The 72,089-nt window shown below is 46.1% G+C and overlaps 2 protein-coding genes and 2 long non-coding RNA genes across 4 annotated transcripts in view; 1 reads left to right on the top strand and 3 right to left on the bottom strand.

Annotated features, from left to right (window-relative positions):
* Nucleotides 1-3,827: 3,827 nt before the first annotated feature.
* On the bottom strand, nt 3,828-4,634 carry LOC144888558 (uncharacterized). The gene is made up of 3 exons (XR_013621139.1): nt 4,422-4,634; nt 4,224-4,305; nt 3,828-4,084 (listed from the first exon to the last, which is right to left on the bottom strand). It is a non-coding gene; the product is annotated as an uncharacterized LOC144888558 (long non-coding RNA).
* A 9,657-nt stretch (nt 4,635-14,291) lies between these two features.
* On the top strand, nt 14,292-30,738 carry LOC137438821 (syntaxin-binding protein 1-like). Its single transcript, XM_078767298.1, has 6 exons — nt 14,292-14,531; nt 14,634-14,743; nt 19,506-19,607; nt 20,478-20,554; nt 30,143-30,282; nt 30,440-30,738. The coding sequence occupies exons 1-6, from the start codon at nt 14,384-14,386 to the stop codon at nt 30,541-30,543; spliced, it is 681 nt and encodes a 226-aa protein (XP_078623424.1). The 5' UTR covers nt 14,292-14,383; the 3' UTR covers nt 30,544-30,738.
* A 35,244-nt stretch (nt 30,739-65,982) lies between these two features.
* On the bottom strand, nt 65,983-66,880 carry LOC144888557 (uncharacterized). Its single transcript, XR_013621138.1, has 3 exons — nt 66,729-66,880; nt 66,531-66,612; nt 65,983-66,391 (listed from the first exon to the last, which is right to left on the bottom strand). It is a non-coding gene; the product is annotated as an uncharacterized LOC144888557 (long non-coding RNA).
* Nucleotides 66,881-66,948: 68 nt separating this feature from the next.
* The window catches only part of LOC137438825 (uncharacterized), a 9,495-nt gene continuing 4,354 nt past the window's right edge, over nt 66,949-72,089 (bottom strand). Inside the window, exons 3-5 of the mRNA XM_078767000.1 lie at nt 70,476-70,624; nt 68,320-69,388; nt 66,949-67,803 (exon numbers count right to left, since the gene is read on the bottom strand). Of these exons, the coding sequence (XP_078623126.1) occupies nt 67,219-67,803; nt 68,320-69,388; nt 70,476-70,624 (1,803 nt within the window). The 3' untranslated portion in view covers nt 66,949-67,218. The remainder of the gene's footprint in view (nt 67,804-68,319; nt 69,389-70,475; nt 70,625-72,089) is intronic.

Below are 72,089 nucleotides of genomic sequence, written 5' to 3'. Positions count from 1 at the left end.
TCTAAATTCACATTCATTCCATCCCTCCTCCATCATTCTGAACCGGATTGCTAACTTGAAAATCACAACAAACCCAATTTGTTTTCAATGTTCGTCTTTCATTAATCATCCACTTTCTAAACTCCCCTCTTGCCCCTCCCATCCAAATCCCTCCCCTTGCACCTACACTCCTAAACTCCCCCCTTGCCCCGCCACTCTTAAACTCCCCCCCTACCCCTCCACTCCTGAACTCCCCCCTTGCCCTTCCACTCCTGAACTCCCCCTTGCCCTTCCACTCCTGAACTCCCCCCTTGCCCTTCCCCTCCTAAACTCCCCCCTCACTCCTCCCCTTCAAAACTCCCCCCCAACCCCTCCCATTCAAATCTCCCCCCATACCATTCCTCTCCAATTCTCCCTCCTCCCCCCTCCTCCTCAAAGCTGCCTCCTCCCCACTTCGTCTCCCTTCTATCTCATACCTCCACCCCCCCAACCTTCTTCTTTCCTCTGCCCCCCCCTCAAACAACCCCTCTCTGTGCCTCATCCCTTCACCTTCAAACCTTTCATCCTCCTCATCCTTCCCTTTCTTGGAACTCTTCTGCAATCGCTGACACACTAACAACTGCTCTCCCTACCTCCCCCTCTCATCCTTCATCTTACCCTACTCCTCCCCTCCCCTGTCCTGTACCCGATGCTCCCCCTCTCTCTTCATTAACGGTATGGACCTCAAACATCCGGGGCCTTCGCTCAAACCTGACTGATCTCTCCATACAGGTTGCTTCTGACAATCCAGACTTGATCTGCTTAACAGAGACTTTCCTCCTTCAAGATGTCTCTGATTCCTTAATATCTCTTCCTGGTTACTCCCTCCTCCGGTATGATAGACCTGAGCCTCGGCCTGGTGGTGGGGTGGCTATATTTATCAAAAACTCTCTTCCTCACTCTCCTTGCACTGCCCTCTCTCCTCCTCACCCCCAGGAGTACCTCTGGCTACGGCTTCCTCTCCGCTCCCACCTTTTGTTCATATGTGTTCTGTACCGTCCCCCAAACAGTGATGACTCCATCTACATTTCACTGTCTGACAACATGGACCAACTTCTATCCACTCATCCCAACTCTCTCTTCCTCATATGTGGTGACTTCAATTGTCATCATGCCACCTGGTTGGGTGTAGGTTCCTCTCTCACCAGTCATGGCACCTCAGCAAAGGACTTCTGTGACTCACTGGGATTGACACAATCTGTCAATTTCCCGACCCGGATCTCAGCCAATGGAGTATCTTCTCTTCTAGACTTGTTTATGACTAACTTCCCTGCTAATGTCTGCTGCTCTTCTTCTGCTCAAATCGGTTCTTCTGATCATGTGCTTGTCAAAGTGGACATCTCTCTGGCCATTCTCAGAGAGCCTCCTCAGCGTCGACGAGTCTGGCATTTCACTCAGGCCGACTGGGACGGTCTTCAAGCAGCCATCAATCGTCTGGATTGGTCTCCCATCTCCACTGCCTCTGACATCAATTCTTCCTGGGAATTCTTCCAAAGCAAACTGATCTCTCTCATGCACAGATTTATCCCATCTCGCCTTCAGTTGTCTTACCCTTCCTCCCGTCCATGGTACACTGAATCTTGTGGTGAGGCAGTTGCCCTGAAACAACTTGCCTTTGCCTCTTGGAAGGCTAATCCAACTGAAGGAAATCTCAGTTCCTTCCACCAAGCTCGGAACAAGTGTGTGTCTACCCTCAGGAGTGCCAGGAAGCACTATCTCTCCTCACTCAAGAATGAACTCTCAAACCTGTCTCCTTCCTCCAAATCCTGGTGGCGTCTGGTCAAATCCGTTTCTGGTGTTTGTTCCCCCTCCATCCCCTCCCTTACCTCAAATGGCCACACAGTTGACATCGCACGTGACAAAGCCGAATGCCTCAACTCTGTGTTTGCCTCAAAATCCTTAGTCCCAAACCCATCTCTCTCTGTTCCCACCTTTCCCAGTCGAACCAAACTGCTCCTGGACTCTGTGACCTTCTCTCCTGACAAGGTGGAGGAGTTTTTGTCAAACCTCGACTCTGATTCTGCAACTGGACCAGATGGCATCAGCCCACGGGTCCTAAAATCCTGCTCTGCCGCTCTATCTCACCCTCTCTCTGTTCTTTTCACCCTATCCTTTGCTCAAGGTCATCTGCCAGCATCCTGGAAATCAGCAAACATTACCGCTTTACACAAAAAAGGTGCAAAAACAGATCCTTGCAACTACAGACCAATCAGCCTGCTCCCAATTATCAGCAAAGTCATGGAATCCATCATTGCTTCGGATATGAAATCTTTCCTCTTCTCCAATGGCTTGATCTCTGATCATCAATTTGGTTTCAGACCAGGTCACTCTACTCTGGACATGCTGCTTCTGCTGTCTCAACAATGGATGGAGGTCCTCAATGCCAAACAGGAAATCAGAGCTGTCTCCCTTGACATATCACGTGCCTTCGATACGGTCTGGCACCCAGCTCTGCTCACCAAACTCTCCTCCTATGGTATCCATGGAAATCTCCATGCATGGCTTGCGGACTTCCTCTCTGGTCGTAGTCAACGTGTGGCCCTGAATGGATTTCTCTCATCTCCCCTTCCTGTTCAGGCTGGAGTTCCCCAAGGCAGTGTGCTGGGCCCTGTGCTTTTTCTGGTCTTTATCAATGATCTCTCCGACTCTCTGGAAAATCCTCTGTATCTCTTTGCTGATGACTCCACTCTCTGCCGCTCCATTCCTCTTCCCTCAGATCGGCAGTCTGCAGCCTCCTCACTCTCTGAAGACCTGGACAAAATCACAGACTGGTCAAACATGTGGAACATGTCTTTCAATCCTGACAAATCTCACACTCTTACTATGTCTCTCCGAAAAGATCGACTGGACAACCCTCCCATCTACTTTCTCAACAATCCTCTCCAAGAAGTTCTGTCGCTCAAGCTTTTGGGTCTCACCATCTGCCATGATCTTTCTTGGGAAAACCACATTTCCAAGCTGGCCTCCAAAGCCAGTCGCCGACTGGGCATCCTCCGTCGTGCGAAGTCCTTCCTAGGCACACCTGAGCTCCTCACCACATACAAGGCTTTCATCCGCAGCTCAATGGAATACTGTTCTCCCCTATGGGCTGGTGCTCCTGCCTCACACCTGGCTCGGCTTCACGCTGTTGAATCCAAAGCTTTCAGAATCATTGGAATCTCCCGCGATGAAGCTGTCTCTGAGGGCCTTTCACTCACTCACCGCAGGCAGGTAGGTGGTCTTTCTGTCTTCTACCGACTCCTCTCCGGCCTTGCTCCCCCAGCTCTCTCTGTGCTCTGTCCCCCAAATATTCCTACAGGTCGCAGAAGATCTGCCAGCCACCCTCTGATGGTTAAACTGCCGAAATCTCGGCTCTCTGCTCACCTTCACTCTTTCATTCCTCTTTTCTCCCGCCTCTGGAACAAACTCCCACACTCACTTCAATCACACTCCTCCCTCCAGGTCTTCAAAACAGCTGTTCACCACCATCTCTTATCTTCCCCCATCCAAAACCTTGATCTTTTCTACCCCCACTAATTCACCCCAGATCCACCTTGTTTGAAATTCCAACTTCTTTCCTGGAAGTCTTGGCAGTGTCCATATGTTTTATACCTCTCCCACCCCCCACCCCTTCCCATGCCTCCCCCCAAAGCCCTCTCCCTCCCACAGTTCTCTCGATGTCTCCATGTCTCTCGGTCCCTGCTCTCAAATGTTGTGTTTGTGTCCTTCCCCCTCTCTCCCCATCTTGTCTACCGCTCCCGATGTTATTTGTTTTGTGTGTCTGTTTGTCTTTCTGTGTGATTAATGTTCGCTCTTTCACGAGCCTCGATCTTGTATACACAAAAAAAAAAAAAAAAAAATTTGAAGATTGGTTCGGTGATCGGCTGGATTAGAGTGCAGCAAAATATTCACTTGTTCAACATTTCTGAGGCAGAGACAAAATGATAGACACAATGGAGGTGAAGGACATGCAGTTTGGACAAAGTCTGGAATAATTTGTAATGTAAGGCAAGAATCTTGACAACTTACGTTCCAACAGGTAGGATGGTTTCAGGTGAGGGTGTGGAGGAGGCAACGAGCTCCTCTTCTATGAAAAATGAAAGATTAAACACATTGACATGTTCATCAGTCTGATAACTTGTTCAGGAAAGGGTACAAAAAGAAATGTATGGAGTTAAAGTTCTTGTTATTTATTCTGCATGGGGATGACCATGCCAATAAATTACCTTTCCCAGCGAAATTAGAATTACAATTAACTCCACAATTAAGGATGGTCTTCTTCATCAAAGGAAGCACGAACAGTAATGTCTGTAAAAGAAGAAGTGCCAAATTTATTTCAAATTTAATGTCTTCATCTTTGTGTTGGTTGTGTTTGCACCCAGTGTGTTCATCTCACCTGCCCCATAGTATTGAGGAGGGCTTACCTGTTGTAGGTCATGTTGTTGCTGCCAGTCATCACGCCTGGGATTCCCTTCCATCAGGTCCTCTGTTGTCGTTGGAGGACAAAACTGAACTGTTGTTGTTGCAGCCCGACATGACGGCTGGGCTTCCTTTACAGCAGGTCTTCACTGTGAGGTCTTCATATGGCGGAGTACATTGTCTTCATATGTACATTATCCTCTTCTTTTTTTTTTTCTTTTTTTACCTCTGCCACCGAAGGTGGATGGAGGTTATGATTTCACCTCTGTCTGTTTTTTGTCTGATTGTTTGTGAACAAGATGTCTCAAAAAGTTGTGAACGGATTTGGACGAAATTTTGTGGAGAGGTTGGGTATGTGACACGGACGAAATGATTTGATTGTGGTTCAGGTCCGAATCCTGATTTGGCCTATCAGTGGGATAAAAACCATAAACTGTTCAGCCTGGCGGAGGTATGTGTTCTACCGAGTGGATTGTGGGAGATAAGGAGGGAGGGTCACCATCTATGGATGCCCTTGGCCTGCTTGACTACTTTGCCTCTTTTGATGGTATATTGACCGTTTGGGTCAATTTCCCTCATTTCCTGAAGATGATCCTGCAGCTTTGCCTGCTCTTCTCTTTCAACAAAAGTGTAATCTGGAGTGATAAAAATGTTTTTGGAGCATTGAGACGGATCATTGAAATTCCGTACCTTATTGTTGTTATAAAGAACGAGATTCCGATCAGAGACGGATCTGAAAACAACTTTCACCGGTCTTTTCCCAACATGGTATCCCACGCGGAAAGTACATTCAGGTTTGATGTTCAAGTTCATAACGCTGAGCAACTTTGCCACAAGCTGCATGTCATTTTTGCTTTCGTTTAGTCCTCGGAACATGAGATTCTTTTTTCGGTTTTCAAGCTCCGCTGGTTCATCCCTGCGAAGAGGCTTCGGTTCAGGCGGCCGCCGATGAACATCCTGCTGTTGCTGCTGCACCCCATCACCACCGTGAGGATTCAGTTTGCGCAACGAATGAACATGCTTCTGTTTCTTTCGTTGCACCACCCAGTCGTCACCTTTAAGCTTTGGTTCGGGCGGCACCTGATGAACATCCTGATGTTGCTGCTGCACCCCGTCGTCACGTTTAAGCTTTGGTTCAGGTGGCACCTGATGAACATCCTGATGTTGCCGCTGCACCCCGTCGTCACCTTTAAGCTTTGGTTCAGGTGGCACCTGATGAACATCCTGATGTTGCTGCTGCACCCCGTCGTCACCTTTAAGCTTTGGTTCAGGTGGCACCTGATGAACATCCTGATGTTGCCGCATCACCCGGTCGTCACCTTTAAGCTTTGGTTCGGGCGGCACCTGATGAACATCCTGATGTTTCTGTTGCTGCTGTAACCCTTCATCTGTTGTTTCAAGCACTTCTTGGATTTGTTGATAATCAAGCATTTCTAGTTTTTTCACTTTCGTCTCCCTCACCAACAGCTCCTGCGTCTTTATCTCCACATTGTGTTTTCTTTCTCTCATCTCTTGTTCTCTTTTCAATAAAATCAACTCTTTCGTTTTCCATACCATTTCACATCCCCCTCGTTCTTCCTGTTGCTTTCCCTCTCTTCGACTATTCTCTTCCTCTAATGTCTGCAGGTTGCGCTCTCGATCTTTGAGCTCCTCAGATTTTTTGTCGATATGAAGCTGTTTTTCCCGTAGGTTTTCATCTTTTGTTTTCATCATCAACGTTTCAAAGCCCTCTTCTTGCTTCAGCTTCTGTTCCGTACGTTTCTGCACATCTTTCAATTGCCGCACTTTTTTCATCCTGTTTTTAACGATTTTTTCCACAGCAATCATTCTCTGCTTAAGTTCTGTGTTTGTCTGTGTTTCCCAGATCCCGAATTTGACTTTTTCTTCCTGAAAATACTTTTTCTGTTTTGCATGTCTGCATTCTTCCTCATTTCTTATCCGAAGCTCTTCTTGTTTTTTCCGCTCCTGTTCATTTATTTTCCTCTGCTCTGCTTCCTCTTTCTCTCTCTGCTGTTCTTCCTCGTCTTTCTTCTGTTCTTCTTCCTCCATTAGCCATAATACTTTTCCTAATTTCAGTCGCACGTCCTTTTCCTTCAACTCCTCTTCTTTTTCCTGAACCAACTGCTCTGTTTGTGTCAGATTTCTTTCATTTTGGACCAACCTCTCCTTCAATTCCTGCAGATTTTCTTCCTCTTCCCGCAATTTTTCTTCTTCTTCTTGTTCTTCAGCTTGTTCTTTATTAACAGAGTCTTGTTTTTTTGTGAAATCAATTGTTTCCTTCATCTCCAGAACCTCTTCTTCCTTTTCCTCTGTTTTCTGCATCTCAAGGTGTTCATTTTCCTGAATCCCGTTTACCAATGGTGGGTCGTCCTTCAATTCTTCTTTCCCTTTTCGTTTGCGTCCACATCGTAAACTGCAAGATAAAAACAAAGATTCTCAGTTCAAGCTAAAATGAAGTATTTCACAACATGTAAAGTATTGAATGCATGCTTTTGTAAAACAGAAACAAACATGTTCCACGAGTGTTGAAATGCTATGGGATACGGAATATCAAGCGTGCAGATGTAACTTAAACAAGGTTCGTAAACAAGTGTGGAACGATGAACCCAAAACATAAAACAAGCAAATATTTCATCATCAGATTCCTTAAACCACATTCCACCTATTTCAGGCAGTTGGTCGATTCATGGAATATCTCCATTTGCATTTTCTTTCTGCAAACTTACAATCTTCTTAATTGTTTCATCATCTGTCCTTCTGGCTGCATGACTTAATGATCTAAACCTTCTCTTTCTCAATTCAATCTCCATACTTGAAATGTTGTCGTATTTCTTCAAGATCTACGCTCCGCCATTTATCGTTCAATGAAAGACCAAAAATCCTTCTCGACATCCCGTGTCTTCCTTCTATTCTTCTTTCACCTTCCATCCCCATGGCCCCAGTTTCACTTCCATACACTACGGCTGCCCTTATACAGGCTAAATGCACTTGTTTGTCGGGATACCTCCAAACTCTTCACATTTATTCCAAGATACTTTTATCCAAGTCCTGTTCCTTCATTGCCCTCCAAGATTTCTCTTAAATAATACAAATTTTTCACCATTCCATTTTGCCGCTGAATCCCATATCTTCCTGCATTATACTGTGATCAACCTGTGTAATTCCAAGACTTGATTACGCAAAAGCATTTCATGTAAACTCCTTTTTAAAATCTCTGAACAATCTTGGCCCCTTTGATGAAGGCACTATAAATATTGATGAAAAGTGCCGCCAATTCGGTGCCAGGCATGAGGGAAGTACCAGCACATCGCTCGACCATCTCAGACGTTCCACCCAAGTACGGTAGAGCGACATATCGGCCCTCTGCTCTCCTTGGACCATCTGAACCTTTGATTATTCATAAAAAATTTTATGTAAACACGTTTCAAATTTCTGAGCTATCTTGTCCCATTGGATTAAATCATCATAAATATTGATAAAAAGTCACTTGTGTTCTTTACCTGTGACTGCAGGGCTTTTTTCTGTTACTCTTCTTCTTGAACCAACGTGATGTTTCAAATATTACACCTATAAGCAAGAGTAAGGTGATCGTGACGAGCACGACATCACGAACCATGGACATCCCTCCTTCCTCCACAGCATGATTCTGGAAAATGTATGGAAATTAGACAAGGGCAGGGGAAGGAGAAATGGTTGTTTAATTGTATATTAAACGATACAATATGTTTACAATTATTTTACAAAACCAAAAAGGTCGTGACAAGGTAAGAACAAGATGTTCTTGAAGTGTTTTAGAGTGCATTCACAGTGGCTCGAGATTCGAACACAGGTTAGACAGCTCAGAGATGAGTGTACAAACTGCTTAGGTCTGCCAGCCCTGATATGTAGTTTGTCGGTATCAATTTCCACGACACAAACGAGTGCAATGTGTGTTACTATTTACAGAAAAAGTACACCATGAAGATTCCTCCATCGACACGACCATGAAGAAGATTTTGCCTTGATGGGACAAATTCCAACTTCACTTGGTGGGGAAAGTTAACCTGAAGTTTCCAACTGAAGATAAATCTCTTTATATTGCTCATCACATCCTCATGGCAAAGATGGATCGCAACGATTTAAATGTCAGACAAGGAAGATTGGATATGGGATTTAAACTGTGTACCAACACTCACTGACCTACTCCTTTTTAAACGCTGCTCCTGGAATCTTTGATTTGTACAAAAAAGTACTGCAAGACAAGACAGCCGATTTAAGAGTGATGAAAATTAGCAAATCAGTAGGACCTGATGAGATACGAGTGAAGTATGGACCTGCCTCGGTGAATATGGGGTTCAGGTCCTGAATAAACTATTTAACTGTGTTTTGATGAGAGGAAATCCAAAGGGAATGGAGGCAAAGCATTCTGGGACCTATATTTCATAGTCCAGTTGCCAGATGCATATATTTTAGATCGGTACATGAAATTGTGCACATAAAATGTTTTTAAATGGTTTCTGGTGATTTAAGGTCTCCTGAATCAGAAACTGCATCACAATACTCTGTCATCATTAAACATGTCTTATATATATATATATACAGGTATTTTAAAAATACCGGGATCAAGTCTTAAAACGTCTCCTTTTTCAGGAGTAGGGGAAATGAAGTTTGGCACTGAAGGAACTGCGCTCCAACGCGAGTGGAAAGAAGTGACGCGACCAAAGACGGAATTCATCCGAGTTGCTTTATTGAAACAAAACAGCTCAGGTATTCTCTCAAGCCCGTTTAGCGGGCAGCAATATATATACACATTTATGTCGGGAAGTTTGCCCGGCAAAAGCTATACCGGGCATGCCCGGGTGTCAAGGGCGAGCCTTGGAAAGGCGAGTCTGGACCTGCCCGGGCGTGTTTGGCTGCAGCCTGGCAAGTCGAGGCTGGGCGTGCCCGGGCGCTCTGGGCGTGCCCTGGCAAGTCGAGGCTGGGCGTGCCCGGGCGCTCTGGGCGAGCCCTGGAAAGGCGATAGCGGGCATGCCCGGACGCTCTGGGCGAGCCCTGGAAAGGCGATAGCGGGCATGCCCGGACGCTCTGGGCGAGCCCTGGAAAGGCGATAGCGGGCATGCCCGGACGCTCTGGGCGTGCCCTGGAAAGGCGATAGCGGGCATGCCCGGACGCTCTGGGCGAGCCCTGGAAAGGCGATAGCGGGCATGCCCGGACGCTCTGGGCGAGCCCTGGAAAGGCGATAGCGGGCATGCCCGGACGCTCTGGGCGAGCCCTGGAAAGGCGAGAGCGGGCATGCCCGGGAGGTTCGGGCGAGCCCTGGAAAGGCGAGAGCGGGCATGCCCGGGAGGTTCGGGCGAGCCCTGGAAAGGCGATAGCGGGCATGCCCGGACGCTCTGGGCGAGCCCTGGAAAGGCGATAGCGGGCATGCCCGGACGCTCTGGGCGAGCCCTGGAAAGGCGAGACCGGGCGTGCCCGGGAGGTTCGGGCGAGCCCGGGAAAGACGAGACCGGGCGTGCCCGGGAGGTTCGGGCGTGCCCGGGAACAGTGAGTCCGGGCATGCCCGGGAGAGGCGCGTCTGGCCGTGTTCTGGCCGGTGCAAGGCGATTGTGTGCATCCAGCGGTAACCGCTACAGCACCATTCCACCCACAACTTATACTCCTTTATTAACAATCTTCGTGTGAAATAAGTTGTATAAGCACAAAGTAGAAACATAATAGCTTAGCAATAAATTAAATTTATGTCTACAGAGGTCAAAAGGTCATCTAAATTGGCAGAAGCCCAACATTGTGTTAAAAAAATTTGTTTTGGGAAAATTCTTGAAATGTTTTTATTTTGAAAATAATGTTACGTTTGTGGGGGGAGGGGGGACGGTAGGCAATACCTTTGCCCAGGTAGATTTGCATAGGTAGTGTGCTCTGATTGTCATGAAGAAGAAGAAGCCCCATGTATCATAAGTAGGGATCGAGTAGACCGTATGTTGTACAAGAGCGTATCTTCGTTCCCATCACGAGGGGTGGGGTTATGTTAATTGGTTAAGGATTATGGGTAAGTAATCCCTTGTATGTAATTAATCCCTCTGTTATTTTTCCTCTGTTTCTTATGACACCAGCAACACACACAGATAGCCAGGCAATCGCGCATTTATAACACGAAATAAAAACGAACTGGAAGCAGGACATTTAAAACTACCGCTGATACCACCGACCTGGTGAGCACACAGGCACAGGAGGTCCGGGAGGCGACGCCCCGAAGAGCAGTGATTGCTCCGGGATTGATTGGCGCAAGGACTGCTAAGATGGGACTATTGATTGGTGGAGTAGGCACGGATGAAGTCAGAGCATTGAGTTTAAAATAACGCTCTCCCCGACATTTTGTCCATTTGAATGTTCTGAATGTTCTGATTTTGAACATCTGAATGTTCCTACTCGTTTAAAACTCACCTGTGGAAGTTTTGTCAGATAGCCGAGGTAGTATATCAAAAATAAAGACGAGAGCAAAGCGAGAATGAAGACTTGCTGCCGCATCATGTCGAAAAAACTTCAACTGTGTGACAACAATGCGACAATGCGACACGACAATCGTGATTCCACCGTTTTGTGACGTCACGATAAAAAAACGGTTTCTTGTCAGTTCGAATTGGATACCAAAATGGTATTTAATTTCGAGTTCGTTTCTTAACCAATTGTTTCGCACTCTTCGTTTACAATTAATTTCTGTATTATGTGTTACAAGCTGAAATACCCGGCGTTGCCAGGGCTGATTCAATGCAATATGTCTTCTTCTTCCTCTGCTACCCAACCTCTACCTCTTCTTCTTCTTCTTCTTCTCAACCCTCCATTTATTGGGGCTGAGGAAATATGTAATGAAATGTTAAATCAGAATCGAAAATATCTTTGGTTGACCAGAGGCAGGTCACTTACACACAAATTTCGTTTTCATGATGTGGGAATGAAAAAATCTCTCATAAGATCCAATGCACTTCCACGTAACTCGATCCTCATAAATTTCTGCTCACACCCATTCGGAATGCTACAAACGATTCGTCTGGTTCGACAGGTTTGAACAAGTGCAAATATTTTCACCCGACACTCATTTTCACCCAAGTTTTCTCTTTTTCACTCTAAAAATATGTTGATATATTTCAGCAAACTGTGGTCTCAAAATGCAGGAGATTGCACCATTTTGCTTCATTTTTTTGAAAATTTCCCGGGGGGGCATGCCCCCGGACCCCCCTAGGGACTAGCGTCGCACGGCAGCCTACCGCTTTTCTTTCAAAAACGTTCGCAGGTATGCGTTTATTGACTCTGCCGATACAGGCCCGATTAACTGCAGCGCCATCCGAGCTGGGGCGTAGGGATACCATGCGGTCACGGTGTAGGGATACAACGGTGAATATTTGCAGCTTCATACATGACAAAGGGGTGAAAGGCAAGAAACACCCAGGTAAGAGTTGACCCGGCACCGGAAATCCCTCGATCAGAGCACTCGACCATATTTGCATGTTATCTAATCCAAGACAAGATGATGCCGCGGCAGATCACTCAGGCCTTTGCACAGTTTTTTCGTCGAATCCAATTCCCTCTCCAATCGAAAACATTAGAAATTTAACACGGAACACACCACCTGTTCGCTTTCCCATCGACCCAAAACGAGTGCGTCCGTTGTGTACCTTGTCCGAGCACGTACGTTGTGTACCTGTTGTCTCTTACAATCCCCGCTTACGGCTTACCTGCTGTGGTGGTCGGGACGTCGCACAACGAACCAGCATGAACACCACAATGGAAATGAACCACATCTCTCGTCCACACCAATCCACGAATGAAGCTTTAACCACAGAGCTTTGTCTTAAGAGTTCTCTATTGCAGGAATTCTCATTGTGACAAATAGCAAACAAAGTGACGTCACATTGGAATGTGGCCACGCCCCCTATGCATTTTTTATATTAATAACCTGTATATTCATTTATTTATTTATTGATCCGATTACTCTCTTTCGGTGAAAACCACGTGGTCCAAAGTTTGAACACCACGAGTTTTCTATTTTTCAAATATTTTACACCAACGAGTAGAGAATTAAAAACGTTCAGGTCATAAGTTGGGATACTCAAGTTACCGACATTCCATGACAGACACCTGTTCATTTAATTGATGTTATTATTAATAACTAGCAACGGTACCCGCCCCATGGGCGGGGTTCAATTGGGAGGCCCAAATGAAAAGGCAAAATATCAGAAATTGAAGGTTTCTTTATTTTAAACGATTCATATAAACATCCGTTGAATCATATTACTCGCAAATCATCAAAGTCTAAACAGTATCTTTAGAATTTCAATAAAAGCCACATCACTGTTCATATCGGTAAATATTATTCCATCGTGTTTCAAATCGTGATCGATACCCTAAGATCGTGATGATCGCGAATCGTGATCGATAATCGTGTTCACAATCGCTATGTCGCATGTTGTATGTAATTATATGGATTATTTTTTTTGCGAAAATGAAAAGGTATCATAGGGTTGATGAAACATCCGACATTTCTCGCGGTATTTCCCTCTTGCACGTCACACCTGTCCCAATGATACTGTAGCACACTGACACCATCTGTGTAAAAAATGGGACGGGCACGCAGATATTTCAGGACTCGTGCTTTGATGTCTTCTTCATTCAAAAAACATTAATGGGCTGACAGGATTGCCCAGGTCCTGGAGGTATGCACCCTGGCCTTCGAGCTGTCCAACTGGGGTTTCAATCCCAACCCAGCTAATAATTATGAATTATGATACTGGTGTTTCACAGGTAGATTGAATCATCAATATGCGTGTGCTGTCCTTTGGATGTACGTTAAACTGGGTGTCCAGGTGAATGAGATCATGAAGGTCCCAAAACACTTTTGCCCAAATCTTTCCTCCTATTGGCTGAAGCTCGAATTTTTTGGTGGTGGCAACCAACAATGTCTCCATTGCATGTTGGCTCAACTTGACTCTGATGTGAAATGATTGACCCAGGTCTCATCACACATCACATTCTGCTTCTTCAAAAAAACAAGACTGCTCGTCTAACAATGGCGTAGCCGGGTTTGTTTGATACTTTAGCTGCAGAGGATAGTATGACCCGGGTGGAGATAGTAATTAGCAAACGAGAAAGAGCAATCAGAGATTGCAGACCTTCACCAGGACGTGTTTTCAGTGGGGTTTTTTTTAAGGCTTACAGTTGACCACTTACAGTTGACCGCAGTTCTCATTGCTTCCAGAGGCAGTTTGGAACTCCGCCGTGAGTGTTGCAACTGGGGACAGACGATTTTTACGCATTTCGACACTCGATGGTCCAGTTCTGCGAGCTTGTATGGCCTACCACTTCGTGGCTGAGCTGTTGTTGCTCCTAGACGTTTCCACTTCACAATAACAGCTCTTACAGTTGACCGGGGCAGCTCTCGCAGGGCAGAAATTTGACGAACTGACTTGTTGGAAAGGTGGCATCCTATGACGGTGCCACATTTAAAGTCACTGAGCTCTTCAGTATGGCCCATTCTACTGCCAATGTTTGTCTATGGAGATTGCATGGCTGTGTGCTTGATTAGATATACCTGTCAGCAATGGGTGTGGCTGAAACAGCCGAATTCACTAATTAGAAGGGGTGTCCGCATACTTTTGGCCATGTAGTGAACTTGTCAAAAAATAAATTTGCCAAGTAACAAACGGGCTCAAATGCAATACCCTCTCCTCTGGCGAGGATAATAATGTAAGTGTTAAAAAAATTCAATAAACTCCACATTTCTATCCTGGTTGATTTCCTCAAATGATCTCGAAATTAGTAAATATATTTGATAAGTTTGACAGATATGTTTGATATTACTGACCAATTCGAATATTTCCCAGCAATAAGATGATCATTGCCAAAGGGTATATGTTTGATGTCACTTTTGTATTCATGAAATTGAGTGATTACATGACTATTTGGCACTTGTTGAACTGAGCTGTATCATGTTACCATGAAAAAGGACCTGGCAACGGGCACGGACGCAGATGGTGAGAAACTTAAGGACCCGATGCGGCTCATCGTACCCTTCCTGCTTGATGGAACGGTCTCCATCCATGACAAGATCCGTGTCATCCTGCTGTACATACTGAACAAAAATGGTGAGTCTCTCCGGGCACAACGACAGCTTCAATTTCTGTTCAGTTTACGTCGTTAACAAGTTGCTGTCTGGTGTAAGTGTTAAGCAACGTTTGTCCCACCAGGTGTGACGGAGGAGAACCTTCAGCGGTTGATTGAGCACGCCAAAATTCCCCCGGAAGATGCTGAGATAATCACCAACATGGCCCACCTTGGCGTGCCCATCATCAGCAATGTAGGTATCAAATGTTCACTATGCTTGAGATTATTACCGTTCTATCCCACCTTCCTTTCCTTGAGTCTTTTATCCATAATGGCTTCCATTGATAGAGCAACTGAAAATCAAGGGAAAAAAAATTCTCCATTCATTCCAGTTGTAAAAAAAAGTCTGTCTACTTAGTACATACAGTCACGTGAAAAAGTAAGTACACCCCATGTAAAGTTTTGACTTTTTCAACATATTTCAACATACAGCTATTTGATCATCATTTCAACAATACTGACAGATAAAGGTGATATAATATAACAAATATCATGAAACATTTACATTTTGTAGCCCATTGTATAATTTAAATAAACATAAATGCAAATTTCGCATGTGGAAAAAGTAAGTACACCCTTGGCTCTAATAGGTGGTATTGCCCCCTTTGGCAGAAACAACCTCAAGTAGGCGTTTCTTATAACTCTACCAGTCTCTGACACCGACTGGGATAAATTTTTGCCCACTCCTCCATGCAGAATTCTTTCAGCTGTGCGATGTTTGAGGGGTTTCTTGCATGCACAGCTCGTTTCAAATCCCCCCACAACATCTCGATGGGATTTAGATCCAGGCTTTGACTTGGCCATTCCAGAACCCTCCATTTCTTTCTTCTCAGCCATTTCTTGGTGGATTTACTGGTATGTTTAGGGTCATTGTCATGTTGCAAGGTCCACCTTCGGTTGAGCTTCAACTTTCCGACAGATGGCCTCGCATTATCCTCAAGCACCCTCTGGTACAATGAAGAATTCATAGTGGATTCTATGATGGTGAGCTGCCCAGGCCCTGATGCAGCAAAGCTGCCCCAAAACCATAATATTTCCACCACCATGCTTTACAGTTGGTATCAGGTTCTTGTGGTCAAATGCTGTCTTTGGTTTTCGCCAAACATGTCTTCTGGTATTGTGGCCAAATAGCTCTACCTTTGACTCATCTGTCCAGAGCACATTGTTCCAGAAGTGCTGGTCTTTGCCTCGGTGTTCATTGGCAAACTTTAGTCTTGCCCTGATGTTCTTTCTGGACAGCAAAAGTTTCCTCCTGGCACACCTCCCATGTAGATCAAATTTGTGCAGCCTCTTTCTAATGGTAGACTCGTGCACTTTGACATCAACAGTGGCAAGAGCTACCTGTAGGTCCCGTGATGACATTCTGGGGTTCTTAGAGACTTCTTTCAGCATATTGTGGTCTGCTCTCGGGCTGAACTTGCTGGGGCGGCCTGGCCTGAACAAGTTGGCAGTTGTTTGGAATCTGCTCCACTGCTTTTAGATGATCTTCCGGACAGTCGAATGATTGATTTCAAATTGTTTGGAGATCTTTTTAAATCCCTTCCCAGACTCGGAGGCATCTATAACCTTCTTTCTGAAGGCCTCAGAGAGCTCTTTTGATCTAGGCATGGTGATGCCGCACACTTCAACAACAAAGAGGAAACCAAACTAAATGTCTGAGGTTTAAATAAGACAGGTTCCTCCAAGATCCTCTCTGACGATGTTCTAATCATTTGCACCTGAGCTGGTGCACCTGATTCTAATTTTAGGTATTTGAAGTAGTGATAAATGACGGGGTGTACTTACTTTTTCCACATGCGAAATTTGCATTCATGTTTATTTAAATTATACAATGGACTACAAAATGTAAATGTTTCATGATATTTGTTATATAATATCACCTCTATCTATCAATATCGTTGAAATGAAGATCAAAGAGCTGTATGTTGAAATATGTTGAAAAAGTAAAAACTTTACATGGGGTGTACTGACTTTTTCACATGACTGTGGATGCCTACGAGTCTGGGGAGGGATTTAAAAAGATCTCCAAACAATTTGAAATCAATCATTCGACTGTCCGGAACATCATCTACAAGTGGAGAAGATTCCAAACAATTGCCAACTTGTTCAGGCAAGGCCGCCCCAGCAAGTTCAGCCCGAGAGCAGACCGCAATATGCTGAAAGAAGTCTCTAACAACCCCAGAATGTCATCACGGGACCTACAGCTAGCTCTTGCCACTGTTGATGTCAAAGTGCACGAGTCTACCATGAGACAGATGCTGCACAAATTTGATATACATGGGTGGTGTGCCAGGAGGAAACCTTTGCTGTCCGGAAAGAACATCAGGGCAAGACTAAAGTTTGCCAATGAACACCTAGGCAAAGACGAGCACTTCTGGAACAATGTGGTCTGGACAGATGAGTCAACGGTTAAGCTATTTGGCCACAGTACCAGAAGACATGTTGGCGAAAACCAAAGACAGCTTTTGACCACAAGAACCTGATACCAATGTTGGAACCCATCTGTGGATCGGTCCCATCGGCCGATGGGTCTGCGCCATCTGCGGATGTGTTGTTCACCTTGAAGGAATGTGTTGACAGAATGGTGCTCTTCAATCAGGTACACAGTCATTGGAATTACATGTGGTAGGAATTTAACAGAGATGATTTTTAACACAAACAATACAATACGTTAAACAGAATTTACGGATACAATACGGATACAATTACGGATACAATTACGGATACAATTTACGGAATACGGATACAATACGTTAAACAGAATTTAACAGAGATGAATTATGATGCATACACATTCCTTCAAGGTGAACAACACATCCGCAGATGGCGCAGACCCATCGGCCGATGGGACCGATCCACAGATGGGTTCCAACACCAACGGTAAAGCATGGTGGTGGAAATATTACGGTTTGGGGCAGCTTTGCTGCATCAGGGCCTGGGCAGCTCACCATCATATAATCCACTATGAATTCTTCATTGTACCAGAGGGTGCTTGAGGATAATGTGAGGCCATCTGTCAGAAAGTTGAAGCTCAACCGAAGGTGGACCTTGCAACATGACAATGTCCCGAAACATACTCGTAAATCCACCAAGGAATGGCTGAAAAGAAAGAAATGGAGGGTTCTGAAATGGCCAAGTCAAAGCCCGGATCTAAATCCCATCGAGATGTTGTGGGGGGATTTGAAACGAGCTATGCATGCAATAAACCCCTCAAACATCGCACAGCTGAAAGAATTCTGCATGGAGGAGTGGGCAACAATTTCTCCCAGTCGATGTCAGAGACTGGTCGACAGTTATAAGAAACGCCTACTTGAGGTTGTTTCTGCCAAAGGGGGCAATACCACCTATGAGAGCCAAGGGTGTACTTACTTTTTCCACATGCGAAATTTGCATTTATGTTTATTTAAATTATACAATGGACTACAAAATGTAAATGTTTCATGATATTTGTTATATTATATCACCTTTATCTATCAATATTGTTGAAATGAAGATCAAATAGCTGTATGTTGAAATATGTTGAAAGTCAAAACTTTACATGGGGTGTACTTACTTTTTCACGTGACTGTACATGCCTAAGTGAGGTCGAGGGGCACTAAACAGCGAAAATTAAAATTGACGGAAAGAGAGGGAGGAGTGATAGGACACGGAAAGGAAAGTATGAGAAGGTGTGAAAACTCCCACCATCTTTACCTCTGCCAGCCATCAAAGATGGACGGAGGTTGGGTTTTCAACCCTGTCTATTTTTTTGTCTGTGAGCAGGGTATCTCAAAATGTTGTGGACGAGTCGTGACAAAACAAGTTGGATGAGTTGGTTCGGTGACAAGAACAAGCCGATTAGATTTTTGTTCAGGTCCGGATCCAGATACGGCCTATCAGTTTCACCATATGAAACACCTTGATCAATTCCATATGCGATGCCTTCGCAAGATTCTGGCATCACCCGGCGAGACAGAATACCAAACACCACAATCCTAGACAACTGTCGCATCCAAGGAATTGAGTATTTCCTGATGCAAGCCCAGCTTCGTTGTTCAGGACACCTCACACGCATGGAGGACCATATAATCCCAGGAGCGTTTTTCTATGGACAACTTAAATTTGGTAAGTTTGGTTAATTTTTGGTAAATTTGGTAAATTTGGACAACTATACTCAAGTCTTGGGCCATTCCAGCTGCCACCTGTGAACATCAGGCCACAAACAGGTTAGCTTGCCATAACATTTGCCGCAAAGACCTGGGACACTTGCTACCGCGAGACGGTGGAGGCAAGAAAGGAAAATCTGCCAATGTCCATCTCTGCAAGGCCCAGGCTATACCTGTGATGTTTGTGGTAGACGCTGTGGGTCCCGCATTGGACTATACAGATGTCGCACAATGCTGAGTGAGCACGCCAACGAAGGGAAGAGATTCGTCAAAAAACGATGACTCACACCAAAAGTGGGATACAAAATGTAAACTGTTCATCTGGGCAGAGGTATGCCCTCGACCGAATGCCCTACTAGTTGCACAAGTAAAAGATAGATGGACCCTCAATCGTGTTTTTTTGAAAGCAAGGGTTTGGAAAAGCAAATTCTGTTTACGACATCACACCTTGTAATATTGAGCCTGGTGTTGGCTTAGCGGTTAGGGTGCCGGCTTGGGATCCTAGCATCGGAGGTTCAAATCCGGGTCGATCGCTGAATTAACGCCAGGGGGGTTGACTCAGCCTGTCATCCTTCTGGGGTCGGCAAATTGAGTCCCAGTTCATTGACAATTCCCTGTGTGTTGCAAGAGGCGACGAACAGGGTTGGCGGCAGGAAGAGCATCCTGCCATAAAACATTGCTTTAAAAATGGGACCACGGTGCCCAAAAAAGGCAAAAAAGGCCAACCCCTGCCCTGCAGGGAAGCTCTGCAGAAAAAAAATGGCCTCTAAAGGTGGTTCAAACCTTGTAATACTGCTTTCTGCTTTCTAGTCTACGACCAGGCGCCGGCGTGGACCAGAACGCCGAGAGTGGCCAGGTGAAAAGACGTATCAGCTGTCACGCTGGGTTCCTCTGCTCAAGGATGTCATGCAAGCAAGTCATCCACTCCCTCTTACCCTGCATTTGAAATGACCACCACTGGTCATTACAATAGTCTGCACTATATATTGCTTCTCTTTTATTGTTATTTTACTCCATGCTGTCTCTGCTGGAAAAGAATCAAATAAATTAAGAAGTAATCAGGGAATATATAATAATTTATTTTCTTTTTCGTTGTATCAATATTGTCACCCCGCGCAAGTGAAGCGAAAACCAGGGTTAATCAATTGGTTCACTTCTGTCTGTCTGTCTGTCCTTCTATCTTCAAACGGCAGTTTATGATTCAGGAACAACTTTATTTCAATTGAATGTTATGTTTTGAACACTAATCGGAACATGAATCGGAAAACAAACCTGCAGTCTAGCAGGTCTTTGGCTTCAATTAATCCCGATTGCGCATGCGCAGAGAGGAGTCAGGTTTATTACTCTGTCTACCTGTCTGGCAGTCAAAAAAAATTGAAAATCATTCCAAACAGGAACCTTCCTGTTTTTAAGGACGTCATAAAGGACACAAACAACAGGCACAGAAACCGAATGAAATGTGTTAACTAAGGTGATGTAAAAGACACTGCATCAACAGCGGTACAATTCCGGAATTTTTTTTTTACAACCTTTAAAATCTTTATTTTATTTAAAATTCTATAAAGCCGAACGATGTAGAACACAAATCACCTTGTTCCACTTTCAAAACCCCTTTCGTTGAGTTGTACTTTGACAAAATATTATGGCATTTTACATCATAACGACCAATTCAATTTGCCACTCGTCAGCACCACCCATGTCCTTGTTTCTCAAGACAGCATTGGTGTAATGGATTCCATGAACTCTCGAGTTGTTCCTGTTATTGTTAATTTCGTCATTCAGGATGCGATCGAGGACAAGCTGGACGCTCGACAGTGGCCCTTTGTGTCGCGTAGCACTGCGGGAGGAGCTGCCGGAAGGTAGGCTATGTCCACTGTTTAAGGCCATGACATGTGATGGTATTTTCATTTTCAAAAATATTTTGAAGCTGTTAAATGATGCCAAAGCAATTTTGCATGATAGAAACTTCCATCATGATTATAAAAACAAACAGCAATTCCTTCTGAAAACTCTTTATTTGTACACGCCAGCCATCAAGGAGCTCTCCTACCTATGACAACATAACCCTTTGTGAAGCTTGAGACATGATGATCTGATTTACATTATACAGATTGTTTGAATGAAGATCAATGAAAGGAATCAATCTTCTTCAAACCAATCTTCACGAAACTTCACCAAATGGTAGATTTGGTGGTCTCACAGAATCCTATTTATTGAGGTCAAAAGGTCAACATAGTCCAAAGGTCAAGCACTTTTTTCAGATTTCTAAAATTGTCAATTTTAATTTGATTAACTTAAAATTTGAAGACGATTTGCATATCAGGTCACTGAATTCAACCACCAATTATTTTTGAGGTCAAAAGGATGCTCTACAGAGTGCCATTCTGCTTTATTATCTTTTGGCAAGCGTCGCTCGATGAGTGATTTTTCATTCTTTGATTACTGAGCTGAACCTTAATTTGCTTTTGTTCATGAATACCACCCTGAGATCCTCTTTGTGTTTTGCTTGCGCATGTTCCGAGTGAGTCACAACCTTTTCGAAATGTTCAAGTCAACACGGAATTTGGTTTGTTCAACAAAATAGCGTCCAATGTTAAAAAGTTCGTCCAATGTTTAAAAGTTTGTTTGCCGATTGTTATGAAAATTAATGAAAATCCGTTGCCGATTGTTATGAAAATTTGAAAACTGATAAATAAAATGACAACATTTGATGTAGAAAAAGGAAATAAAGTATAATAAAAGAAAGAAATATAAAATTAAAATAAAACAACATGAAAAATATCACAAAAATATACAACAAATGACAAGAACAAACAAAACACATGCAGCTAAAAGCGCTCTATATCAAGGATAAGCAGAGCTTGCTCATGGGAAGGAAAGTTCAAGTAGATTCCTTGACTACATTGTGAAGATGACCCACAGTGAAAACATGGATATCGGGAAGGAAGATCACAGCAAGCTTGTTCTTCACGTTGTTCTTGGAAACTCGTTCTCAAGGTAACCAGATATGCGCGAAGCAAGTGAGTCCACATATGCAGGTGAACCCTTCAGGACACTCTCTGCGCTCAACGCAGTGCCGAACATGAAGAAGGCCTTCAACGATCAGCTCGGTAAGTACGTGGACCAGGCAGCCCTAAAGCGTCGCCGGGCTGGCCAGCCTCAACTGCCGGCAGCAGCACAGAGAAGACCCGCCGGTGTCGCCGCTCGAATGCCACAGTAGTGGTGACTGGTGTGGAGACAAAACTAAGCAGTGCCTGGTTAGGAGGTGTATAATGTTGATAAATGAAGTTGCTTTGTTCACTAAAGTTCCTTGTTCCAACATATCACTTCCTGCATATGCGAGAAAGGCTGCGAAGCATCCCGCTTGCAGTTTGCGAAAGGTCTGGCGAACGAGAGGGGCGTGGTAAAATGACGTGATCTACGAAAGCCGGAAAAAAACATATACACACATAGACGGACACTTCAACTTTTAGCCATTGATGCAAAAATGTTGTTTAATTTCTCTTGTGGCTACGTAACCAAACAAACAATGTATTTACGACAGCCATCGCAGCTCCCGTAGGCCGTATATCCCACCTGCCCCCCATCCCACCCTCTTTTCCAACATAATGCATAGTAAATGTCGTTATTTTCAACTTACCTTAAACATTCATAAACCCTAGATATGTCCTTCCCATTGGTGTTCATAAACAATCAATCCAGATACACAGTCCATTCAATGGTAGCAATCCTTCGGGGATTTACACTTGGGCCTTGCCCCAGTCTACATCATCGGGAGTTTTCATGAAGGGCAGCTCCCCGTTTGGCGAGCTGAGAAAGTTTTCCAAGTCTTTCGTTGTACAAAGGCACAGCACTTCCTCTGTGGTACTTTTCCAAGTATTTTCAGCTTATTTTAGAAGCTTGGTGAACCATTTTAATTAACAATCCTTATCTCCGACACACTATATACTTTATGATGCTGTGAATGCCGCCATTTATTGAGGTTTCTGCGCATGCATGCCAGGTATTCTGTGGCGGAATATGTCATTTCAAAAGTTCCGCATTAAAAATCAACAGATTCAATTTATATTTGTTCTATTTCCTGTATTTGCACGAGCCCTGTGGGGATCTCTATTTCCTGTCATTTTATAGGGTGAGGAAAGGGTCCGTCTTCAAGATCCATTCTATCATTGACACCAGCTAAATTATTTTGGAATTTAATGATCTTCTTTTTTTTGTATACAAGATCGTGGCTCGTGAAAGAGCTGACATTAATCACACAAAAAGGCAACCGACACATAAAACACAAAATAAGAGGAGCGGAACACAAGATGGGGAGAGAGGGGGAAGGACACAAACACAACATTTGAGAGCAAGGACATCGAGAGAAATGTGGGAGGGGGAGGGCTTGGGGGGAGGTGGGATAGGTATAAAACACATCAACACTGCAAGGACTTCCAGGAAAGAAGTTGGAATTTCAAAAAAAGTGTATCTGGGGTGAATTAACAGGGGTAGAAAAGATCAAGGTTTTGGATGGGGGAAGATAAGAGATGGTGGTGAACAGCTGTTTTAAAGACGAGGAGGGAGGAGTGGGATTGAAGGGAGTGGGGGAGTTTATTCCAGAGGCGGGAAAAAAGGGGAATGAAAGAGTGAAGGTGAGCAGAGAGCCTAGATTTTGGCAGTTTCACCATAAGAGGGTTGCTGGCAGATCTTGTGCGACCTGTAGGAATATTAGGGGGACAGAGCACAGAGAGAGCTGGGGGAGCAAGGCTGGAGAGGAGTCGGTAGAAGACAGAAAAACCACCAACCAGCCTGCGGTGAGTGAGTGAAAGGCCCTCGGAGTTAGCTTCATCGCAGGAGATTCCAATGATTCTGAAATGATCCCCCTCCCCCCCGTTCCCACGCCTCCTCCCCCCAAGCCCTCTCCCTCCCACACATGTCCCTGCTCTTAAATGTTGTGTGCTCTCAAGTGTTTGTGTGCTTCCCCTTCTCTTGTCTTCCGCTCCCTCTTTTTATATATTTTATTTGTCTGGTTGATTTGTTTGTGAAGTAAATGTCAGCTCTTTCACGAGCCTCGATTCAGGATACAAAAAACAAAAAAAAGCTTTGGTTTCAACAGCGTGAAGCCGAGCTCGGTGTGAGGCAGGAGCACTGGCCCAGAGGGGAGAGCTTTCTTCCATTGAGCTGCGGATGAAAGCCTTGTATGTGGTGAGGAGCTCAGGTGTGCCAAGGAAGGACTTTGCACGACAGGAGGATGCCCAGTCGGCGACTGGCTTTGGAGGCCAGCTTGGAAATGTGGTTATCCCAGGAAAGATCATGGCAGATAGTGAGACCCAAAAGCTTGAGCGACAGAACTTCTTGGAGAGGATTGTTGAGAAAGTAGATGGGAGGGTTTTCCAGTTGGTCTTTTCAGAGAGACATAGTAAGAGTGTGGGATTTGTCAGGATTGAAAGACATGTTCCACTTGTTTGACCAGTCTGTGATTTTATCCAGGTCTGCAGAGAGAGAGGAGGCTGCAGACTGCCGATCTGAGGGATGAGGAATGGAGCGGCAGAGAGTGGAGTCATCAGCAAAGAGATAGAGAGGATTTTCCGGAGAGTCAGAGAGATCATCATGAAGACCAGAAATAGCACAGGGCCCAGAACACTGCCTTGGGGAACTCCAGCCAGAACAGGAGGAGGAGATGAGAGAAATCCATTCAGGGCCACCCGTTGCCTACGACCAGAGAGGAAGTCCGCAAGCCATGAGTGGAGATTTCCATGGATACCACAGGAGGAGAGTTTGGTGAGCAGAGCTGGGTGCCAGACCGTGTCGAAGGCACGTGATATGTCAAGGGAGACGGCTCTGATTTCCTGTTTGGCATTGAGGACCTCCATCCATCGTTGAGGCAGCAGAAGCAGCATGTCCAGAGTAGAATGGCCTGGTCTGAATCCAAATTGATGATCAGAGATCAAGCCATTGGAGAAGAGGAAGGATTTGATATCCGAAGCAATGATGGATTCCATGATTTTGCTGATAATTTGCTGATAAGCAGGCTGATTGGTCTGCAGTTGCAAGGATCTGTTTTTGCACATTTTTTGTGTAAAGCGGTAATGTTTGCTGATTTCCAAGATGCTGGCAGATGACCTTGAGCAAAAGAGAGGGTGAAAAGACCAGAGAAAGGTTGAGATAGAGCGGCAGAGGAGGATTTTCGGACCCGTGGGCTGATGCCGTCTGGTCCAGTTGCAGAATCAGAGTCGAGGTTTGACAAAAACTTCTCCACCTTGTCAGGAGAGAAGGACACAGAGTCCAGGAGCAGTTGGGTTCGACTGGGAAAGGTGGGAACAGAGAGAGATGGGTTTGGGACACAAAATTTTGACGCAAACACAGAGTTGAGGCATTCGGCTTTGTCACGTGCGGTGTCAAATGTGTCGCCATTTGAGGTAAGGGAGGGGATGGAGGGGGAACAAACACCAGAAACGGATTTGACAAGACGCCACCAGGATTTGGAGGAAGGAGACAGGTTTGAGATTTCAATCTTGAGTGTGGAGAGATAGTGCTTCCTGGCACTCCTGAGGGTAGACAAACACTTGTTCCAAGCTTGGTGGAAGGAACTGAGATTGCCTTCAGTTGGATTTGCCTTCCAAGAGGAAATATAGATATAGATATTGCTTGGTCCAGGGAATGGAGAAGGGGTTGCAAAATTTAGAAAAGGAAAAACTCGGACAGTGGAGTAAAGAAGAAAAGGTAAATTGAAGCGCGGCGTTACGCGCGCTGCTTGTGAGCAAGGAGGAAGCGGACAAGCGGTAACATATAAACGTCTTTATTGTAAGACTACACTGTAACACTGTACTCCTCCGGGCTGGTCGCCCGGGGTATATCATGAGGCCACGCCTACCCCTCGGGCGTGGCCACCGCCCACTTGGTGCGTGGAATGATGTCACCACGCCAGTGGGCTTTTGTGTCCGCCACACGCGCCCCCCCAGAATTCCCGCGCACCTGGAGGGCCAGTTTGCGGGGCAGACGAATGACCCGGCCGAAGCGCCCCCTGGCGATCGGCGGCGTCCGGGGTGCAGGGATGCCAGGTGGGATGCCCCTGGCTGCTCCTGGGATGGGTGCAGGATCGGGGGGCGGCGTGGCGGCGGGGCTGGGCGGTGCCGGGGGTCCGCCCGCAGGAGGGCGGCCCCGACGTGGGGGTCGGGCCACTGGCGGTGGATGGTCCACATCGAGGTGGGCCGGCTTGAGGCGGTCTACCGAAACGCGGTCAGGAGTACCGCCGATGTCCAGGGTGAAGTGCTTCGCCCCGGTCTCCAGCACGCGGAAAGGCCCGTCGTACGGGGGCCGCAGTGGTGTCCGATGGGCATCGTGGCGGACGAAGACGTACTCCGCCGTGCGAAGCTCCGGGGCGACGTGCGTCGGTGGGTGCCCGTGGCATGCCGTTGGCACCGGGGCGAACCTCTGGGCGGTCTCTTGCAGAGCGGAGCGCTGCTGTGCCGCGGACCATGGTGCCGTGGAGTCGGGGAGGAACTCGCCCGGCACCCGCAGCGGTTGCCCGAAGACCAACTCCGCCGCGGATGCGCGCAGGTCCTCCTTGGGCGCCGTCCGGAGGCCCAGCAGGACCCAGGGGAGCCTGTCGACCCAGCCGCCGTCGCGGAGGGTGGCCCGGAGCGCGGCCTTCAATGAGCGGTGAAATCGCTCACACAGGCCGTTAGCCTGGGGGTGGTAGGCCGTGGTTCGGTGCAGCCGGACCCCGAGCCCCTGCGCAACCGCCCCCCAGAGCTCCGAGGTGAACTGGGGGCCGCGGTCGGATGAGATGTCTGAGGGGGCGCCGAACCGGGCGACCCAGGTGGCGATGAAAGCCTGCGCGACATCGGCCGCCGTTGTGGACGCCAACGGCACGGCCTCCGGCCACCGGGTGGTGCGGTCCACCATGGTGAGGACGTGGGTGAAACCCCGTGAGGGGGGCAGAGGTCCCACCAGGTCCACGTGGACGTGGTCAAACCGGCGTTCCGGCACCGTGAACGGGGCCAACGGGGCCTGGGTGTGCCGGTGCACCTTGGCGCGCTGGCACGCGAGGCATGTCCTGGCCCAGCCGCGGACGGCCTTCCGGAGGCCATGCCAGACGAACTTGTCGGAGATCAGCCTTTGGGAGGCCCTCGCGCCCGGGTGGGACAGGCCGTGGATGGCGTCAAACACCTGGCGCTGCCAGCCCGCGGGCACAATGGGGCGGGGACGCCCGAGGGAGACGTCGCACAAGAGGGCCGCGCCCGCGCCGTCGAACGGCACCTCGGTGACGCGGAGGCCCGTGACGGCGGTCCGCAAGGCCTGGACGTCGGGGTCAGCGGCCTGGTCCGCTGCCATCCGGGCATAGTCGATGCCGAGGTGGACTGCGTGGGCGACGGCCCGGGAAAGGCAATCCGCCACCGGGTTGTCCTTCCCCGCGACGTGCTGGATGTCCGTCGTGTACTCGGACACGGCCGAGAGGTGACGCTGCTGCCGGGCCGACCACGGCTCGGTGACCTTGCCCATCGCGAAGATCAGCGGCTTGTGGTCGACGAAGGCAGTGAACGCCCGGCCCTCGAGCAGATGGCGGAAGTGCCTGACCGCCAAGTGAAGTCCGAGCAACTCGCGGTCGAAGGTACTGTAACGGCGTTTGGGCGGGCGAAGCTGCCGGCTAAAGAACGCCAGCGGTTGCCAAGCTCCACGCACCCATTGCTCGTGCACCGCGCCCACCGCGTAGTCCGAGGCATCGGTGGTGAGGGCGATCGGTGCATCGGGCGCCGGGTGCGCGAGCATGGTGGCGTTAGCCAAGGCGAGCTTCGCGCCCGTGAACGCCGTGTCCATCTGCTCGGTCCAGGTAACGTCGCCTTTGCCCGGCTTACCTCGGAGAGCTTCGTGCAGGGGGCGCAGGAGCTGGGCGATACGGGGCAGGAACCGATGGTAAAAGTTCACCATGCCCAGGAACTCCTGCAGCCCTCTGATCGTGCGGGGGCGCGGAAACCCCTTCACCGCCTCCACCTTGGCCGGCAGGGGGATGGCTCCGTGCCTGGTGACACGGTGCCCCAGAAAATCGATTGTGGCGGCGCCGAACCGGCACTTTGCGGGGTTCACAATCAGGCCATGCTGGCCCAGGCGTTCGAAGAGCGTGCGGAGGTGGCGTAGGTGCTCTTCGCGGGACGCGCTGGCGACGAGGATATCGTCCAGGTAGACGTAGACAAAATCCAAGTCGCGCAGGACGCTGTCCATCAGTCGCTGGAACGCCTGAGCCGCATTCTTCAGACCGAAGGGCATGCGCAGGAACTCGAAGAGTCCGAATGGCGTGATGACCGCCGTCTTCGGGACGTCCTCCGGCCTGACGGGGACCTGATGGTAGCCGCGTATGAGGTCCACCTTCGAGAAGAAGGACCTGCCCGCCAAACGGGCGGAAAAGTCCTGAATGTGGGGGACGGGGTAGCGGTCGGGAGTCGTGGCGTCATTGAGACGGCGATAGTCCCCGCACGGTCGCCATCCCCCGCCGGGCTTCGGCACGATGTGCAGCGGCGACGCCCAAGCGCTCTCTGAGCGCCGAACGATGCCGAGTCGCTCCAGGGTAGCGAACTCCGCTTTTGCCACCGCCAGCTTCGTCGGCTCGAGGCGGCGTGCCCGGGCGTAGACCGGTGGCCCGACGGTGGGGATGTGATGGGCCACCCCGTGCTTGACGGCCCCCGCCGAGAAGGTGGGCTGCGTGAGGGCCGGGAAGCCGGCGAGGAGGCGGGTGAATGCGTCCGCTGCCGGAAGCGTACAGACCAACGTGGCCGGAACCGAATCGTTCGGCAAGCCGCTTGGCAAGCCGCTCGTTGAGCTGGGCAACGCACATGCGAGCGAGCTGAACGTCTCGGCCTGGACAAGCCGTCTGCGCTTGACGTCGACCAGGAGCCCATTAGCGCACAGGAAGTCCGCGCCAAGCAGTGCCATGGGCACGTCGGCGGTGACGAACGTCCATCGGAAAACCTGCCCTCCAAACCGCAGAGAGAGGCAGCGTTTTCCGTACGTACGGATGGGCGTCCCGTTCGCGGCAAGCAGCGCGGGGCCCCCACCCGCGGCGTGCTTGTCTGACGTGCCGGCGGGAATGACACTCACCTGTGCTCCCGTGTCGCACAGGTAACGGCGCCCGGAGAAGGTGTCCGTTATGAACAGCAGGCTGCTCGAACGGCCGGCGCTCATCGCCACAATTGAGCGCCGGCCCGGGCGTTTCCCGACCCGTTGAAGGAGCACGGCGGATGACACCGCCGAGCTTCGTGGCCGAACTTGGCGTGGAACCAGCACCAGGTGGTGGAGCTGGAGGAGCGCGGCTGGCTCCGCCAGGCCGGTGGAGTCGACGGGTTTCCCCGCGGTGGCGGTTTTCGCCGCGGCGGTGGGCGGGGCGTGGCGGCGTTCACGAGGTGCGTATCAGCATGCTGCTGAAACTCAGCGTGCTGTAGAAGATGATGCTGTGGAACAGCAGCGTCGAAGGCCGTGACGGCCACGCCAACGCTCGCCCGCGTGTCCGAAGCGGCGAAGTACTTGTCCGCCTCGGCCGCCAATGCTCGGGGTTCCGTTAGCCCGGTCCCGGCCAACGCGAGGCGAACCTGCGCTGGAAGTTGGCGACGGAAAAGCGCCCGGAATAGCGAACCGGGGGCTTCGTCGCCCAACAGTGACAGCATATGGTCCATTCGGACCGACGGGCGCGTCTCACCGAGCTCGGGGAGATCCAGGAGGCGGTCGGCCCGTGCGTCGTCCGTGAGGCTGAACGTGGCTAGGAGTAGCCGCTTGAGTGCCTCGTACTTGTGGCCGTCCGGTGGGTGGCGAAGGACGGACACAACTCGAGCGGCCGTGCCGGGCCCGAGGGAGGCGACGACGTGGCAGTAGCGCGTGTCATCGCCGGTGAGGTGCCGAAGCTGAAATTGGGCTTCGGCCTGGACGAACCAGACTTCGGCCTGAGCCTCCCAAAATTCCGGAAGTTTGACGAAGGCGGCCATGGCGATGGCGTCGCGTGTGGAAGGATCGCTCCGGCAGATCCAACGTCGAGGGTCACCAGTGAAGCGCGGCGTTACGCGCGCTGCTTGTGAGCAAGGAGGAAGCGGACAAGCGGTAACATATAAACGTCTTTATTGTAAGACTACACTGTAACACTGTACTCCTCCGGGCTGGTCGCCCGGGGTATATCATGAGGCCACGCCTACCCCTCGGGCGTGGCCACCGCCCACTTGGTGCGTGGAATGATGTCACCACGCCAGTGGGCTTTTGTGTCCGCCACAAAATAATGTATATGAAAACATTGAGAAGGGGTAGGGAAGAGTGGAGGGGGAAAAATTCCACCATTTTGTAAAAGTAATATTTAAATGATCCCACGCACAAACCCACGTGACCTTTAAGAATTTCTTTGAAGACCTTTCTTGAGCGTTCATACTTTATGGCAATTTTCCTTATTTATTATGACCTCTGAAATCTCGCCTATTTGACCCCTCCAGTGGAAGAATGTATGGCCGCTGGCATGAAGGCCGCAGCGGTCCACGACTGTTGCTCTTTGTTCTCGGCGGAGCAACCTACGCAGAAACGCGTTGCGCTTACGAGGTCACCGCAACCAATGGAAACTGGGAGGTCCTTATGGGTGGGTTTTTAACCTTTACATTTTATTTCAATAAAATAGCACTCTCATTACTAATCTCACCATCACACCCCTTGCCTTTCCTCATACACCTCCTGGGAAATGTAATGCTGATCTTGATTTCTCTTATCCATGTATCCCTCCCTATGCTCCTCATCAGGATCCACCCACTTGATGACTCCCAAGGACCTGATAACCGATCTTCGACACCCAGATTTTAGGCCAGGAAGTCGAGTTGGCTTTTCAGACTCTAGTCAAGCATAACCTCCCCCTCACTTGGCACAATGGGCATCCAAGTCCTGGTCATTTGCCGAGGCCTAAGTGCAAGCTTCATCCGAAGCATTTTCCGTCTTTCCTTGCATTCCCGTATTTCAATATTTTAACACAAGAGACGCTGCTTCCACCCATTCCCCTCTCACCCAACCCCCAAAAAACTTCAGCTCAACGCCTGGTCTTACAGCTTTAATCCCAAAATGCATATCTGTTTACCTGAGAATAACCTCAGATCTAGCCCAATTTTTCAATGAGTTTCACAACTACATGTGAGTTGGTACTCGGCATCAATGGTCTACTCACCTGCTCATGTAAGTTGCACCCCGTTTCTTTTAAGCATGGCAGTAAGCACATCATGTTACTTCGGACCAAAATGGGCTGCATCACCAATTCAGGAGTTACAAGTCCGACAAGTGGCGGAAAAAGCCAATTTTAGAATTCTGCGGGCTTCCTGCATGTCTCCTGTTTCATGTTTTCCAGCATGCTCATTGTACACCTATGCTTGTCCTGGAGTGTATTTCAACCTCTGTCCACGTACCATCCTCGAGTATTCCCTGAGCTATGCAAATGTGAGCAGGCTGGGAAAGAGTGCTGGACCTGTAGAGAAAAGGTTTTACTTGTTAGTCTGTCCTGTTCTTTTAGAATTTTGTGATATGTTGCTGTGCACTTGTCACGGCATGTTTATTTCGTAGTTGAGGCATGCTTGCACCACCATCTGTCCACCATAAGCTTTCGCCCACGTTTGTGAAAATATTCTGTTTCCAAAGTGATTGTCCTCTGACCATGCATTTCACTGGTTGAGAGCCATGTTGCTAAACTCGAAGGCAGCCCCTTAACTGCTTGAAATTCTGGACTTTCGCTTGGCCTATCCATTCATGAAGTTCCTTCCTGGATACATCAAATGGCATGCTGAGACAAGGAAGGCTGTAGATGTTGAATGAATAGGTGTGTTTGTGTGACCTGGTCACTGAAATGCATGGATGCCTGTCTGCAGGAAATAAAGCATGAACCCTGCAAAAGCTTCCTTATTCTTGTCTACTTTCCTAAACTCGTGGTCGGATGTTGTTGTTGTATACCGCCAGACAGTTCTCTCGAACAAGTCCACCGCATGGAGACAGCTGATAGATCTTGCAAGAGCGACCCAGAGATCCCCCACATCCAGGATGGTGTACCCCCGCATTCACAAAGTGAGGGCCACGACAGAGTTGGAGAAAGAGAGAAAGAAAGAGAGAGAAAACGATGGATGGAGGTCCTCAATGCCAGACAGGAAATCAGGACCGTCTCCCTTGACATATCTCATGCCATTGATACTGTCTGGCACCCCGCTCTTCTCATCAAAGTCTCCTCTTATGGTATCCTTGGAAATCTCCACTTATGGCTGGCGGACTTCCTAACCTGTCGTCGTCAACGTGTTGCTCTAAATGGAATCCTCTCATTTCCTCTTCCTGTCCAGGCTAGAGTTACTCAAGGTACTACTCTGGGCAGTAGTATGAAAAGGGGGGGTCCTGAGGCAAAACATCTCCACAGGACCACTCGCATGTACATTCGCTTACACTTGTTCCACACGCTCTCGCTCGTTCCACTAGTTTTCCCTCGCCATCGCTCACTCACCTGCTCGATATCTTATCTCAGAACCCCCCTTTTCATACTACTTGTGTGTGGGGGTGGGTGTGGGGGGGTTGGGGGGGGCAGGAGGGGTCAGGGAAGGTAAAGGGAAAGCAGAGGGGGTTGATTATTACAGATGCCGTTTCACATTATTCCCACCTATAATATTGTTACGGACGCGGTTAAGATGTTATTTTGACCGAGCGGTGGTATTACCGCGACCGAACAGTTATTCCCCGACTAATACCCGATTTGCCCCAAACTTTGGCCGGATCGCGCCACCGCTATTCAATCGGGAAAACTCTAAAGCGACCGAATACAAAGAGGAAGAAGACGTACAGAAGAGTAATTGGATTTATTATGTACACATATAAGTAGGAAGAAAGCAGGCACGTTTATTTACAGACGAGATTAGATACACAGTGCAACGCTAGCTTACCTACAGTCTTAATTAACCCAGGGACAGAACAAACAAGGACAGACTCACGCGGGGAATGATGATAGGACTGGCGGGGATGGATGGCTGGCGGGATAGGGAAGTCCAACTGGTCCTGCAACCGATCGACTCGTTGGGCAGCCGCCGCCCCTTCGCGGCCCTGCTCCAAACTGCCGTCCAGGCCTCACGCTGCTGTGGCTGCAGTTTCGGTGGCTCCAGCTGCAGTAAATGCAGTTTCAGTGGCTCGAGCTGCAGTAAATGCAGTTTCAGTGGCTCGAGCTGCAGTAAATGCAGTTTCAGTGGCTCGAGCTGCAGCTCAACCCTGGACTTCTTTCGGACTCACTCAAAGCGCCTCTCTTGGACTCAACCGCTTGGACTCCCTCTCGTCTCTCTGTCAAAGCTCATCTCTTTTTGGAAACGCCCTAGCTGTGGGTTATATAGGCCCCGCCCCTCAACCTTCGCGAACCTCCTCGATGTTTCTCTCCACACCCTCTCCAAGTCCAACCCCTTGTTCGTGGTTGGTTGAGTGGGGCTGACTCACTCCTCCCCTCTATGACGAGGTGGGGACCCGCCTTTCTTCCCCAACCCTGCCTCGTGGTCAATGGCGGCAATTGTTGGTTGGCAATGCGAATGGCAATTGACGAAAAGGGGGAATGGAAGTTTTGGGAGTGGGAATGAAGGGAATCTATTTCTTTCACTGGTGCAATGGAGTATTTCAATTAATGGGAGACACAGCCTTAACCTAAAACACATAATAAGATATAACTATTGAACAGGGGTATTCTATGATTGGCTGTGGTGTGGATGCTTTATGGACTAATTATGGGACGGCCTTTGACCTTTACACAGCTCCGGAGGCAGGAGGCACAGAATAAACAATAATAATAATACACACAATCAAAAAAAATACAGTCCTCATATCCGCAACACTGCACCCTCCTCCTCTTAGGCACGTCCCGGGCCTACAACTTTTATTTAGTGTGACACGTAGGTGTAGTTCCCTCTACTTTTAACCTGACCCTGAGTGCGACAGTTTTAAAACATAAATAAATGTGTCCCACTGCTCCATTGCACCCTGCCTAACAGACTTACGCCCACAGTTAACCGAATTGCGGAATGGTCTTCAAACTACACACTGACGGTGGGGAGCATTATTTACAATGACTCTGCTTTTATTTACAAAACTAACCCAGGACCTGTAATTGTTCTTTCTGGGGGGGAGACAGTCTGCTCTGCATCGACGCACCATGAAAGCACCCAAAAACACACCAATACACCCTCAAGCACCAATCGGTGCAGTCACCACAGTTCATCAATGTTCAATGCATGTTCAATAATAAAAATAAATCAACAACCCCTAACCCTGCAGGTGGTCTCTTGCTCTTCGGCTCCCTCTGCTGGTTATTATTATTGTCTTCCAGTTGTTGTCTTTCTTTCATTGCTTTTCTTACTGGCGGCCTATTCGAACTGAAAGATGCACCCAATGTGTCCTTTTTTATTTTATTTATGGCCCACAGGGGCCGACTATGTGTGGTTCACCTGTGGGGCATCGGTGCCCTGTGGCCAAGGTCCGCCAGCAAGATTTCCGGCCCTCATGGCCGGTTCCAGCAGAGGGGCCATGCCCCAACCCATGGGGTCCATCAGTGGTGCTCGGCCACAGGCATGTGGTCCATAATGTGGTGCATCGATGCAGACAGCTGGTTCTGGGAATTTTGGGCGCACAATGGCCGACCCACGCACGCTCCCCTCGACGCCCAATGGCACACCGGTCATGTGGGAGACAAAAGAGGCAAATGAGCGAGGGGTAAGGTCACAAGGGTACACATCAATAAGGCAATGCAAGGCGAAATGCGTACGGAGGGCGAAGTGAGAAAGCTCGTCCCTACCGTAGTCACCCCCCCTGTCACCCACACTACCCTTGCCCTTACCCCATATTTACAAAATCTACACATTTACAAATTCGTCACTACTGTCACGTCTTCCCCATATTTCTTCAATACCAAATTCGTCTCCACAATCCCTCTACTTCAAAATTTGCCATCACCCAAATTCGTCATCAATCCTCATAAGGAGGAAGAGATGGAACATCAAGCACAATGTCACACCCACGTCATGATGCGTCTCACAATCCAAAACATTTGCACATAAAAAATAATTAAACATGGCATGGTGCGGAGTACCTGTCACCTCAGGTGAGTGGATGCAGATGGTGCAAGGAGATCCTTCATCCTATCTATCCTCTAAATGACATTAACACACTTTACACTACCCGGGGTCTCTCCCTGCCAATCCATTGGCCACTTACACTATGGGTTCTAAAAACCAATTCCCATTGACCAAACTGTGGTGCTTCTCAATTTGGGGTCTCACTCCCCCGATTCATCTCCCGGTGCCCTTGCACAATTTCTGGGCTGTGACGTGTAGCTCTCCCAGCAGGTCTACCCACCTGCACACCTCCACCACTGCAGTTGCCACCCGAGCTTACCTAGCTCCTCACCCTAACCTAACTAACTGGGGAAGGCCCCTCCTGGCTCTGTCACCCCTTGGTGCCCTCTGGCACTGGGCTACCCGGGTCCGTCCTCCGGATCCTCGGGCCCCATCCACAAAACTCTACCGGCTCCCAGAGCCCACCTGCGGCCTCACCTGGCCGACATCCTCACAGTGGTGGAGTGCCCAAACCAACTACACACACTAACAGGCTACACGCCCAGCCATTTCCACAACACTAATGCACCCATCCAAATACCATTCTTTCACCCGCACCACAGATGCCAATATCCAACCACAATTTACCTATACCCTCTACCTAACACTTACACTACCCTCCCCGGGTATTCGTGATGGGGGTCCATCCTTCCCCCATTCACACCTTCGCACCATCCACTCCACTCCATAGTTTCCACCATACTCACTCCACGACCATCCATTCCAATACTCCAGATATTCCACACTCCATGTATTTCACACAACCATTCTCCATACACCTGTTCCTCATACCTGTTGTTGCACACCTGTGCAATCACCTGGTGCCACCTGCACCCTCCTCCTCTTCCTGGACCATTTGGTCAACACCACACGCAATCACCACTACTCCCTCCTACACTGCTCCATACACCTGTTCAGTTGCACACCTGTGCAATCACACCTGTTCAATCCTCACACACTGCTCAATACACCTCCCACACTCACACGGCATCATCTGAACTACCTGTTGCCCTGCTAACTTAGTGCTCCCCGTCTTCCCTTTAAACTAAGCACATACCACGTCATTATCATCCACTCTAAGCTACCTGCGTCCCCAGCTACCTGGTGTCATTGTCACTAACTAACCTTACCGTTACCTAATGTCAATCTCTAGGGCCCTACACATTATATCCTAACCCTCCCTCGGCGAGCTTACACTGCCATCAACCCCATAATCTAGTGCTCCTTTGCCCCCCCCCCGCTTCTGTGAGGGATGGTGGATTGGCCATCCCACCACATCGGGGGTCTCTCACTATTAATTTTGCTCATCAAATTTCAGCCAATCAAAAATTTTGCCAATCATCTGCCAATCACCGTACCATTATCAATCATCACTCTGTCAATCCTTTGCCAATCATCAAATTTTGCCTTTTTCTAATTTTGGGTCCAAAACACTAACCTCATCACCCGTCTTCTTATTAGATCCTCTCGGTGCGCCAATTCACGTCTAGAGCCCGGCTTCGTAACGCCGAGCAATGAATGCGGGTTGTTTGGTGCCGGCGGCTGGATGCGTCCGACATTCGGTGCAGGGACGGGGGCTTACCCGTGCCGAGATCCCACGCACCACCTCGGCGCGGAGCCATCCAATTGCCCGATCTCGACCTGCCGGAACGTCTCAATAAAAAGTGGTCGCCATGACGACCCTTCCTATCGGGCTGCCCGCTCCGCCTAGTGGAGCACGGACGCGGCCGTTCAAAGCGAGGCCCAGCGTGGATCGCGTACGGCGGTCCTTTCGAATCCGCCGTGGCTCGGATCCCCGCTGGTCCTCGCGGCACGCGAAACTGCCCGACGCGCACCGAGGGCCCGATTCGGCTAACTGTCGTTCTAACCGCTAACCCGGTTACCGTCGGTGCCTCACCTGCATGCTTACACGCATACGCTACCCCTTTCTTGCTCATACATCCAGCCGTTTCCCTGCTCTTGGTCATTGCACCTTCTCTTACACACCCAGGTACACTCATTCCACTCACAGACTTGGTCACACACCTGACCACCGAACACCTTTGCACACACTCGTTGCTCGCACACCTCACCAACACACCTCTTCGCGCTCCCTTCTCGGTCACCTCCTCTGTGACAATCACAGGTGTGCTCTCACTCGCACACCCAACCACGTGCCTCACTACCAACTCGAGTGTGCATTCCCACACACGCTCTACCATTCCAGGTGTGCATCCTTCCATTCCAGGTGTACATCCTCGCTCACCTGTCACAACCAACTCACGCTCCGTGTCACTCTCACTACTTTCACCTCCATTCTTGACAGCGCACTCACCCTTACTCTCGACAGCGCACTCTTTCCTCATGCCCCTGTCCGTTACACACCTTTCTCGCGCACACTCTTGCGCACACTCTCCCGTTACACCCTCTGTAACACTCACCACAGGCATGCATTCTCCCCTACTCTTGACAGCGCACTCTTTCCCCATGCACACGTCCGTTACACACCTTTCTCGCGCACACTCTTCCGTTACACCCTCTGTAACACTCCTCACTACGCGCTTCCATGTGCTCCCTCGCACACGCGCTACTACCGACTCACTCTCGACAGCACACTCACTGGTCGGCGCGCACCTTTTCCTCACACACCCCATGGTCGGACATTCTCGCACACCTCTTTTTTCGCACACCAGACCTGTCGCACACTTCACCAACGGCCTCTCACGAACACCCGGGTCCAAATCAATCCCCAAGCCGACTGAAGCTCCCCTCACATCATGTACATTTCCTCGTATATCGCCACTCACCTTGGCACCTCGTCTCCGCACCTCTTTCGCCACCTGCAAACTCTTTATTTGGGTAGTGAGCACATCATTATGAGTTGAGCACCGACCTTGCACATATTCCATCACCTCCTCCTGGATTTCTCTTTTAGTTTCTGTCCGTCTCTTCTTAATTTCACTCACCTCTTCTTCCACTTCCTCTAATTTTTGCTTTACCTCTTTTATTTCCCGGTGCGTCTCTTCAAGTTCGTCCTCTAAGGCTACCGTGACCGTCTCTATGTGCATCCTCACCTGCCGGTCCTTTGTCTCCATTACCTCTGTCACCTCGTCCAACCTCATTGTCAGTCCCTCACGTACCATCTGACATTGCCTCTGTGTCACTATTAAGTCATTTTTAATTTCTTTTTGTGTCGCCTTTAACCCTCCTAGTACCGCAGTGTTCCTTTGAACCTGCTCCACTCACTCCGTTTGTCCCTCTGTCAGCTGTTCCACCTCCTCCGTCAGATCTTCTATTCCCCCTTGTAACTTTGCCGTCCCATTTCTCACCTCTTTCTCTATACGCTTTTCGCCTCGCTTTACCTCCTCGCGTACCCCCGAGACCTCCTCACTTACACCTCGTCATATCTCCTCTTTCATCTCCTCCCTCTCTTTTGTAGATGCTACCCTCATCTGTCCCAATTCATCCCTCTGAGCATCCAATTTACTTTCTAACCCGATTTTCACCTCCTCTATCTGGTTCCCCATCTGTTCGATTTCCCGGGCGGATTGCTCCCCTATTTCCCGCAATTTGTCTTCCATCCTATTTTCTAGCCCCATTAACCCATTCTTTACCTCTTTTATCCCGTGGTCTAACCCCTCAAATTTGTCGTCGAACTTCCCAAATTTCTTGTCTAATCCCTTAAAATTATTGTCTAACCCCTCACCGGTACCCCTCGCTTCGTCCCTCATTACCCCCAATTGCTCACCCTGTCGCTCACTATCAGCCCTCAATCCCACAATTTGGTTTCCCAACCGCTCACCCATTTCTCTTCGCTCTCGGGTGGACTTATCATTTTGGGCATCCATTTTTGCCATCATTTGAATCATAAAGACTCGCATGTACTCTGGCATTTCTGGCTCGGCTGCCGCGACCACGTGCGCAGCGCAACTTGGTGCTGCTACGGTCACGGGCGCAGCAAAATTTGGTGCCGCTTCAACCACGTGCGCGATAGCGCCATTTTGTGCGTCTGATACTCCCTCAACCACATTGCCAATGTTCTCCTCTACTTCGTCCCTCTGATCCTGGGTTACTCCTAACCCCTCCTCTAGCTCACCCACCGGCATCCGATCGCCTTGACCAGCCATGGCGCGATTTCAAAATTCGGGTTTTTGCTTTAAAACACAACAATTTCCAACTGCTTGTAATTTTGAGCGCGTTAAGTGCGCTTCGGGCCTCGTATCTCACTCCCAGACACCAATTGTTACGGACGCGGTTAAGATGTTATTTTGACCGAGCGGTGGTATTACCGCGACCGAACAGTTATTCCCCGACTAATACCCGATTTGCCCCAAACTTTGGCCGGATCGCGCCACCGCTATTCAATCGGGAAAACTCTAAAGCGACCGAATACAAAGAGGAAGAAGACGTACAGAAGAGTAATTGGATTTATTATGTACACATATAAGTAGGAAGAAAGCAGGCGCGTTTATTTACAGACGAGATTAGATACACAGTGCAACGCTAGCTTACCTACAGTCTTAATTAACCCAGGGACAGAACAAACAAGGACAGACTCACGCGGGGAATGATGATAGGACTGGCGGGAGATGTATGGCTGGCGGGATAGGGAGGTCCAACTGGTCCTGCAACCGATCGACTCGTTGGGCAGCCGCCGCCCCTTCGCGGCCCTGCTCCAAACTGCCGTCCAGGCCTCACGCTGCTGTGGCTGCAGTTTCGGTGGCTCCAGCTGCAGTAAATGCAGTTTCAGTGGCTCGAGATGCAGTAAATGCAGTTTCAGTGGCTCGAGCTGCAGTAAATGCAGTTTCAGTGGCTCGAGCTGCAGCTCAACCCTGGACTTCTTTCGGACTCACTCAAAGCACCTCTCTTGGACTCAACCGCTTGGACTCCCTCTCGTCTCTCTGTCAAAGCTCATCTCTTTTTGGAAACGCCCTAGCTGCGGGTTATATAGGCCCCGCCCCTCAACCTTCGCAAACCTCCTCGATGTTTCTCTCCACACCCTCTCCAAGTCCAACCCCTTGTTCGTGGTTGGTTGAGTGGGGCTGACTCACTCCTCCCCTCTATGACGAGGTGGGGACCCGCCTTTCTTCCCCAACCCTGCCTCGTGGTCAATGGCGGCAATTGTTGGTTGGCCATGCGAATGGCAATTGACGAAAAGGGGGAATGGAAGTTTTTGGAGTGGGAATGAAGGGAATCTATTTCTTTCACTGGTGCAATGGAGTATTTCAATTAATGGGAGACACAGCCTTACCCTAAAACACATAATAAGATATAACTATTGAACAGGGGTATTCTATGATTGGCTGTGGTGTGGATGCTTTATGGACTAATTATGGGACGCCCTTTGACCTTTACACAGCTCCGGAGGCAGGAGGCGCAGAATAAACAATAATAATAATACACACAATCAAAAAAAATACAGTCCTCATATCCGCAACAATATTTTCATTATACTCGAACTGCGAACCAACGAATATTTGTTTTTGTTCTATTTTCGGGAATAGCTTAATTTTCTGTTGGCTTCTGTCACCGTCAATTATATTTACAAAATATGAAGTGAAACTTGTTTCTTGGTTTAAATATCGTTCCTGAGCAGAGGTGAAATTATAAACCTCTCTCAATGTTCTTCTCTGAGAACCTCCTGAGCCACATATCACTTTGAGATTGTAGAAAATTATTTTTCCATTGACCTCTTGACATCCATTAAATATTTTAAACCCTTCAACCTGCATGCTTTATTACCCTCGCCAGAGGAGAGGGCGTGGCATTTGAGTGCGTTTGTTTGTCTGTCTGTTTGTTTGTTTTTCCGCACAGAATAAATATGATTTTCTCTGCAACCGTTGGTCCGATTGACAGGAAATTTTTACGATAGGTGCAACTCCACCGATATAATTTTTTAATGATAATTACGACGTCATCGGTCACGTGTTTCGGCCGCCATCTTTGAAAAACCGAAAAAAATTGCACTTCTATATCTCCGAAAACGCTGCATAGAAAAAATGGAGACATGGCTCATTGAAATGAAATCTCCATGTGGAATAACATATGTTAATGATGATGTCATAGGTGCCTCCATTATGACGTCATAATTCGACAGGCACGAAACTTCTTCCGATCAAGATGAAATTTATTGAGCATCATCTAGGGATAAATTGGTGAAGAGAAAAAATAACGATGATGTTATCGGTCATGTGGTTCGGCCACCTTGTTTGTTTTAACACAAAAGCCTTAAAAAGAACACTGAAAACACGTCCTGGCACGGGTCTGCAGTCTTTGACTGCTCTTTCTTGTTTAGGCTTGCTTTGGTTATCTCTTCAATAATAATTTTTTGATATTTACCACATTCGTTATGTTTCCATTTTAATACCAAGGCTGTGATTTTCTGCACTCTTTGGTTTAGTTATTGCTTGGTTCTATCATTTATATCACAGTAAAACCCCATCAACCCATTTTTTTTATTAATCCTTATTAAAACTTATCCTTTAAATATCTACATATCCATAAGGGAGGCTGTCAATTCCATTTTCGAAAATAAACCTCATCATCAAAAGCCCCAAATGCCTTCTTATTTACCTCCTCTATATATAATTGATGTTTATAACTTTTTATTGTATTCATTTTCTATACTCTTCTTTCTTAAAGGTTAAACAGCTGTAATAATGTTCAAAGTTTATTGTTTCTTTGATTACATTTTTCTTTACCCCCTTTAAATTTTTATCACTTTTCAATATTATTATCAATATATTTATAAGCATAAGGCTTTGCTCTCAATCCCACAAATTCATTCATTATCTTTCCACCCAATTCATCTTTAAACTTTGCAATAACCTTTTTATTCTTTGTGGAGAATAGTTTGATATCTGATTTATAATTGCTTGTATCATAAATATCAACATCCTCAGACATATTCTAATAAATATCTTCCACATTGATTTTGAAAATAAAACTGTCTGTATCCATATGGAGTAGATTAACTCCATCCATATATTTCTTCTTTAAGTTGTTGTAAAAGTAGTCATACATTAACAACTTTGACAACTCAAGAATTGATGTTCCCATATTAAAAGTACGTATATCCATTTCAATACTCTCTTTATTCACATGAACAGCACAAAAGTTCTCTGAAAACACCTTCACTCTTTGAAAACGTGGTTTATTAATTAATTTAGATGCTTGTTTGATGTTTCCAAGATGTAGCAAGTCTTATGTTTGTCTATTCGTAACATTACCCATAGTTTTTTTCTTTCTTCCAAATACAGCATTATTCATCAATTTTAAAAAGTCCTTCTCAAAATCTGTTTTTGCTTCCGTCCTCCTTTTTGTATTAAAATCAATATTGGTCTTTAACCAATGACTTTGTTTAAACTTTAAAATTCAATGAATTTTTTTACTCTCAACCCAGCAGATAAATATTGTCTTAAATTCCTTTGTGGAAAACATAATTCCTTTTATCATATAATGTAGTAAGTAATTTTTCTGCTGGTTTCCTGCTCATCTTACTATTTCACCAAATGTCCATCCGTCTGTCTCTCTGTCTGTTCGTAGGTACCGTAAAAACTGCTGAACCGATCTCAACGATATTTTGGGTGGATAAATCCTGGGATCTCCGGGAGTAAAATAGGCTATTTAGTTTTCGCAATTTCAGCTTTAGTCTCCAGCATTCTCAGCTTTGGACTCCCGCACAACATTCGTGTTCGCATGACGTTCATTGTTCTCATGACGATGTTGCTTTCCCGTGTGCCGCACAAACAGCTGCACCGATCAGACTCGGTGACCTTGGCCAAAGACCTTTTACAAGGACACGGGTTGAATCCCTGCTTGAGAGAATTCCAAATCGCTCCCCGCCATCACGGCCGTCTCTCCAACTCACAATCCCACAAGATATGCGGAAAGGACGACCCAAAACCAATTATCTTCTTTTTGATTCGTATATAAAGATCATTAAAAGTAAATAATGACCACTGCCAAAGTTCAAACGCCATTTAATCTCTACATGAGAGAATTCCACATAGCTATTTGGGCAGTGAATACGCTAACAGATTCCATCGATCTTACCAAGGCCGTAACAGCTATCGGCTCAAAATCCTTTTAACTATTGATTTGGAAGTTTTTCCAATGAAGGAAACATTAACAATGTTGTTAAAAGTTTATTTTGTGATTAATTTGTGATTGGAGATATGTTGTTTGGAATTTAAAAAGAGATATCGAGGTCAAGTGAATGATGACATGCTGTGATGGTTTCTATTTTCTGAACGTGAACTTCGCGGATCGCCATATGCAGATTCACCACGGTCCCACGATCGACGTTTCTCTCCGTGAACGTACCCGTTTGTTTGCGAACAGGTACGTTTTTCATGGAAGTCCTTCACGAACTTGCTGTCCATGTCGGACGTGCGACTGAAGGTGCTACAGGAATGTGGAATTTATTGGTTTCATGCTTTAGCATTCGCGGTATCTGCATTGCCTGTTTGCTTCTGGCCTCCCACCCGTGTGTAGCACGGGTATCTCCCTCGTAGTAATAAATGATTGTTGATAACCGCAAAGCCATTCCTTTCTCAGACTTTATCAGGCACATATGGCAGGTCTTTATGTTTGTTGTGGAATTCTCCTGGATATTTCAAACAACCTCAAAATAATACCCAATTTCTGCTTTATCCAATTATTTTTGAGAAGAGATTATGATGTTTAAATAACTTTTTCAGAATCTTTCTCTTTTACCCATTTGAGTTTTCCACACAGTAAAGATTGAGACAAAGCCATCCATACAAATTGTTAGCATCATAATACATCAAGTAAGAACTATATTTTTAAGCATCATAGTTAGGAAGATATTTGTTGTTTGCTTTGGCATATCTCTTCGAACAAGTTTGTGATATTCCGTCTCTTTTAGCGTTCTCTATCATCATAAGCATATCTATATCACTGATTAATTCCAATGGTTGTTTTGTCATTTTTCCTTTAATACATTCTTAAAAACAGGAATGTTCCTGTTTGGAATGATTTTCAATTGTTTTTCACTGCCAGACAGGTAGACAGAGTAATAAAACGGACTCCTCTCTGCGCATGCGCAATCGGGATTGATTGAAGCCAAAGACCTGCCGAACTACAGGTTTGTTTTCCGATTCATGTTCTGATTCGTGTTCAAAATATAACATTCAATTGAAATCAAGTTGTTCTTGAATCATAAACTGACGTTTGTAGACAGGACAGACAGACAGACAGACAGAAGTGAACCAATTGATTAACCCTGCTTTTCGCTTCATGTGCACGGGGTAACAATATTGATACAACGATAAAGAAAATATGTTATTATAAATTCCCTGATTTATTTGATGCTTTTCGAGCAGAGACAGCAGGAAGTAAAATAACAATAAAAGAGAAGCGATATATAGTGCAGACTATTGTAAAAACGAACAACTCAAGAACGCGGCCCAGGCTTTCCAGCGCCTAATGGACAGCGTGTTACAGGACTTGCCGTTTCTGTTTGTCTATCTGGATGATGTTCTCATCGCCAGCGCTTCCAGGACGGAGCACATGCTTCATCTCCGAGCCGAGCCCCATCGTACCCACCGGCTGGAGACGGCTGGTGTTCATTGCAGTCCACGGTCTTTCTCACCCGGGCAGGAAGGAATCGCAAAAGTTGGTGGCGGCGAAGTTAGTTTTGGCACGGGCTCAGGAAGGATATGCGCGACTGGGCCAACACCTGCGTCGAGTGCCAACGCTCAAAGGTTCATCGCCATACCCAGGCCCCGTTGGTGACATTCCCAGTGCCCGAGCGACGGTTTGACCATGTTAACGTGGACCTGGTGGGGCCCCTTCCCCTCTCGCAGGGATTCACCCACCTCCTCACGATGGTCGATAGGACCACCAGGTGGCCAGAGGCCGTCCCGCTTACATCTACGACGTCTGCCGATGTGGCCCGGGCGTTCATCGGCACTTGGGTTGCCCGTTTTGGCGCCCCCTCGGACATCTCTTCAGACAGGGGGCCCCAGTTCACTTCAGAGCTCTGGGGTGCTGTTGCCCAGGGGTTGGGGGTAAAGCTCCATCGTACGACTGCATATCATCCCCAGACTAATTGATTGTGTGAGAGGTTCCATCGCTCTATGAAAGCTGCTCAGGGCCAGCCTAGGGGGTGACAGTTGGGCCGACAGACTCCTGTGGGTCATGTTGGGCCTCAGGAGAGCCCCTAAGGAAGACCTCCAGTCCTCATCCACTGAGCTCGTCTATGGCCAGCCGCTGCGGGTTCCCGGGGATTTCATTCCTGACGCCACAAGCCCCTGGTCCGTCGCCTGTCAGCGGTCGGTTCTCCGGGAGATTGCCAAGATGTTTGCACCGGTGTCCACATCTCAACATAGTTTGCCTCAGTCCCACGTCCCACCGGATCTATGTACAGCGGAGTACGTCTTTGTTCACCATGACGCACACCGGGGGCGCTTCAGCCGCCTTATGACGGGCCTTTCCGTGTTTTGGAGACCGGGGACAAGTCCTTCGTGGTCGAGATGGGTGGCAAACCGGACCACCTTTAGGTGGACCGCCTCAAGCTGGCTCACTTGGACTGAGACCAGCCCCCTCGGTTGGCCCAACCCCAACGGCGGGGCTGTCCCCCGTCGGGTAAGCCCCCGGTTGGCCCGCCTACTACCAAGCCTCTAACAGTTCCTGCTCGGGTCATCAGGGGTCGTTTCGACCAGGTGGTTAAGGCCCCCCAACAACTGACATTGCCAGTTCGAGTGAATTCTGTGGGGGCGCAAGTGGGGGATACCCATAGAGGTGTCCGTAATTCACTAGCACGGGACCAGTGGGACTATTGACGGTATGGGCGTGGCGGGCGCTCGGTTGTTGGTGCCACGCCACTTTAAGAGGATCGGGCGGAAGTGATGGGGGATATAAAAAGAGAGGAGTTCCGGTCGGGAAATAAGTCTTTGGAAATAAAGGAGCGTTGAACAAGTCAAGAAGTTTTTAACCTCTCGTTGCCCGCAACTCCTACAAGACAGTCTTTCAGGATTCCATTTTGGAGGATGTATGTGAGCAAGAGCAGACCATAGAAAGCATTTTTTGTCAATGCTTTAATTATTAACAACCGCCTTTTTAAGCTTTATTTATATTGGTAAATCTTTGTAGGAAGAAGAATAAAGAGTCTGATTTTAAGATGTATATATCTAAAATAATGATTTTTTCAATAACAAATCCAGTACCTACCACACTATTATCAACATTTAGTTATTGTCGATGGAGTTCATCACAGGCATCACAAACTAAGAAGTCTTGGAATGATGTGATAAAGTGAGGGTTTGTTCTCATATGGGGTGTTTCTTCATCACCTTCTCTTGTCATATTCATTTTTCCTCTCAAAAAAACTTAAAAGTATTCATTTCACTAAATGTGTTTTTAATTAGTTTAAATAGCCAGTTTAACCATATCAATTGCCTCAATGATTCATATTGGTGCTGGTTCTTTAAAGCGAAACAATCTTATTTTTGTTTGTCCCTTAAATGCTTCATCAGCGTTTTCAATCTCCCCATTAAAGGGGTAATTGGAGTGTATCCCACATCTCCTTCTTGATTGGATTTGCGGATGTGTTTCTTATATAACTCTCTTTTAAGACATCTCAATGTTTTATTTCTCGTTCTGATGGAGATATTAGTTGAAGCAAATTCAATGTGTGTTTGTGGGTTTAAGGTGTTTGTTATAACATTTATATTCACGATTCGAAACGTCGCAATACGTTGTGTTCACCATATTTATATAGCATAACTTCACTTCAAATAAAATTTCTTGAGGAAAATCTCGTGTTAGTTTAGAGATAATTTCCCACTTAAAATATAATTTAGTTGATGAAAATCTTGTGGTAATTTATTGATACTTTTCCACTTAAAACATAATGTTCTTGATGAAATTTAAACTATTCGTCCTCCATAAGTTTTATTACTAAATAAATAGAGAAAATGGATCAAGATATTAAAGCTTTTGAACAAACAAAAGATGAATGTAATTCCATCTCTTCAGAAGAGAATAGCTTGATGGAAGATATCATTATCTTTAGAAGATAACAACCAAGAATAATTGAAGAAAGACAATTATAATAATTATTGGATAAAACCCATAACTTGTATTCTCAGCGATAATACGGATGATATACCTTCACCCCAAGATTTAGATAAATCAAAAAAGAACCTCGTTATCTTTGATGATCGTGTTAATGAGAGAAACCAAACGGTTATGGATGGCGGCTACACAAGAGGGAGCCATTCTTCTTGTAATTGTATTAATCTCAGTCAATCATCGGTCGGTCAATCGGTCAATAAGAAACAATGCCAACACTTTTATGTTATTAAGCCTCCGTTGACAAAGTCGCCAAATGTATTATGTTTTCAGGTTGTCCGTCCGTCCGTCCGTCCGTCCATCCGTGATAGGTTTTCGTTACCGCGATAAGTTGAGAACGGCTGAAGGGATCTTAGACAAACTTGTTGCAGGTATGTATAATGAGGTAAAGATGAACTGATTATATTTTGGGATCCCAAGGTCAAAGGTCAGAGGTCATGTCAGGTAAAAATGTGATAACTTGTGAACAGCTGAAGGGATTTAAATTAAAACTTGGTGCAGGTATGTATAATGAGGTAAAGATGAACTGATTATATTTTGGGATAAAGAGGTCAAAGGTCAAAGTCCTCAATGGGTCTGTAACATGAGAACAGCTGCATTGATTTGATTCAAACTTGGTACAGATATGTATAATGATGTAAAAATCAACTGATTATAATATTTGGGGCTAACAGGTCAAAGTCTGTTATAAGTCTATAACTTGAGAACGGCTGAAGTGATCTAATTCAAACTTTGTACAGGTATATATAATGATGTAAATATTAAATGATTATATTTTGGGATCTCAAGGTCAAAGGTCAGACGTGATGTCAGGTAAAAATGTGATAACTTGTGAACAGCTGAAGGGATTTAAATTAAAACTTGGTACAGGTATGTATAATGATGTAAAGATTAAATGATTCGATTTTGGTGTCCCAAGGTCAAAAGCCAAAGGTCAGAGGTCATATCAGGTAAAAATGTGATAACTTGTGAACAGCTGAAGGGATTTAAATTAAAACTTGGTACAGGTATGTATAATGATGTAAAGATTAAATGATGCGATTTTGGTGTCCCAAGGTCAAAAGCCAAAGGTCAGAGGTCATATCAGGTAAAAATGTGATAACTTGTGAACAGCTGAAGGGATTTAAATTAAAACTTGGTGCAGGTATGTATAATGAGGTAAAGATGAACTGATTATATTTTGGGATCCCAAGGTCAAAGGTCAGAGGTCATGTCAGGTAAAAATGTGATAACTTGTGAACAGCTGAAGGGATTTAAATTAAAACTTGGTGCAGGTATGAATAATGAGGTAAAGATGAACTGATTATATTTTGGGATCAAGAGGTCAAAGGTCAAAGTCCTCAATGGGTCTGTAACATGAGAACGGCTGAATTGATTTGATTCAAACTTGGTACAGGTATGTATAATGATGTAAAGATCAACTGATTATAATTTGGGGCGAACAGGTCAAAGTCTGTTATAAGTCTATAACTTGAGAACGGCTGAAGTGATCTAATTCAAACTTTGTACAGGTATATATAATGATGTAAAGATTAAATGATTATATTTTGGGATCTCAAGGTCAAAGGTCAGATGTCATATCAGGTAAAAATGTGATAACTTGTGAACAGCTGAAGGGATTTAAATTAAAACTTGGTGCAGGTATGTGTGTATAATGATGTAAACATAAACAGATTAAATTTTGGGGTCAAGAGGTCAAAGGTCAGGTCATGTCAGGTAGAAATGTCATAACTTGAGAATAGCTGAATGGATTTAAATCAAACTTGGTACAAGTATTGTAATTATATAATAATGTGGGCGGAGGCATATCAGTCGACGTTGTTACGTCAAAGAGTGCCGTTCTAGTTCAAGTTAAATTCAAGAAGTATGAATAATTTTTGGAGAGATAATTGTTTGACATTATGTAGAAAAAGGAATATGAGGATTGTATGAACACACGACCAGAAAATATAAATATATTATTGTGAAACAAGATGAGACACTTGATGATATATATTTTTATTTTATAAATAACTAGCAGAAGTACCCGGCATTGCCGGGCGGGGGAGGGGAGGGGAACGGGGGGGAGGGAAGAAGAGGGGGGGGGAGGGGAGAAGAGGGGGAGGGGGAGAGGTGGAGAAGAGGGGGAGGGGGAGGGGGAGAGGGGAGAAGAGGGGGGATGGGGAGGATGAGGGATGGGAGGGGGTGGGAGGAAGGGGGAGGGGGTGGGAGGAAGGGGGAGGGGGTGGGAGGAAGGGGGAGGGGAGTGGGAGGAAGGGGGAGGGGAGGGGTAGGGGGAAGGGTGAGGGGGAGGGGCAAGGGGGGAGGGGGAAAGGGGAGGGGAACGGGGGGGAGGGAAGAAGAGGGGGGGAGGGGAGAAGAGGGGGAGGGGGACGGGGAGAGGTGGAGAAGAGGGGGAGGGGGGAGGGGGAAAGGGGCGGGGATGGTGGTCGATTGTGAGGGATCTGAGTGACATTTAGTATTTTCGTAGGGGGTGGTGGTCGATTGTGAGGGATCTGAGTGATATATACAGTATTGTAGGAGGAGGTGGTGGTCGATTGTGAGGGATCTGAGTGATATATACAGTATTGTAAGAGGGGTGGTGGTCGATTGTGAGGGATCTGAGTGATATATACAGTATTGTAGGAGGGGGTGGTGGTCGATTGTGAGGGATCTGAGTGATATATACAGTATTGTAGGAGAGGTGGTGGTCGATTGTGAGGGATCTGAGTGATATATACAGTATTGTAGGAGGGGGTGGTGGTCGATTGTGAGGGATCTGAGTGATATATACAGTATTGTAGGAGGGGGTGGTGGTCGATTGTGAGGGATCTGAGTGATATATACAGTATTGTAGGAGGGGGTGGTGGTCGATTGTGAGGGATCTGAGTGATATATACAGTATTGTAGGAGGGGGTGGTGGTCGATTGTGAGGGATCTGAGTGATATATACAGTATTGTAGGAGGGGTGGTGGTCGATTGTGAGGGATCTGAATGATATATACAGTATTGTAGGAGGGGGTGGTGGTCGATTGTGAGGGATCTGAGTGATATATACAGTATTGTAGGAGGGGGTGGTGGTCGATTGTAAGGGATCTGATTGACATATACAGTATTGTAGGAGGGGTGGTGGTCGATTGTGAGGGATCTGAGTGATATATATAGTATTGTAGGAGGGGGTGGTGGTCGATTGTGAGGGATCTGAGTGATATTTAGTATTGCAGGAGGAGGTGGTGGTGGTCGATTGTGAGGGATCTGAGTGATATATACAGTATTGTAGGAGGGGTGGTGGTCGATTGTGAGGGATCTGAGTGATATATATATATAGTATTGTAGGAGGGGGTGGTGGTCGATTCCGAGGGATCTGAGTGATATATAGTATTGCAGGAGGGGGTGGTGGTCGATTCCAAGGGATCTGAGTGATATATAGTATTGTAGGAGGGGGTGGTGGTCGATTCCGAGGGATCTGAGTGATATATAGTGTTGTAGGAGGAGGTGGTGGTCGATTCCAAGGGATCTGAGTGATATATAGTATTGTAGGAGGAGGTGGTGGTCGATTCCAAGGGATCTGAGTGATATATAGTATTGTAGGAGGGGGTGGTGGTCGATTGTGAGGGATCTGAGTGATATTTAGTGTTGCAGGAGGAGGTGGTGGTCGATTCCAAGGGATCTGAGTGATATATAGTATTGTAGGAGGGGGTGGTGGTCGATTGTGAGGGATCTGAGTGATATATACTGTATTGTAGGAGGGGGTGGTGGTCGATTGTGAGGGATCTGAGTGATATTTAGTATTGTAGGAGGAGGTGGTGGTCGATTGTGAGGGATCTGAGTGATATATAGTATTGTAGGAGGGGGTGGTGGTCGATTGTGAGGGATCTGAGTGATATTTAGTATTGTAGGAGGAGGTGGTGGTCGATTGTGAGGGATCTGAGTGATATTTAGTATTGTAGGAGGAGGTGGTGGTCGATTGTGAGGGATCTGAGTGATATATAGTATTGTAGGAGGGGGTGGTGGTCGATTGTGAGGGATCTGAGTGATATTTAGTATTGTAGGAGGAGGTGGTGGTCGATTCCAAGGGATCTGAGTGATATATAGTATTGTAGGAGGGGGTGGTGGTCGATTGTGAGGGATCTGAGTGATATTTAGTATTGCAGGAGGAGGTGGTGGTGGTCGATTGTGAGGGATCTGAGTGATATATATATAGTCGCGCGGCAAGGAACATCACGTGATCGCTCTGAGCGATCGATTGCAACTCTGCGTCGTGTCGTGGGCGTGGCCAACGTGGACTCATGCTCCCAGGTGATTGGCTAACTCGAGCTCGAGAGAGCCATAATGTGCTACGTTATGGCAAAAAATATGAATCTAAAGATGAAAGGGGAAAAAACCTATGTGGTGTGAATGGCAATGTTCGTCGCTCAAATGTGAAAAAAGGGAATCGCTTTTCGCTCTGAAATACGTGCGAACGCGTAACTGAGTTAATGGCGGCAAGGAACATCACGTGATCGCTCTGAGCGAATCGGCGCGCTGCTCTGTGACCGGTCAGAATCCGTGCATAATATTCCTCGCTGAAATGCGCTGAGGTAAAAATATGGTTTAAAAATATTATGAAATAAATTTTTAGGTCGGCCATGTTCTTACCAGGCTCAATGGCCATGTCTGTGCCAAATATCAAGTACGTGAGCCTCTCCGTTTAGGAGTCTATCGGTAACATTACACACACACACACACACACACACACACACACACACACACACAAACTGTGTTTTATCTATCTATAATTCCAGTAATCTCTGTGTGTCTGTGTGTCTGTGACCGCTGTTTCTCGACAACCACGGGTCCGATCTAATTGAAACTTGCCAGATATATTGCTGGGGACCTGAGGATGTGCCTTTTCAAGGTTTCATATTAATCGGAGAAGTAGTTACCGAGCTATGTCCAAAAAACGATTCAACCAATCAGAGAGCAGCGAGCTATCACGTGTGCCGAACGTGGCGAACAGACTCTGCCTCGGACGGCACATTTGAGAGCGTATTCATTTATTTCACGTTGGCAAACTATGTTGGCGCTATGTTGGCGTTAAACTATGTTTTAAAACTAATTAAAACTAATTTGCGATTCATCGTAACTGCGATATGCGACCTTCCGGACAGTCAAATGAGGACGTCACTTCCGGACTTACGGATAGTCATAGTGACGACGTACTGATGCTGAACGTGGCGAGCAGACGCTGCAAGGTACGATCGATTGTAGTACACGTTTATAATAACTCTGCCGATACAGGCCCGATTAACTGCAGCGCCATCCGAGCTGCGGCGTCGGGACGATACATTAATTGTACGGTCACATCACGCACTTACGGGCACGCCCATGGGCCCATGGGCACGCCCATGCATGCATGGGCGAAGACATTTTTTTTTTTTTTTTTGGCAAGGAACGGGCACCCACGTACGGGCACGTCCTAGTATATATAGATTAGCTGAATGCACCCAACGTTGCCCGGGTTCTTTTTGAATGAATTTAATCTTCTGTGCATCGGTCTGACGTGAACCCAGTGTCAGTTAGTGCTCAACGATTATTTGTTCTTTCTTCTGTCGGGCCCCGCGAGAGAGAATTTTGAAAGCATGTGTTGCAATGAGTCGGATATTCCTATTAAGTGCATAAGTTGTACTTCAAGAGAATTTTGAAAGAAGAAGAAGATTTATTGGGAAATGGGCCCAGCCCAATAGTTATCAAAAAAACGATTAAACTCTAATGATGTCATCAACACTGAGGAGCAAATAGTTTTAGCTGTCGAATTACGTAAACCTACAATCACAAAGTTTAAAAGAAGGAGAGTTTATTCCAAAGGTGTTGATTACATCTGGTCCTCTGATTTAATTGAACTAAATAATGATAAGGGATACAGGTATGCTTTAACCGTTATTGATTTGAGGAGTAGATATGCATGGGTTGTTCCTTTGAAAAACAAAAGGGGTAACACTCTAATGTTAGCTTTCAGTAGAATATTTAGTAAAAGCAAAAGGAAACCAAAGAAGTTATGGACTGATGAGGGAACAGAGTTCCATCACAAAACATTTGTGAAATTTCTCAAAGATAATGGTATAACATTATACAGCACCTTTAATGAAGGAAAGGCAGTTGTTATTGAGCATTTTAATCGCACTTTGAAAGAGAGATTATATCTATCTATAATTCCACTAATCTCTGTCTGTGTGTGTGTGTGTATGCGACCGCTGTTTCTCGACAACTACCGGTCCGATATACTTGAAACTTGCCAGGTATATTGCTGGGGACCCGAGGATGTGCCTTTTCAAGGTTTCATATTAATCGGACAAGTAGTTACCGAGCTATGTCCAAAAAACGATTCAACCAATCAGAGAGCAGCGAGCTATCACGTGTGCCGAACGTGCCGAACAGACTCTGCCTCGGACGGCACATTTGAGAGCGTATTCATTTATTTCACGTTGGCAAACTATGTTGGCGTTAAACTATGTTTTAAAACTAATTAAAACTACTTTGCGATTCATCGTAACTGCGATTCGTAACTGCCGTTCGCTTTGGCTTTGCGAATGGACCAAACCATTTCATGTAAATAGAGGGGGGGGGATTGTCACCGTACTCGCAAGCCGTTCGCTTTGGACCAAACCATTTCATGTAAATAGAGGGGGGGGATATAATTTTAGATATAGATATAGCACGGGCATGCCCTAGTATAAAAAAATTCACACAACTCGGTTCTCAACAATGAGTATCTTTCATTTAGGACATTGTAGATAATTACAATAATACAGTTGTCCCGGTGTGTACCCCGGTTTAGAATAGGTACACCGTATCCCTGCGCATCGTAAGAGGTAACAAAGGGTTGGCACCAGGAAGGGCATCCGGCCATAAAAACATTGCCTCAAACAGGGAACCATGATTGTCATGGGGCCCGCAAGGCTAACCCCCGCTCTAGCGGGGAAAATGGCCTTAAAACGATCATTCAATACAGTTCATTCATCAACAAAATCAAAACCATCGGAAACATTTACAAAATTAGAATATGAAAAGGAAATTCATTTGAGAAAAACCAAGTTCAAAGTTGGTGATATTGCTAGAATATACAGATGGAGAAGCCATTTTGAGAAGGGTTATACAAAGAGATGGACTAATTAACTTTCTTTAAATTGTTGATGCAATGAATACAGTTCCTTGGACCTACAAATTAAGTGATTTAAAGGGAGAAGAAATCTTGTGTACAGTACATTTTATTCACATGAATTACAAAAGACAAAGATGATAAATAAATAAATAATTTTCAAAAAATTGACTCCGCCCCCCTTTTTGTCTCCACCCACAAACCACGCACACACAAACCACACCCATAATCCCCATAATCCCCCTCCCCCTTGTGCACCACCACCCACCTCATCCCACCCCCACCCTTCTCCACACACACACGTAGAGGGGAAAGGGATGGGACAAGGGAGGTGGTGGGTCATTGGAGGGAGTGCACTTCCCTTTTTTTCTTTTTTTTTTGTATACAAGATCGAGGCTCGTGAAAGAGTGAACAGAGGCGGGAGAAAAGACGAATGAAAGAGTGAAGGTGAGCAGAGAGCCGAGATTTCGGCAGTTTAACCATCAGAGGGTTGCTGGCAGATCTTGTGCGACCTGTAGGAATATTTGGGGGACAGAGCACAGAGAGAGCTGGGGGAGCAAGGCCGGAGAGGAGTCGGTAGAAGACAGAAAGACCACCTACCTGCCTGCGGTGAGTGAGTGAAAGGCCCTCAGAGATAGCTTCATCGCGGGAGATTCCAATGATTCTGAAAGCTTTGGATTCAACAGCGTGAAGCCGAGCTAGGTGTGAGGCAGGAGCACCAGCCCATAGGGGAGAACAGTATTCCCTTTTTCCCCTCCTTTATTCTCTTTTTGTAATTAATGATGAAATAATTGGAGGCAAAACAAATATAATTAAAACCATACAACATTAAAACCTTTACATTATTTAAACATTTTTATTTGGGTGGGAGTAAATATTCAATTGTGGAAATGATGATTCTTTCCCGACACAAATCACAGTCTGCTTGTGGAAGATCGAGTTTTGTGTTAAGTTCATCAAGATGGAGGTTTAAAACAGCACAGGTTGGAAATGAATAAGCATTCTTTGGAACCTCAAAGTAATCCCATTCAAAGTTGTGATATTCATTGACTTGATCTTCAACCTCAACCATCAACTCTGTTATTGAAGAGATGCTGTGATAAAAAGAAAAAAACATAATTATTATTCGTATATTATTTGGGTCTGTATAAAACAATATATAATTAATAGGTTTAAACATAGCTTACCAGTCTTGTTGTGATAGTGGGTGAAAATCAGCACAGGTTGGAACCTCAAAGTAATCCCATTCAAGGTCGTGATATTCATTGACTTGATTTTCAACCTCAACCATCAACTCTGTTATTGAAGAGTTGGGGGCTAAACTGGAATAAAAAAAAGGAAAGGCAATAGTTGTTAAATGTGCAGTTATTTGGTTCTGTATAAAACAATATATAATTAATCTTACTACAATTCACCAAATGTCTGTCTGTCGTCCGTTCCCAGGTACCGCAAAAAACGGCTGAACCGATCGCTATGAAATTTTGGGTGGGTAATCCTGGGACCCCTAGGAGTAAAATAGGCTATATTGTTTTTCCAATTTTTCCAATTTCCCTGTTTTTCCAAACACGATGGAATAATATTTACCGATATGAACAGTGATGTGGCTTTTATTGAAATTCTACAAATACTGTTTAGATTTTGATGATTTCCATGTGATATGATTTAACGGATGTTTATATGAATCGTTTAAAATAAAAAGAGCCTTAAATTTCTGATATTTTGCCTTTTCATTTGGGCCTCCCAATTGAAGCCCCGCCCATAGGGCAGGTACCGTTGCTAGTAGGTTTAAACATAGCTCACCAGTCTTGTTGTGGAAAAGATTGAAACTCATCTTCAAGGTCAAATAACACTTCGATTGACATCCTCCGTCTCCATGAAGCGCACTGGACCTTGGTTCATCTTATATTTTAAAAAATGATGACAAAATAGAGTTAGAACAATAACCTTCCTGTGTAAGAGGAAGGGATTAAAATTATTTATAGAATTAGTTATAAATATCTCTTGACTGAGAGAGTTTGGAAGGATTAACATTTTTTTAAAGGATTAAATGCTCTTGACTCGTGCGAAACCATAAAAGCAGAAAATTAAGTTTTTCCCTAAAATAAAACATAAACCAATATTCGTGGTTCTCTATTCGAGAATAACGAAAATATGAGTGTTTTAGAACCGAAAAATGGTTTTGGGGTCTATTTAGGATTTAACCTTTGTTGATGGCTTAAATGGGGAAGGGAGAAATAGACGGGGTTTTTTTGGTTTTTGGTGGGTGGCCCAAAAGTTCCAACGCATTTTCCCCATTCACTTACATGTAAAAATGGTTGTGTCTTACAACCAACATTCTTCCCCTACTGTTGTGCCAATACAGTCATCAATGTAGCGACAAACGAGCTTCGGTTGAGGATGAACATATTGATAATGGATTTGTTCCTCCACTTAGCCAATTTGCAGAGTTAGGATCAAATGGATTACCCAGAGCTACTGTGTTGGTAGTACAGTTGACCATGCAATGAATAAGAAAATATTTCAGAGTAAAGACAAGTGCCGCTAGTCCTACAATGAACACATTTGGCACACAGACCAAAGTCCGAAGGGTATTTTCATCCATCACCTCAGCCTTTAAAGCCTACTTTTCCATCTTTAAAAAAAAAATTATACACAATCTGATTGGCTAACAGCTATCACAGGACATAGCACGGGTGAAGGCCAGCATATGTAATTAGCCGAGCTGTGTATTCCACCCATTGGCTGGACAGCAGGCCTGACTCCACCCACAATTGTAAACTAACTAATTAATAAGTTCGCCATTTTCATGCTGCGTTAAGCTGAAACCATCTGCTATGGTAAGTGTTATACAGTATATTCACAATTGCCGTACCTTTCCTATGTTTGTCCTTCATTGTAAAGCAAACCTGAGCCCATACTAGCACCTATAGGCCTCAGCCTTTTGGCCTTCAGCCCTCGAGTGAGGTTCATGCTTATACACTGCCTGGGGTTTTTCTTCTGGGAGCGACAGTTTTCCATTGACAAATTTCTTCCACACCTCTGAACCTCAATGTCTGTTGCACAGAAGCTCCACAACCTCAAGGTTGGCACCTCGTGGAATCAGTGGTGGTGCGAACAATTAAATTGTCAAATTGAACAATCTGATGATAATTTTTTTCAAATGTACAGGACCGGCTGCAACAGCGGGTTCTTTTACATCACATGGGGCCTGCCTTCGAGGCGGTCCCGATTCCCAAACCATCCCACCTCCTACATCCATCAAACCATCCCACATCTAGCTCTTTGGGAAGGATTTCAAGCACAATAAATAGAGATCCCAACAGTGGCAACATAACTCTTGCATGTAAGAAGAATTCTCAATTAAACTTTTCATGGTAAAGCCTCAGGTTTTCACGAGTTATGAATATTGTGGTGTGGTGCAGTTTTGCAAAAAAGTTGGCATCAACACTTACTAATTATTTCTGTTCATAGAACAGGTAACCCAGCTAGTGGAGAATAAAAGTTTTTTGAGTGCATGACGCGTGTCCTTGAGTGCAAGGTAAGGATTACACTGAAGGAACTATCTTGTGAACAGAATGTCAAATTAGTGTGGTCGAGCAACTTCTTAAGGTAAGTGCAACCAGGTAAGTGCTTTGCTATTTCAAACTTTTCGGGGAATCCTTTCAATCTATAAAAATTGCAGTGGTAAAGTATGCTGCACCAAGTAACATTGTCGGACGGCACCAGAGTCATTGCCATTGAGAGAGGCAGCTCGGAAATACGCCGTCTGAAGATGATTATTAGGATGAACGAGATGATTTTCCAGTTTGACCGATCTCGGTTATTTATATATATATTTTTTTGTTTGTTTTCTTATTCCCTTTGTGTTTTATGTTTTTTATGATGGTTAAACTTACGGTGTCACCAAATAATAGTTTCCTTGGATATGGGACAATAAAGACTGTTATTATTTTATGCTTTATTTTCTAGCTTTTGCCATCGTCTGGAGAACTAAAAAGTGATCTCTACCTGGACAATCAGCTGAACAGACCAGGTAGGCTCTCTTATGTAGCCAAAGCGATTGGTGGGAGAAGATATGCCAACTTTAGTTTTGGATGTAGCAAATGGGACCGGAGGAATTTTTCATGGTACCACGCCATCCCTACATAGAGTGCTGGCGCAGTTGATAAATACACTCAAAAGTAGCAGCATAGAAATTCAATTGAGACAGAGAAGGCTTCGGTTGTTCGGACAGGTAATGTAGCTAGAACTATAGAGGATGAACCGAATCGGAAGTTAGTAGGCTAGAACTATAGAGGATGCACCTAATAGGAAGATAGTAGGTTTTAAGGCAAATGAAAAACACGAAGAGGCAGCTCGGCCAGGAAAACATGGCAGGAAGGTATCAACAATGACATGAAAATAACTGCTTTAAAGAAAGATGTGAACGAAATAACAAAATGGAGTCGTGCGAATCCATCGACCAACGCTATAAAATAAGAGCAAATGTCGTTAAAAAAACGATGACGACAGAATTTGCTTCATGTCAATGGAAGTCAAAAACAAATTGCATTCACGCTGGAGCTGAACCTTGAGCTTAAGGGTCATTCATAAACATTTCAGTTAGGTATTTATAACCTATGTATATTATAAAACAGAAGAAATACAACAACAAAATAATGATAGGGAAGAGGAGGTGTAAAAAAAAAAAAAAAAAAAAAAAAACTTGAAGAGGGTGGTGGGAGGAAGATGATCTAGAAATTTGGCTCACGACAGGGATGAGGATAGTAAGGTCATGAAGGGGGTCTATTTCAGGCAAAGTTCAAGACCACAGATCAGTGGATCATTCAGGCTTTAATGAACCAGCTTCTGCACCTTTCACAAGCATCGCCATTCCCGCCAGTGTGGATCCGCGCTTGCACACCCACCACATGGAGTGTACAACCTCAAAGTACTGCAATTGCATCCCCTTTACCTCTAACATTGTTTTAACATTACAACATTTTCCCTTAATAGGAATTTTAAAAAAAATTTATAAAGAGGTAATTAATGATAACTAAATTATGAACCAGAAGCAAAATCAACACCCTTAGGCACTCCATGATCAACTCCCCCATCCAAAACATTGATCTCTTCTGTCCCCGTTAATTCACCCCAGATCCACTTTCTTTGAAATCCCGACTTCTTTCTTTCCTGGAAGTTCTAGCAATTATACCTCTCCCCCCCCCCCCCCACCCCCCCCCTCCCACCTTCCCATGCCTCCTCCCCCCAAGCCCTTTCCCTCCCACAGATCTTCCGTTGTCCCTGTTCTCTGCTGTTGTTCTTGTGTGCTTCTCTCTCTCTCCCCATCTTGTCTCCCGCTCCCTTTTATTGTATATTTTGTGTGTCCGTTTGTTGTTGTTTTTTTGTGATCGATGTTAGCTCTTACACGAGCCCCGATCTTGTATACAAAAAAATAAATAAAACTGTCCAAGCTTTCAAATGTACCAACCGAGGTCACACATAGTCCGCCATTGTTACGGGATTCACACGGGCCTATTTTGTGAGCCATCTGGGCAGAACTCTTTTCCCCTGAGTCTCTTACATAGGTCTCACATTCTGAGCTATCGAGGCAGAACTCACTTCTTGATTTGTCCCGAATTTTGTCGGTCTGCAAAGTAGAACTCGTATGATGAGTCATCAAGGTAGAACTCGTTTTGTGCATCATAAAGGTGGAACTTGTTTTTTGGGTCATCAAGATAGAACGCGAATGCTGGGTCATCAAGGTAGAACACGAATGCCGGGTCATCAAGGTGGAACACGAATGCTGGGTCATCAAGGTAGCACACAAATGCCAGGTCATCAAGTTAAAACACGAATGCTGGGTCATCAATGCAGCACACGAATGCTGGGTCATCACGGTAGAACACGAATGCCAGGTCATCAAGGTAGAACACGAATGCTGGGTCATCAAATTAGAACAGGAATGCTGGGTCATCAAGGTAGCACACGAATACTGGGTCATCAAGGTAGAACATGAATGCTGGGTCATCAAGGTAGCACACGAATGCCAGGTCACCAAGTTAGAACACGAATGCTGGGTCATCAAGGTAGAACGTGAATGCTGGGTCACCAAGTTAGAACACGAATGCTGGGTCATCAAGGTAGAACGTGAATGCTGGGTCACCAAGTTAGAACACGAATGTTGGGTCATCAAGGTATAACGTGAATGCTGAGTCATTAAAGTAGAACCTTAAGATTTAACTTGAGATCTGTGAGAGTCTGATATTTTGTCTTACATTCCTGGAGCACTTACATGACGGAGTGATGATAGATCCACGGCAAAATATCGCATCTTCTTCTTCAGTGGCCGCTACGACACCTTCTTCCCCTGCATGCAACAACTGACAACTGGGAGAAAGACAAAAGAGCTGGAAAATACAAAAAAAGAGTTGGACAGATTTTGGATAGACAAAGAAGGATCACTGGAATAGCGAAGAAGAGGCAGCTCAACTGGGACAGAGAATGTTCTGCAAGGTAGAAACAGAAACCAGGAGTCACATCCTATCTGGATGTAAAAAAAACAAAAAAAACTCATGTCAGAACAGCTGTACACCGAAAGACACAAGTTATGTGGAGTAATCTACTGGCACATCTGCAGAAATTTCAATATCCCAGTTTCACAAAACTCATGGAAACATGAAAGAAAAGCAATCATTGTAAAGAAGGACATAATGCTCACGACCTGATGATGCCATCCAGCGTGAACAGAGAAAGCAAAGGACTGTGACAGAGATAGTACTCAGGAACAAAAAGGAAAAGTCAACGTTGCTCATTGAGATGTCAAGTACCCGGCGATTTCAGCCTAAATAATGCAGAAATCAAGAAAATTGCTGGAGGAGTGCGAATCATGAGTGCGAATGCCAAATAACTCTGGCAGGATCTCCCCACGATCACTCGTTACAAGCCGAAGTTGAAATATCCAAGGAATGACGACACACATTGCCAGCCAAACTGACTCATTTTTACAGCCAATTCGATCACCCGGTGGGCACAGCACCAACCACAGTGGAAGTGACTGCTCAAGCTTTTGTGATCTCCAGAAATGACACTCGGCGTGTTCTGATGAACCTGAAGGTCAGGAAAGTGACTGGTCCTGATTGTGCCAGCCCCGGGCTGCTGCGGTCTCTCATGCTGATGAACTGTCGCCCATTTTTACTTTACTTTTCAACTGGTCACTTCAGCTTTGTAAAATTCTCCATGTTTTGAAAAAGTCCCTAATTATCCCTGTGCCAAAGCGTTCGTCAGTGAGTTGCCGAAATGATGATAGACTGGCGCCAACTTGTCTGGGGTTGCAACGGATTAACTCTCAACATTTACAACTTTCATTGTTTTAATCTTCGGTCACATCTGCATATGTCTCTCTCTCTCTCAGCATGTGATGGAATGTCTCAATTGTAAAAACCTTTCTTTCCTCAGGGCTATCCGATCAGATTCATGAATCCTTCTGTGATAACTTGGCAGCCTTGATTGTAATCATGAGTTTTATAACTCTGGCAAACAGAGGGGTATGTCTTTGCGTGGCCTTCACATTTTTCCCTCCCACCCACGGGTCCACCAGGAAATAGAAGGCCACTCAAGAGAAGATGTCAGTGAGAACGGATCATATTGTTAAGCGTACTGTGTTTCAGTTCTCTGTGATCATTAAATAAATTTGTTTTGTACACCCTCTGAGTTGAAGACAATTCTCTTCTTCGACAATTGCATATATGTGACAATAAATTCATTATTAGCATTATTATTATTATTATTATTATTATTATTGTTATCATGCTTAACAACCGCAATCCTGGAAATACTGCATTGTCTGCATTCCTTTCTGAATCGCAATTGAATTTTTATTTAATTTCACCTTCAATTTCACATCTTGATTTTCTTCATCACAAACTCCCACTGGATTTGCCAGAAAAAATTTCAAACAATTAATTAATGCTCATCCAGGTGTTCACAATGACCTTTATATGGGTACATTAACACTCATGCCAGTCTTCCACCAATTTTGCCCTTCACGTGACTCGTGGTGGTCCGTTTGCCCTTCACGTGACTCGTGGTGGTCCCTCTCGGCTCTCCCCCCGTTGGTATTTTTGTGCACATAAGATTGTTCACGGTTCTGTTTAAATATTATTTAAATATGTATAACCTTTCCCCTTCAGTGTTTTACTCGGTGGTATTTTACAACACGCTGTTTTTCTTCCTATTTAAAAGGCTTTTCTCAATTTCCTCTCCAACTCATTCCACCTCAAAAAAAAGAAATTCAATATCTTATACGTCTCCCTCACTACATGGTCTAAATTCACATTCATTCCATCCCTCCTCCATCATTCTGAACCGGATTGCTAACTTGAAAATCACAACAAACCCAATTTGTTTTCAATGTTCGTCTTTCATTAATCATCCACTTTCTAAACTCCCCTCTTGCCCCTCCCATCCAAATCCCTCCCCTTGCACCTACACTCCTAAACTCCCCCCTTGCCCCGCCACTCTTAAACTCCCCCCTACCCCTCCACTCCTGAACTCCCCCCTTGCCCTTCCACTCCTGAACTCCCCCCTTGCCCTTCCATTCCTGAACTCCCCCCTTGCCCTTCCCCTCCTAAACTCCCCCCTCACTCCTCCCCTTCAAAACTCCCCCCCAACCCCTCCCATTCAAATCTCCCCCCATACCATTCCTCTCCAATTCTCCCTCCTCCCCCCTCCTCCTCAAAGCTGCCTCCTCCCCACTTCGTCTCCCTTCTATCTCATACCTCCACCCCCCCCAACCTTCTTCTTTCCTCTGCCCCCCATCAAACAACCCCTCTCTGTGCCTCATCCCTTCACCTTCAAACCTTTCATCCTCCTCATCCTTCCCTTTCTTGGAACTCTTCTGCAATCGCTGACACACTAACAACTGCTCTCCCTACCTCCCCCTCTCATCCTTCATCTTACCCTACTCCTCCCCTCCCCTGTCCTGTACCCGATGCTCCCCCTCTCTCTTCATTAACGGTATGGACCTCAAACATCCGGGGCCTTCGCTCAAACCTGACTGATCTCTCCATACAGGTTGCTTCTGACAATCCAGACTTGATCTGCTTAACAGAGACTTTCCTCCTTCAAGATGTCTCTGATTCCTTAATATCTCTTCCTGGTTACTCCCTCCTCCGGTATGATAGACCTGAGCCTCGGCCTGGTGGTGGGGTGGCTATCTTTATCAAAAACTCTCTTCCTCACTCTCCTTGCACTGCCCTCTCTCCTCCTCACCCCCAGGAGTACCTCTGGCTACAGCTTCCTCTCCGCTCCCACCTTTTGTTCATATGTGTTCTGTACCGTCCCCCAAACAGTGATGACTCCATCTACATTTCACTGTCTGACAACATGGACCAACTTCTATCCACTCATCCCAACTCTCTCTTCCTCATATGTGGTGACTTCAATTGTCATCATGCCACCTGGTTGGGTGTAGGTTCCTCTCTCACCAGTCATGGCACCTCAGCAAAGGACTTCTGTGACTCACTGGGATTGACACAATCTGTCAATTTCCCGACCCGGATCTCAGCCAATGGAGTATCTTCTCTTCTAGACTTGGTTATGACTAACTTCCCTGCTAATGTCTGCTGCTCTTCTTCTGCTCAAATCGGTTCTTCTGATCATGTGCTTGTCAAAGTGGACATCTCTCTGGCCATTCTCAGAGAGCCTCCTCAGCGTCGACGAGTCTGGCATTTCACTCAGGCCGACTGGGACGGTCTTCAAGCAGCCATCAATCGTCTGGATTGGTCTCCCATCTCCACTGCCTCTGACATCAATTCTTCCTGGGAATTCTTCCAAAGCAAACTGATCTCTCTCATGCACAGATTTATCCCATCTCGCCTTCAGTTGTCTTACCCTTCCTCCCGTCCATGGTACAATGAATCTTGTGGTGAGGCAGTTGCCCTGAAACAACTTGCCTTTGCCTCTTGGAAGGCTAATCCAACTGAAGGAAATCTCAGTTCTTTCCACCAAGCTCGGAACAAGTGTGTGTCTACCCTCAGGAGTGCCAGGAAGCACTATCTCTCCTCACTCAAGAATGAACTCTCAAACCTGTCTCCTTCCTCCAAATCCTGGTGGCGTCTGGTCAAATCCGTTTCTGGTGTTTGTTCCCCCTCCATCCCCTCCCTTACCTCAAATGGCCACACAGTTGACATCGCACGTGACAAAGCCGAATGCCTCAACTCTGTGTTTGCCTCAAAATCCTTAGTCCCAAACCCATCTCTCTCTGTTCCCACCTTTCCCAGTCGAACCAAACTGCTCCTGGACTCTGTGACCTTCTCTCCTGACAAGGTGGAGGAGTTTTTGTCAAACCTCGACTCTGATTCTGCAACTGGACCAGATGGCATCAGCCCACGGGTCCTAAAATCCTGCTCTGCCGCTCTATCTCACCCTCTCTCTGTTCTTTTCACCCTATCCTTTGCTCAAGGTCATCTGCCAGCATCCTGGAAATCAGCAAACATTACCGCTTTACACAAAAAAGGTGCAAAAACAGATCCTTGCAACTACAGACCAATCAGCCTGCTCCCAATTATCAGCAAAGTCATGGAATCCATCATTGCTTCGGATATGAAATCTTTCCTCTTCTCCAATGGCTTGATCTCTGATCATCAATTTGGTTTCAGACCAGGTCACTCTACTCTGGACATGCTGCTTCTGCTGTCTCAACAATGGATGGAGGTCCTCAATGCCAAACAGGAAATCAGAGCTGTCTCCCTTGACATATCACGTGCCTTCGATACGGTCTGGCACCCAGCTCTGCTCACCAAACTCTCCTCCTATGGTATCCATGGAAATCTCCATGCATGGCTTGCGGACTTCCTCTCTGGTCGTAGTCAACGTGTGGCCCTGAATGGATTTCTCTCATCTCCCCTTCCCGTTCAGGCTGGAGTTCCCCAAGGCAGTGTGCTGGGCCCTGTGCTTTTTCTGGTCTTTATCAATGATCTCTCCGACTCTCTGGAAAATCCTCTGTATCTCTTTGCTGATGACTCCACTCTCTGCCGCTCCATGCCTCTTCCCTCAGATCGGCAGTCTGCAGCCTCCTCACTCTCTGAAGACCTGGACAAAATCACAGACCGGTCAAACATGTGGAACATGTCTTTCAATCCTGACAAATCTCACACTCTTACTATGTCTCTCCGAAAAGATCGACTGGACAACCCTCCCATCTACTTTCTCAACAATCCTCTCCAAGAAGTTCTGTCGCTCAAGCTTTTGGGTCTCACCATCTGCCATGATCTTTCTTGGGAAAACCACATTTCCAAGCTGGCCTCCAAAGCCAGTCGCCGACTGGGCATCCTCCGTCGTGCGAAGTCCTTCCTAGGCACACCGGAGCTCCTCACCACATACAAGGCTTTCATCCGCAGCTCAATGGAATACTGTTCTCCCCTATGGGCTGGTGCTCCTGCCTCACACCTGGCTCGGCTTCACGCTGTTGAATCCAAAGCTTTCAGAATCATTGGAATCTCCCGCGATGAAGCTATCTCTGAGGGCCTTTCACTCACTCACCGCAGGCAGGTAGGTGGTCTTTCTGTCTTCTACCGACTCCTCTCCGGCCTTGCTCCCCCAGCTCTCTCTGTGCTCTGTCCCCCAAATATTCCTACAGGTCGCACAAGATCTGCCAGCCACCCTCTGATGGTTAAACTGCCGAAATCTCGGCTCTCTGCTCACCTTCACTCTTTCATTCCTCTTTTCTCCCGCCTCTGGAACAAACTCCCACACTCACTTCAATCACACTCCTCCCTCCAGGTCTTCAAAACAGCTGTTCACCACCATCTCTTATCTTCCCCCATCCAAAACCTTGATCTTTTCTACCCCCACTAATTCACCCCAGATCCACCTTGTTTGAAATTCCAACTTCTTTCCTGGAAGTCTTGGCAGTGTCCATATGTTTTATACCTCTCCCACCCCCCACCCCTTCCCATGCCTCCCCCCAAAGCCCTCTCCCTCCCACAGTTCTCTCGATGTCTCCATGTCTCTCGGTCCCTGCTCTCAAATGTTGTGTTTGTGTCCTTCCCCCTCTCTCCCCATCTTGTCTACCGCTCCCGATGTTATTTGTTTTGTGTGTCTGTTTGTCTTTCTGTGTGATTAATGTTCGCTCTTTCACGAGCCTCGATCTTGTACACAAAAAAAAAAAAAAAAAAAAAAAAAAAAAAATTTGAAGATTGGTTCGGTGATCGGCTGGATTAGAGTGCAGCAAAATATTCACTTGTTCAACATTTCTGAGGCAGAGACAAAATGATAGACACAATGGAGGTGAAGGACATGCAGTTTGGACAAAGTCTGGAATAATTTGTAATGTAAGGCAAGAATCTTGACAACTTACGTTCCAACAGGTAGGATGGTTTCAGGTGAGGGTGTGGAGGAGGCAACGAGCTCCTCTTCTATGAAAAATGAAAGATTAAACACATTGACATGTTCATCAGTCTGATAACTTGTTCAGGAAAGGGTACAAAAAGAAATGTATGGAGTTAAAGTTCTTGTTATTTATTCTGCATGGGGATGACCATGCCAATAAATTACCTTTCCCAGCGAAATTAGAATTACAATTAACTCCACAATTAAGGATGGTCTTCTTCATCAAAGGAAGCACGAACAGTAATGTCTGTAAAAGAAGAAGTGCCAAATTTATTTCAAATTTAATGTCTTCATCTTTGTGTTGGTTGTGTTTGCACCCAGTGTGTTCATCTCACCTGCCCCATAGTATTGAGGAGGGCTTACCTGTTGTAGGTCATGTTGTTGCTGCCAGTCATCACGCCTGGGATTCCCTTCCATCAGGTCCTCTGTTGTCGTTGGAGGACAAAACTGAACTGTTGTTGTTGCAGCCCGACATGACGGCTGGGCTTCCTTTACAGCAGGTCTTCACTGTGAGGTCTTCATATGGCGGAGTACATTGTCTTCATATGTACATTATCCTCTTCTTTTTTCTTTTATTTTTTTACCTCTGCCACCGAAGGTGGATGGAGGTTATGATTTCACCTCTGTCTGTTTTTTGTCTGATTGTTTGTGAACAAGATGTCTCAAAAAGTTGTGGACGGATTTGGACGAAATTTTGTGGAGAGGTTGGGTATGTGACACGGACGAAATGATTTGATTGTGGTTCAGGTCCGAATCCTGATTTGGCCTATCAGTGGGATAAAAACCATAAACTGTTCAGCCTGGCAGAGGTATGTGTTCTACCGAGTGGATTGTGGGAGATAAGGAGGGAGGGTCACCATCTATGGATGCCCTTGGCCTGCTTGACTACTTTGCCTCTTTTGATGGTATATTGACCGTTTGGGTCAATTTCCCTCATTTCCTGAAGATGATCCTGCAGCTTTGCCTGCTCTTCTCTTTCAACAAAAGTGTAATCTGGAGTGATAAAAATGTTTTTGGAGCATTGAGACGGATCATTGAAATTCCGTACCTTATTGTTGTTATAAAGAACGAGATTCCGATCAGAGACGGATCTGAAAACAACTTTCACCGGTCTTTTCCCAACATGGTATCCCACGCGGAAAGTACATTCAGGTTTGATGTTCAAGTTCATAACGCTGAGCAACTTTGCCACAAGCTGCATGTCATTTTTGCTTTCGTTTAGTCCTCGGAACATGAGATTCTTTTTTCGGTTTTCAAGCTCCGCTGGTTCATCCCTGCGAAGAGGCTTCGGTTCAGGCGGCCGCCGATGAACATCCTGCTGTTGCTGCTGCACCCCTTCACCACCGTGAGGATTCAGTTTGCGCAACGAATGAACATGCTTCTGTTTCTTTCGTTGCACCACCCAGTCGTCACCTTTAAGCTTTGGTTCGGGCGGCACCTGATGAACATCCTCATGTTGCCGCTGCACCCCGTCGTCACCTTTAAGCTTTGGTTCGGGTGGCACCTGATGAACATCCTGATGTTGCTGCTGCACCCCGTCGTCACCTTTAAGCTTTGGTTCGGGTGGCACCTGATGAACATCCTGATGTTGCTGCTGCACCCCGTCGTCACCTTTAAGCTTTGGTTCGGGTGGCACCTGATGAACATCCTGATGTTGCTGCTGCACCCCGTCGTCACCTTTAAGCTTTGGTTCGGGCGGCACCTGATGAACATCCTGATGTTGCTGCTGCACCCCGTCGTCACCTTTAAGCTTTGGTTCGGGTGGCACCTGATGAACATCCTGATGTTGCTGCTGCACCCCGTCGTCACGTTTAAGCTTTGGTTCAGGTGGCACCTGATGAACATCCTGATGTTGCCGGTGCACCCCGTCGTCACCTTTAAGCTTTGGTTCAGGTGGCACCTGATGTTGCTGCATCACCCGGTCGTCACCTTTAAGCTTTGGTTTGGGCGGCACCTGATGAACATCCTGATGTTTCTGTTGCTGCTGTAACCCTTCATCTGTTGTTTCAAGCACTTCTTGGATTTGTTGATAATCAAGCATTTCTAGTTTTTTCACTTTCGTCTCCCTCACCAACAGCTCCTGCGTCTTTATCTCCACATTGTGTTTTCTTTCTCTCATCTCTTGTTCTCTTTTCAATAAAATCAACTCTTTCGTTTTCCATACCATTTCACATCCCTCTCGTTCTTCCTGTTGCTTTCCCTCTCTTCGACTATTCTCTTCCTCTAATGTCTGCAGGTTGCGCTCTCGATCTTTGAGCTCCTCAGATTTTTTGTCGATATGAAGCTGTTTTTCCCGTAGGTTTTCATCTTTTGTTTTCATCATCAACGTTTCAAAGCCCTCTTCTTGCTTCAGCTTCTGTTCCGTACGTTTCTGCACATCTTTCAATTGCCGCACTTTTTTCATCCTGTTTTTAACGATTTTTTCCACAGCAATCATTCTCTGCTTAAGTTCTGTGTTTGTCTGTGTTTCCCAGATCCCGAATTTGACTTTTTCTTCCTGAAAATACTTTTTCTGTTTTGCATGTCTGCATTCTTCCTCATTTCTTATCCGAAGCTCTTCTTGTTTTTTCCGCTCCTGTTCATTTATTTTCCTCTGCTCTGCTTCCTCTTTCTCTCTCTGCTGTTCTTCCTCGTCTTTCTTCTGTTCTTCTTCCTCCATTAGCCATACTACTTTTCCTAATTTCAGTCGCACGGCCTTTTCCTTCAACTCCTCTGCTTTTTCCTGAACCAACTGCTCTGTTTGTGTCAGATTTCTTTCATTTTGGACCAACCTCTCCTTCAATTCCTGCAGATTTTCTTCCTCTTCCCGCAATTTTTCTTCTTCTTCTTGTTCTTCAGCTTGTTCTTTATTAACAGAGTCTTGTTTTTTTGTGAAATCAATTGTTTCCTTCATCTCCAGAACCTCTTCTTCCTTTTCCTCTGTTTTCTGCATCTCAAGGTGTTCATTTTCCTGAATCCCGTTTACCAATGGTGGGTCGTCCTTCAATTCTTCTTTCCCTTTTCGTTTGCGTCCACATCGTAAACTGCAAGATAAAAACAAAGATTCTCAGTTCAAGCTAAAATGAAGTATTTCACAACATGTAAAGTATTGAATGCATGCTTTTGTAAAACAGAAACAAACATGTTCCACGAGTGTTGAAATGCTATGGGATACGGAATATCAAGCGTGCAGATGTAACTTAAACAAGGTTCGTAAACAAGTGTGGAACGATGAACCCAAAACATAAAACAAGCAAATATTTCATCATCAGATTCCTTAAACCACATTCCACCTATTTCAGGCAGTTGGTCGATTCATGGAATATCTCCATTTGCATTTTCTTTCTGCAAACTTACAATCTTCTTAATTGTTTCATCATCTGTCCTTCTGGCTGCATGACTTAATGATCTAAACCTTCTCTTTCTCAATTCAATCTCCATACTTGAAATGTTGTCGTATTTCTTCAAGATCTACGCTCCGCCATTTATCGTTCAATGAAAGACCAAAAATCCTTCTCGACATCCTGTGTCTTCCTTCTATTCTTCTTTCACCTTCCATCCCCATGGCCCCAGTTTCACTTCCATACACTACGGCTGCCCTTATACAGGCTAAATGCACTTGTTTGTCGGGATACCTCCAAACTCTTCACATTTATTCCAAGATACTTTTATCCAAGTCCTGTTCCTTCATTGCCCTCCAAGATTTCTCTTAAATAATACAAATTTTTCACCATTCCATTTTGCCGCTGAATCCCATATCTTCCTGCATTATACTGTGATCAACCTGTGTAATTCCAAGACTTGATTACGCAAAAGCATTTAATGTAAACTCCTTTTTAAAATCTCTGAACAATCTTGGCCCCTTTGATGAAGGCACTATAAATATTGATGAAAAGTGCCGCCAATTCGGTGCCAGGCATGAGGGAAGTACCAGCACATCGCTCGACCATCTCAGACGTTCCACCCAAGTACGGTAGAGCGACATATCGGCCCTCTGCTCTCCTTGGACCATCTGAACCTTTGATTATTCATAAAAATTTTTATGTAAACACGTTTCAAATTTCTGAGCTATCTTGTCCCATTGGATTAAATCATCATAAATATTGATAAAAAGTCAGTTGTGTTCTTTACCTGTGACTGCAGGGCTTTTTTCTGTTACTCTTCTTCTTGAACCAACGTGATGGTTCAAATATAATTACTCCTATAAACAAGAGTAAGGTGATCGTGACGAGCACGACATCACGAACCATGGACATCCCTCCTTCCTCCACAGCATGATTCTGGAAAATGTATGGAAATTAGACAAGGGCAGGGGAAGGAGAAATGGTTGTTTAATTGTATATTAAACGATACAATATGTTTACAATTATTTTACAAAACCAAAAAGGTCGTGACAAGGTAAGAACAAGATGTTCTTGAAGTGTTTTAGAGTGCATTCACAGTGGCTCGAGATTCGAACACAGGTAAGACAGCTCAGAGATGAGTGTACAAACTGCTTAGGTCTGCCAGCCCTGATATGTAGTTTGTCGGTATCAATTTCCACGACACAAACGAGTGCAATGTGTGTTACTATTTACAGAAAAAGTACACCATGAAGATTCCTCCATCGACACGACCATGAAGAAGATTTTGCCTTGATGGGACAAATTCCAACTTCACTTGGTGGGGAAAGTTAACCTGAAGTTTCCAACTGAAGATAAATCTCTTTATATTGCTCATCACATCCTCATGGCAAAGATGGATCGCAACGATTTAAATGTCAGACAAGGAAGATTGGATATGGGATTTAAACTGTGTACCAACACTCACTGACCTACTCCTTTTTAAACGCTGCTCCTGGAATCTTTGATTTGTACAAAAAAGTACTGCAAGACAAGACAGCCGATTTAAGAGTGATGAAAATTAGCAAATCAGTAGGACCTGATGAGATACGAGTGAAGTATGGACCTGCCTCGGTGAATATGGGGTTCAGGTCCTGAATAAACTATTTAACTGTGTTTTGATGAGAGGAAATCCAAAGGGAATGGAGGCAAAGCATTCTGGGACCTATATTTCATAGTCCAGTTGCCAGATGCATATATTTTAGATCGGTACATGAAATTGTGCACATAAAATGTTTTTAAATGGTTTCTGGTGATTTAAGGTCTCCTGAATCAGAAACTGCATCACAATACTCTATCATCATTAAACATGTCTTATATATATATATATATACAGGTATTTTAAAAATACCGGGATCAAGTCTTAAAACGTCTCCTTTTTCAGGAGTAGGGGAAATGAAGTTTGGCACTGAAGGAACTGCGCTCCAACGCGAGTGGAAAGAATTGACGCGACCAAAGACGGAATTCGTCCGAGTTGCTTTATTGAAACAAAACAGCTCAGGTATTCTCTCAAGCCCGTTTAGCGGGCAGCAATATATATACACATTTATGTCGGGAAGTTTGCCCGGCAAAAGCTATACCGGGCATGCCCGGGTGTCAAGGGCGAGCCTTGGAAAGGCGAGTCTGGACCTGCCCGGGCGTGTTTGGCTGCGGCCTGGCAAGTCGAGGCTGGGCGTGCCCGGGCGCTCTGGGCGAGCCCTGGAAAGGCGATAGCGGGCATGCCCGGACGCTCTGGGCGAGCCCTGGAAAGGCGATAGCGGGCATGCCCGGACGCTCTGGGCGTGCCCTGGAAAGGCGATAGCGGGCATGCCCGGACGCTCTGGGCGTGCCCTGGAAAGGCGATAGCGGGCATGCCCGGACGCTC

This window comes from Myxine glutinosa, chromosome 13 (genome assembly GCF_964187855.1).
Source record: "Myxine glutinosa chromosome 13, kmMyxGlut1.1, whole genome shotgun sequence".
Lineage (NCBI taxonomy): Eukaryota > Metazoa > Chordata > Myxini > Myxiniformes > Myxinidae > Myxine > Myxine glutinosa.
The sequence above is the reverse complement of the archived record's forward strand: the minus strand, read 5'-3'. Positions and strand labels throughout refer to the sequence as shown.

What these genes read in the sequence shown, in the direction of transcription:
- LOC137438821 (XM_078767298.1), top strand. Translation starts at nt 14,384, where the DNA reads ATGAAAAAGGACCTGGCAACGGGCACGGACGCAGATGGTGAGAAACTT. An exon ending in GCGTGCCCATCATCAGCAAT is followed by an intron (nt 14,744 to 19,505) that starts GTAGGTATCAAA and finishes TCTGCTTTCTAG; the next exon opens with TCTACGACCAGGCGCCGGCG. An exon ending in GCGGGAGGAGCTGCCGGAAG is followed by an intron (nt 20,555 to 30,142) that starts GTAGGCTATGTC and finishes TGACCCCTCCAG; the next exon opens with TGGAAGAATGTATGGCCGCT.